This window comes from Hyperoodon ampullatus (genome assembly GCF_949752795.1).
Source record: "Hyperoodon ampullatus genome assembly, chromosome: 7".
NCBI lineage: Eukaryota > Metazoa > Chordata > Mammalia > Artiodactyla > Ziphiidae > Hyperoodon > Hyperoodon ampullatus.
In genome coordinates, this window is record NC_136920.1 from 61426811 (window position 1) to 61498899 (window position 72089).

A 72089-nucleotide genomic window follows, 5' to 3' on the forward strand; every position below is an offset into this window, starting at 1 on the left:
GCTGTACTCACCCATTGGTTGGAAACAGCTCATAACTAGGGCTTAGGCAATGCCATAAAATCCCTAGCACAATGATTGAGGCTATAAGTCAAATATGCTCCCTGTAGTCAAATCTGAAAAGAATATTTTTTATGGCCACCACAGTGCATTCTTGCATTGCAGAGGTCTCCTTCGGATTTTAGGAGCAGTTCCTCCATAGTTCCCATGGGCCTGTCTTGCTAAGGGCAAAATTGAAAGGAGGGAAGGATGAGCTCTACAGCCCCAGTTTCTGAAATTCCTCTCAGAGCCACAACTGTTACTCATCCTCTCCTTCTATTTGGAATTCCCTTCACCCTCAGCTCTCAACCCCATAAATCTAGGTGGCTTATGTGTGGAGTGACCCAAACCTTCATTTCTGAGGGGGTTGAAACCTTAATAATCATACTCTTCAAGATGGTTGCATTTGTATACCCATGGTTACAATGAAGCAAGGGAATACCATTAATCACCTCAGTGGATCATCTGAGTTCTCCACTATTTACAAATTCTTCCCTGCATTTATTGTATAAGAGCAGCCCTGTCTCCTCAGTTCAGGGTCTACTACTCCTGTCAGTATGGTAACTCCTCTTCTCACCTGTTTGTTCCTGGGAATAGGGGTCTGGAGGAGCCTGATGTTAGCTGTAACTTGTAGCTCAATTGGACCCTTGCTGTTTCCCTTTGAGGACCGGGACTTCCAATTCTGCAAGACCAACATTTGCAGGGAAAGGAAGCGGAAATCCCCTAGTGGATCATTGGGAATGAGAGATGGAATGTTCCTCCCTCTACCCCTTTGTTTCTGGCCTCCTGTATTCTTCCTGATCTGGTTTAGTTCATAGACTGCATCCTAAAGGACAGCACTCCACTTCTGTGAACTGCTGCCTTCTGAACTGCTTTTCAGCTGTGTTTTAGAAGACGGCTCTGGCATTCTGTGAGGCCAACTGCTTCTGGTTGGTGAGGAAATGTAATACTACCAGTGGGTCCCATGGGCATGAGCCCTATCCTTCTCTGAATAATGTCTTTTCTTTGAGTACTGTGTCATGTGGGATGTCCTGTCTATAAATCCAGCATTCAGGAAGCCCTTAAAGAGAAGCGCTGGCCAAGGCTCTGTGAGCAAGAAAGGCAAATCTACACCAAGAACAAGTATGTATCACTGGCAGTGCAGACCACCATACTTCCTAGGATGCAAGAGACCCAGAGTGGTTGACTTGCCACCAAAGGCCTCCTTGAAGAATAATCCTATTGTATCTGGGTTTCAGCATTGATGTCTCTTGCTGACAGGCATCAAAGGCAGCAGTCAACCTTGGTCATTGGGCACCTATATGGCTGGGCCCACACATAGTCTCCTTTGCTGTGACTGTTGCTAGTGCATCACAAGCAGTGATGCTTGTACCGTAGTCTGGACCTGAAACAGTCTATTCTTGCTTTGGGCTCACTCAAAGCTATACTTCCATATCTTTTTGTATATGGACTAAAGCAAGATTCCTAAGTGAGGAATACATTCTCTTCAGAATCCAATGTGGTATGCATTGTGCTTTCTTTCTGGTAGAAGATGAAAGATGACGATCTTTTACCTTGATAATGTTTCTTTACCATTGGACCCCTAACATTCACTTAAGTTCTAGGTTCCTGAATATTCCTAGGATTTGTCTCCTACCCTCTGGAGCATATGTGTCTTACTAAGGCCTCTATTGTACTAAACACCTCTAGCTCATTTTGCCCAATCAACATGATGCCATTGGTGGATCAAGGTGGTGGTTCATGGGATGCCCAGTCATCTCTTAGAACTATTTTATGGCACATGAAAAAAAGAGTTAACATGCCCCTGAGGCAAACCATGTATGAAAACTATTGACCATCCCCTGTTAATGGAAACAGCTTCTGATCTTTTATAACTGAAGTGGAAAACAACACACTTGCCAAATTCTATACCATGCACCTGGGAAGCATTTTTTACTCTCTTGGTTGAGAGAAGTGTTAGAGGTTATTTTGCCTTCCCGACTCTTTGGCTCTTACCTCACAGGCCAGGAACACAGGTAGTTACTTCAACTACCAAGAATAGTCATTCTAATTATGCATTAAGTGACTGAGCACTGGCTTTCTCCAGGACTCCATTTACCAACTGGACTCTGCTACCTAGAGTAGAGCCCCAGCTCTAACCCAGGGGACCATAACCATGCTTTTCATTTCTGAATAACAATGTCAACTCAAACTCTGTTGGTTAACCTTCAATGTCTTGGTATTCCCCTCTTCTTTAGTATAAAATTGCCTATGTAGCCAGTACCTTTAAGGAAGATCTCAGGAAATCTTCAGGATATACAATATACACTATTTTTCGTTTTTTTTTTTTTTTGTAATTCTTCCACTTAGGGATCAGGTGCCTCTTTAGGTAATGAGTCCAGGACCTGAACATTGGCATAGGTCTGGGAAATGAGCAAGAGACTGACTTTAATGGAGTGAACATCCTCAACTTTCTAACACTCCATTCTTGCCTTGTTCATTTTTAAAAATTTTTTAATTTTTAATTTTTTAAAATTTTATTTATTTTTTTGTACAGCAGGTTCTTTTTCCTTTTAACATCTTTATTGGAGTATAATTGCGTTACAATAGTGTGTTAGTTTCTGCTTTATAACAGAGTGAATCAGTTATACATATATATATGTTCCCATATCTCTTCCCTCTTGCATCTCCCTCCCTCCCACCCTCCCTATCCCACCCCTCTAGGTGGTCACAAACCACCGAGCTGATCTCCCTGTGCTATGCGGCTGCTTCCCACTAGCTATCTATTTTACGTTTGCTAGTGTATGTATGTACATGCCACTCTCTCACTTTGTCACAGCTTACCCTTTCCCCTCCCCATATCCTCAAGTCCATTCTCTAGTAGGTCTGCATCTTTATTCCCGTCTTACCCCTAGGTTCTTCATGACCATTTTTTTTTCTTCTTAGATTCCATATATATGTGTTAGCATACGGTATTTGTTTTTCTCTTTCTGACTTACTTCACTCTGTATGACAGACTCTAGGTCCATCCACCTCACTACAAAAAACTCAATTTCATTTCTTTTTATGGCTGAGTAATACTCCATTGTATATATGTGCCATAACTTCTTTATCCATTCATCTGTTGAGGGACACTTAGGTTGCTTCCATGTCCTGGCTATTGTAAATAGAGCTGCAATGGACATTTTGGTACATGTCTCTTTTTGAATTATGGTTTTCTCAGGGTATATGCCTAGTAGTGGGATTGCTGGGTCATATGGTAGTTCTATTTTTAGTTTTTTAAGGAACCTCCATACTGTTCTCCATAGTGGCTGTACCAATTCACATTCCCACCAGCAGTGCAAGAGTGTTCCCTTTTCTCGACACCCTCTCCAGCATTTATTGTTTCTAGATTTTTTGATGATGACCATTCTGACTGGTGTGAGATAATATCTCCTTGTAGTTTTCATTTGCATTTCTCTAATGATTAATGATGTTGAGCATTCTTTCATGTGTTTGTTGGTAGTCTGTATATCTTCTTTTTATTTTTTATGTTTTATTTTTTTTTATTTTTTTAATTAGTTTCTGCTTTATAACAAAGTGAATCAGTCATACATATACATCTGTTCCCACATCCCCTCCCTCATGCATCTCCCTCCCTCCCACCCTCCCCATCCCACCCCTCCAGGCGGTCACAAAGCACCGGAGCTGATCTCCCTGTGCTCTGCGGCTGCTTCCCACTATCTATCTACCTTACGTTTGGTAGTGTATATATGTCCATGCCTCTCTTTCCCTTTGTCACAGCTTACCCTTCCCCTTCCCCATATCCTCAAGTCCATTCTCAAGTAGGTCTGTGTCTTTATTCCCGTTTTACCCCTAGGTTCTTCATGACATTTTTTTTTTTTAATTCCATATATATGTGTTAGCATACGGTATTTGTCTTTCTCTTTCTGACTTACTTCACTCTGTATGACAGACTCTAGGTCTATCCACCTCATTACAAATAGCTCAGTTTCGTTTCTTTTTATGGCTGAGTAATATTCCATTGTATATATGTGCCACATCTTCTTTATCCATTCATCCGATGATGGACACTTAGGTTGTTTCCAGCTCCGGGCTATTGTGAATAGAGCTGCAATGAACATTTTGGTACATGTCTCTTTTTGAATTATGGTTTTCTCAGGGTATATGCCTAGTAATGGGATTGCTGGGTCATATGGTAGTTCTATTTTTAGTTTTTTAAGGAACCTCCATACTGTTCTCCATAGTGGCTGTACCAATTCACATTCCCACCAGCAGTGCAAGAGTGTTCCCTTTTCTCGACACCCTCTCCAGCATTTATTGTTTCTAGATTTTTTGATGATGGCCATTCTGACTGGTGTGAGATAATATCTCCTTGTAGTTTTCATTTGCATTTCTCTAATGATTAATGATGTTGAGCATTCTTTCATGTGTTTGTTGGTAGTCTGTATATCTTCTTTGGAGAAATATCTATTAAGGTCTTCTGCCCATTTTTGGATTGGGTTGTTTGTCTTTTTGCTATTGAGCTGCATGAGCTGCTTATGAATTTTTGAGATTAATCCTTTGTCAGTTGCTTCATTTGCAAATATTTTCTCCCATTCTGAGGGTTGTCTTTTCGTCTTGTTTATGGTTTCCTTTGCTGTGCAAAAGCTTTGAAGTTTCATTAGGTCCCATTTGTTTATTTTTGTTTTTATTTCCATTTCTCTAGGAGGTGGGTCAAAAAGGATCTTGCTGTGATTTATGTCATAGAGTGTTATGCCTATGTTTTCTTCTAAGAGTTTGATAGTTTCTGACCTGACATTAGGGTCTTTAATCCATTTTGAGCTTATTTTTGTGTATGGTGTTAGGGAGTGATCTAATCTCATACTTTTACATGTCCCTGTCCAGTTTTCCCAGCACCACTTATTGAAGAGGCTGTCCTTTCTCCACTGTATATTCCTGCCTCCTTTATCAAAGATAAGGTGGCCATGTGTGCATGGGTTTATCTCTGGGCTTTCTATCCTGTTCCATTGATCTATCTTTCTGTTTTTGTGCCAGTACCATTCTGTCTTGATTACTGTAGCTTTGTAGTATAGTCTGAAGTCAGGGAGCCTGATTCCTCCAGCTCCGTTTTTCCTTCTCAAGATTGTTTTGGCTATTCGGGGTCTTTTATTTTTCCATACAAATTTTGAAATTTTTTGTTCTAGTTCTGTGAAAAATGACAGTGGTAGTTTGATAGGGATTGCATTGAAGCTGTAGATTGCTTTGGGTTGTAGAGTCATTTTTACAATATTGATCCTTCCAATCCAGGAACATGGTATATCTCTCCATCTATTTGTATCATCTTTAATTTCTTTCATCAGCATCTTATAATTTTCTGCATACAGGTCTTTGGTCTCCTTAGGTAGGTTTATTCCTAGGTATTTTATTCTTTTTGTTGCAATGGTAAATGGGAGTGTTTTCTTGATTTCACTTTCAGATTTTTCATCATTACTGTACAGGAATGCCAGACATTTCTGTGCATTAACTTTGTATCCTGCTACTTTACCAAGTTCATTAGCTCTAGTAGTTTTCTGGTAGCATCTTTAGGATTCTCTATGTGTAGTATCATGTCATCTGCAAACAGTGACAGCTTTACTTCTTTTCTGATTTGGATTCCTTTTATTTCCTTTTCTTCTCTCATTGCTATGGCTAAAACTTCCAAAACTATGTTGAATAAGAGTGGTGTTAGTGGGTAGCCTTGTCTTGTTCCTGATCTTAGTGGAAATGGTTTCAGTTTTTCACCATTGAGGACGATGTTGGCTGTGGGTTTGTCATATATGGCCTTTATTATGTTGAGGAAAGTTCCCTCTATGCCTAATTTCTGCAGGGTTTTTTATCATACATGGGTGTTGAATTTTGTCGAAAGCTTTCTCTGCATCTATTGAGATGCTCATATGGTTTTTCTCCTTCAGTTTGTTAATAAGGTGTATCACGTGGATTGATTTGCATATATTGAAGAAGCCTTGCATTCCTGGAATAAACACCACTTGATCATGGTGTATGATCCTTTGAATGTGCTGTTGGATTCTGTTTGCTAGTATGTTGTTGAGGATTTTTGCATCTATGTTCATCAGTGATATTGGCCTGTAGTTTTCTTTCTTTGTGACATCCTTGTCTGGTTTTGGTATCAAGGTGATGGTGGCCTCGTAGAATGAGTTTGGGAATGTTCCTCCTTCTGCTATATTTTGGAAGAGTTTGAGAAGGATAGGTGTTAGCTCTTCTCTAAATGTTTGATAGAATTTGCCTGTGAAGCCATCTGGTCCTGGACTTTTGTTGGTTGGAAGATATTTAATCACAGTTTCAATGTCAGTGCTTGTGATTGGTCTGTTCATATTTTCTATTTCTTCCTGATTCAGTCTTGGCAGGTTGTGCATTTCTAAGAATTTGTCCATTTCTTCCAGGTTGTCCATTTTATTGGCATAGAGTTGCTTGTTGTAATCTCTCATGATCTTTTGTATTTCTGCAGTGTCAGTTGTTACTTTTCCTTTTTCACTTCTAATTCTATTGATTTGAGTCTTCTACCTTTTTTTCTTGATGAGTCTGGCTAATGGTTTATCAATTTTCTTTATCTTCTCAAGAACTATCTTTTAGTTTTATTGATCTTTGCTATCGTTTCCTTCATTTCTTTTTCATTTATTTGTGATCTGATCTTTATGATATCCTTCCTTCTGCTAACTTGGGTTTTTTTTATTCTTGTTTCTCTAATTGCTTTGGGTGTAAGTTTAGGTTGCTTATTTGAGATGTTTCTTGTTTCTTGAGGTAGGATTGTATTACTATAAACTTCCCTCTTAGAACTGCTTTTGCTGCATCCCATAGGTTTTGTGTCATCGTGTTTTCATGGTCATTTGTTTCTAGGTGTTTTTTGATTTCCTCTTTGATTTATTCAGTGATCTGTTGGTTATTAAGTATTGTATTGTTTAGCCTCCACGTGTTTGTATTTTTTACAAATTTTTCCTATAATTGATATGTAGTCTCATAGCATTGTGGGTGGAAAACATACTTGGTATGATTTCATTTTTTTAAATTTAACAAGGCTTGATTTGTGACCATAGATATGATCTATCCTGGAGAATGTTCCATGAGCACTTGAGAATAATGTGTATTCTGTTGTTTTTGGATGGAATGTCCTATAAATATCAATTAAGTCTGGAGTGTCCTATAAATATCAATTAAGTCCATCTTGTTTAATGTATCATTTAAAGCTTGTGTTTCCTTATTTACTTTCACTTTGGATGATATGTCCATTGGTGAAAGTGGGGTGTTAAAGTCCCTTACTATTATTGTGTTACTCTCGATTTCCCCTTTTATGGCTATTAGTATTTGCCTTATATATTGAAGTGCTCCTATGTTGGGGACATAAATACTTACAGTTGTTATATCTTCTTCTTGGATCGATCCCTTGATCATTATGTTGTGTCCCACTTTGCCTCTTGTAACAGTCTTTATTTTAAAGTCCATTTTGTCTGATATAAGAATTGTTACTCCAGCTTTCTTTTTATTTCCTTTTGCATGGAATATCTTTTTCCATCCCCTCAGTTTCAGTCTGTTTGTGTCCCTAGGTGGAAGTGGGTCTCTTGTAGACAGCATATATATGGGTGTTGTTTTTGTATCCATTCAGCCAGTCTATGTCTTTTGGTGGGAGCATTTAATCAATTTACTTTTAAGGTAATTATTGATATGTATGTTCCTATTCCCATTTTCTTGATTGTTTTGGGTTTGTTATTGTAGATCTTTTCCTTCTCTTGTGTTTCCTGCCTAGAGAAGTTTCTTTAGCATTTGTTTTAAAGCTGATTTGATGGTGTTGAATTCTCTTAGCTTTTGCTTGTCTGTAAAGGTTTTAATTTCTCCATCAAATCTGAATGAGATCCTTTCTGTGTATAGTAATCTTGGTTGTAGGTTTTTCTCCTTCATCACTTTAAATATGTCCTGCCAGTCCCTTCTGGCTTGCAGTGTTCCTGCTCAGAGATCAGCTGTAAACCTTATGGGGATTCCCTTGTGTGTTATCTGTTGTTATTCCCTTGCTGCTTTTAATATTTGTTCTTTGTATTTAAGTTTTGATAGTTTGATTAATATGTGTCTTGGCGTGTTTCTCCTTGGATTTATCCTGTATAGGACTCTCTGTGCTTCCTAGACTTGATTAATTGTTTCCTTTCCCATATTAGGAAAATTTTCAACTATAATCTCTTCAAATATTTTCTCAGTCCCTTTCTTTTTCTCTTCTTCTTGTGGTACCCCTATAATTCAAATGTTGGTGCGTTTAATGTTGTCCCAGAGGTCCCTGAGACTGTCCTCCATTCTTTTCATTCTTTTTTGTTTTTTCTGCTCTGCAGTAGTTATTTCCACTATTTTATCTTCCAGGTCACTTATCCGTTCTTCTGCCTCAGTTATTCTGCTGTTGATCCCTTCTAGAGAATTTTTAATATCTTTTATTGTGTTGTTCATCTATGTTTGTTTGCTCTTTATTTCTTCTACATCCTTGTTAAACGTTTCTTGTATTTTCTCCATTCTATTTCCAGGATTTTGGATCATCTTTTCTATCATTATTCTGATTTCTTTTTCAGGTAGACTGCCTATTTCCTCTTCATTTGTTAAGTCTGGTAGGGTTTTGCCTTGCTCCTTCATCTGCTGTGTGTTTTTCTGTTTTCTCATTTTGCTTATCTTAATGTGTTTGGCTTCTCCTTTTCGCAGGCTTCAGGTTCGTAGTTCCTGTTGTTTTTGATGTCTGTCCCCAGTGGCTAAGGTTGGTTCAGTGGGTTGTGTAGGCTTCCTGGTGGAGGCGATTAGTGCCTGTGTTCTGGTGGATGAGGCTGGATCTTGTCTTTCTGGTAGGGAGGTCCACGTCTGGTGGTGTGTTTTGGGGTGTCTGTGGACTTATTATGATTTTAGGCAGCCTCTGTGCTAATGGATGGTGTTGTGTTCGTGTCTTGCTAGTTGTTTTGCATAGGGTGTCCAGCACTGTAGCTTGTTGGTCGTTGAGTGAAGCTGGGTGTTGGTGTTGAGATGGAGATCTCTGGGAGACTTCCACCGTTTGATAGTGCGTGGAGTTGGGAGGTTTCTTGTGGACCAGTGTCCTGAAGTTGGCTCTCCCACCTCAGAGGCACAGCCCTGATGCCTGGCTGGAGCACCAAGAGCCTTTCATCCACATAGCTCAGCATAAAAGGGAGAAAAATAGAAAGAAAGAAGATAAAATAAATCAAGATTAAGTAAAAATAAAACATAATAAAGTTATTAAAATAAATAATTTTTAATAAAAAAATTTTAAAAAGTAAAAAATAAAAAGAAAAAAAACCGGACAGACAGAACCCTAGGACACATGGTAAAAGCAAAGCTATACAGACAAATCACAAACAGAAGCATACACATACAAGCATACACACACACACTCACGAAAAGAGAGAAAGGGAAAAAAAATATATCTTAGCTCCCAAATTTGGGATGATTCGTTGTCTCTTCAGGTATCCCACAGATGCAGGGTACATCAAGTTGATTGTGGAAATTTAATCCGCTGCTCCTAAGGCTGCTGGGAGAGATTTCCCTTTCTCTTCTTTGTTCGCACAGCTCCCGGGGTTCAGCTTTGGATTTGGGCCCACCTCTGCATGTATGCCCTCTGAGGGCGTCCATTCTTCACTCAGACAGGACAGGGTTGAACTAGCAGCTGATTCGGGGGCTCTGACTCACTCAGGCCGGGGTGAGTGGGTACAGATGGTGGCGAGCCTGCGGCGGCAGAGACCAGCATGACGTTGCACCAGCCTGAGGCATGCTGTGCACTCTCCCGAGGAAGTTGTCCCTGGATCCCGGGACACTGGCAGTGGTGGGCTGCACAGGCTCCCAAGAGGGGAGGTGTGGAGAGTGACCTGTGTTTGCGCACAGGCTTCTTGGTGGCGGCAGCAGCAGCCTTAGCATCTCATGCCCATCTCTGGAGTCCGCGCTGATAGCCATGGCTCACTCCCATCTCTGGAGCTTCTTTAAGAGCCTCTCTTAATCCCCTCTCCTCGTGCACCAGGAATCAAAGAGGCAAGAAAAAGTCTCTTGCCTCTTTGGCAGCTCCAGACCTTTACCCGGACTCCCTCCCAGCTAGCTGTGGCACACTAGCCCTGTTCAGGCTGTGTTCATGCAGCCAACCCCCCTGACTGCTTTTTAATAACCCTCAGTGTCTCTAGCTTTCTGCGGGGCATCAGTACAAGTTAGAAAAAATCCAACCTCCACTTTTTTACAGGTTCCCTCCCCCCAACACCTATGTTTCCAGATGCTTGAATCATCACATGTGCAACAGTGTTTCCTTCTTCTGGGATGTTTTCTTAGTTCACCACCAGTGGAATCTTTAGCACTTGAACCACTATCTTGCACAAGAGAGTAGTTCTGCCCTGCCTACTAACTAGGATGACATCTTTACATCTACCAGGCAGCTAATGAGCCAGTCCCAAATCTCCATCTTACTTTCTGCTTGCTCTGACCACTCCTAGTCCTCAAAGTAGCAGACCACAAGATGGGATTACTCATGTAAGATGTAGTAGAGGTTATGCCCATGAGAGAGAATGCAGAGGGAGCCAAAGGATGCTGGGTAAGCCATTGGATCAGTGTCCATCTCTCCTCTGTAGGGATTGAGGGAAGGAGAAGGAAGTAATACCTTAGATTTTAATATATTTCTAAAAGCTTCAGCAAGACCAATGAGTCCAGGAGCCATAGTTGCCTGTCAGAAGTGTTCTGTCTCACAGGAATGGGCCTTATTTGTCCCTATCAAAGCCAGTCATTGGCTGGGGGCTGCTTGTGAGAAGTGTGGCCTCAGCAGAATGTAGTGATGGATTTTAGATGGCATCAGCTGAGCCTCAGTCAACCACATTCTCTGATTTAGGTGATCTGGGAGGCATGTTTCAAGGTTTCCACAACAACCTCCGTGGCTTCTTGTATGATATGTAAACTTGTGAGACTTTTTCTGGTTAGGTAGCCAACTTAATGACTCTTAGCTCTATCCAGATTTCACAATATTTGTGTTAAAATACATAAGACATGAGATCTGAGGGACTATGGTATTCCATAACCAATGTGACAGACTGTATACTCTTTGGAGAATAAAGGGAAACTAACTCATGTGCTAGGCTGAATTCCAAAGGAATAATGCCATAATTGGGTCCAAGTTTGTATAACTCCCTTAAGTATATTTTCCCTCAGAAAATCTGTGTTCTGCACTGAAAGAGAATGTTTCCAATTTTTCTCCTGAGGTTAACTTGGTGGTTTGATGATATGGTAAAACAAGTTTTAGAGGTAGTTCTGAGTCCTGGGCCTTGCCCTTTCTCTCTCATGCTCCACAGAATCATCTCTGAGAGCCAGTGGCACTATATACTTGGCACTAACTCTACACCTTTTCTGCTGGTCCCCAACCATGGTCAGGATGAGTAAACTAGAGGACTTATGATTGCTTCTCCATTTATAGGGAGACCACTTGACTCCTCCAAACTCAGACATAAGGTTCAGGAACAATAAATGATGGAGTGATGGGATGGATTTTAGAGATGTTAGAGGAGACATGAATATACTTGGAACCTAAATGATCTCATTCTAGATATCTTGGTAGATAGCTAACATTAACTTCAATTAATTATTCCAATTAAAAGTTTGAAATTATTCCAATTAATTGGAAGTCAAAGCAAAACTGTAAGTCAGGTTTTCTGATTGTTATGAAGTGATCTCTCCTTTGCACTTGACTACTTCCCTTTATATCATGCCCAGTGATAGTTTGTATACCTGAAGCTTAGTATATTCAACATCTTCCTGTGTGTTTAGTTTATGGAGTTGTGGAGTTTGTCATTGAACTTGAATAGAATCCAGCTCTACCCTTTGTCATCCCTCTGAGAAGGGAACGCTGAGAGGAGACTGATTTGGTGATCTGTGCACTCTTGGTTCTGGGAATAATGGTAACATCTAACATCTGTCATGTTGGGAATGTTAAATGCACAGTCATCCTACCTTGCAAGATGGTTTGCAGCTCCTTGCCAGCTGAGGTAAAGGAGGATTAGAAAGGTTAAAAGCTTTAACATTAGAAACAAACGTCTTACTTCCTGATTTTTTTACCTCTCAAAACTCCCCAAGGTTACTCAGTTTATATCACTTCTGGGAACATCAGTTTCCTCACCTACAAAGTAAGGATAGTAATTCCTGCCCTTACAGTATGGTTGTAAGAATTACATTAGTGATTTTTCAATTAATAGCAGCTAAGTGCTATATATTATCCATTTACTAGGTGTTGAGCTACTATTTAATCTGGAGGGTAAAGTCAATGTCTTAGAAATGCTAGCACTCTTCCCTTTATTTTGTGATCCATCTAAAAAACAGCACATTATGATCAGGGATCCTACAGATGGATCAGGGTTAATGAGAATTTCTGTGGGAAGGACAAGGTTTTCCTTTCCATGGAGCCCTCACATGCTTCAGGCCACTTGTTGGGAGCAACCCACAGGGAAAAAGTGAAGGCAAGGCTGACATGGTCTCCTTGACTCACTACCCTGCATTGAGCTGATTTTTCTTTTCCAGGCCGTTCTTTCATGAGTGGTTTTCCTCATACCTATTAGATCTACAGGTGTCTTTTTCTAGAACACTTCATGTTTTATAAATGCAAGCAGTTTTAGCAGCACCTCAATTGTTAAAGTCTTAAATTAGAAAATGCTTTTGTTGGAATTAGAACACTCCCTAACACCATACACAAAAATAAATCCAAATGGATTAAAGATCTAAATGTAAGACTGGACACTATAAAACTCGTAGAGGAAAACATAGGAAGAACACTCTTTGACATAAATCATAGCAAGATCTTTTTTACCCACCTCCTAGAGTAATGGAAATAAAAAAGTAAATAAACAAATGGGAACTAATGAAACTTAAAAGCTTTTGCACAGCAAAGGAAACTATAAACAAGATGAGAAGACAACCCTCAGAATGGGAGAAAATATTTGCAAATGAATCAACGGACAGAGGATTAATCTCCAAATATATAAACAGCTCATGCAGCTCAATATTAAAAAAACAAACAACCCAATTCCAAAACGGGCAGAAGACCTAAATAGACATTTCTCCAAAGAAGACATACAGATGGCCAACAAACACATGAAAAGATACTCAACATCACTTATTATTAGAGAAATGCAAATCAAAACTACAATGAGGTATAACCTCACACTGGTTAGAATGGGCATCATCAGAAAATCTACAAACAAATGTTGGAGAGGGTGTGGAGAAAAGGGAACCCTCTTGCACGGTTGGTGGGAATGTAAACTGATAGAGCCACTATGGAGAACAGTATGGAGGTTCCTTAAAAAAACTAAAAATAGAATTACCATAAGATCCATCAATCCCACTACTGGGCATATACCCAAGAAAACCATAGTTCAAAAAGACACATGCACCCCAATGTTCATTGCAGCACTATTTACAATAGCTATGTCATGGAAGTAACCTAAATACCCATCAAGATACAAATGGATAAAGAAGATTTGGTACATATATACAATGAAATATTACTCAGCCATAAAAAGGAATGAAATTGTGTCATTTGTAGAGACGTGGGTGGACCTAGAGACTGTCATACAGAGTGAAGTAGGTCAGAAAGAGAAAAACAAATATTGTATATTAACGCATATATGTGGAATCTAGAAAAATGGTACAGATGAACCCGTTTTCAAGGCAGAAAATAGAGACTCAGATGTAGAGACAACTGTATGGACACCAAGGGGGAAAAGCAGGGTTGGAGGGAGTGTTTGTGGGATGAATTGGGAGATTGGGATTGGCATATATACACTAATATGTATAAAATAGATAACTAATAAGAAACTGCTGTATAAAAAAATAAATAAAATAAAATTCAGAGAAAAAAAAAGAAAATGCTTTTATTGCAGCCAAGGCCACTTTGATGAAATGACCCAGTTTTTTAGCATTTACGTATTAAAGTACACACAGAAAACAGTAATATTATATAACACCACAAAATATTATAAACTGCAAACAACATTTGATCTAGGCAGTTCAAACTCTTTATATAGTTCATAAAGCAAGAGTATTCTGATCTATTGTGTATAAAATGTGAACAATACAATGTACCTCACAAAATATCTAGGCATTTGTAAGAATGATATAAGTGCTGAAAAAACACTAACTGCTACTTGTGTTACTGATGTTGTCGTTGTTTTGCCTTCTCTGTAGCTTAAATATGGTTTAGTAACTAAAAAAATCTACCCTTAGAATTTAGAGCTATGCAATCTTTTTTAAAATTTATTTTATTGAAGTATACTTGATTTGCAATGTGTGTTAATTTCTGCTGTACAGAAAAGTGATTCAGCTCTACATATATATACATTCTTTTTCATATCATTTTCCATTATGATTTATCACAGGATATTGAATATAGTTCCCTGTGCTATACAGTAGGACCTTGTTGTTTATCTACTCTATATATAAGAGTTTGCATCTGCTAATCCCAAACTCCCACTCTGTCCCTCTCACACCCTCTCCCCCTTGGCAACCACAAGTCTGTACATCCTTTTCTAGCATTACTTTGGAATTACAAAACCCAGAGAACAAAGGGCCTAACATCTCAGACTGCTTGAAGTTCCCAAATGGGAAGCTGCCCACAATATTTAAGTACTTTCTCCATGAACTTATTTGAAAGAAGGAGGTATCAGTCATCTGATCTTAGTTTCTATCTTCAGGATTTGGAGAAGTCGTTCTCGGATCTGCTTGGTGGGAAAAGCATAGACAGTGGGATTGAGGATTGGAGGAATGAGGAGGTAGAAGGTGGCCAGCAAGGTGTGGATTGGAGGAGGCACCTGGTGATCAAATCGGTGAATGAGGGAAGAAACAGCAGTGGGAACATAAAAGATCAGGATAGCACAGATGTGAGAACCACACATCCCCAGGGTTTTAAGCCTGGACTCAGGAGTAGCCAGCCTCATCATAGCCCTGAAAATCATCACATAGGAGGCAGCAATGGCCACTGAGTCCAGGATCAAGATCAGAAAGCCAATGCTCAGCCCATAGATATTGTTGACCCTGCTGTCACCACATGCCAAGGTGACTACAGCCGTGTGCTCACAGGAGTGGGAGATGACATGGGCTTTGTAAAGGGTGGGCACAGGCGGATCATCAGAGGCAGGGGTCCAATGTAGGAGTACACCCCAGAAGAGGGCAGTGGCCAAACGCCCCACCATAGTATGAGTGAGCACTGTGGTATGATGGAGTGGGTCGCAGATGGCTACATAGCAGTAAAAAGCCATGGCAAAGAAGATGCCTGACTTCACTGTGGCAACATTTGAGCCAAGCAGGCATTCAAGCCAATGTCACCAGCACCAAACCAGAAGATCCCTAGCAGTTTGGGCATAGTGGATGTGGACAGAACCAGGTCAGTGATAGCCAACATGCACAGGAAGAAGTACATGGGCTGGTCCAGGCTATGCACCACCCTTACCACAGCCAGAATAGTGACATTCCCCACCATGGCCACCAGATACATGTAGCCAGAGGGGATGGAGAGCCAGATGTTCAGGGACTCCAGTCCTGGAATGCCAGTGAGCTGGAAGGAGCTGGGTGCGAGCAGACATTATGAAAAGTGAGCCTGGTTAGTTATAAATGACCCTTCTTACTTGTGCCCCAAAATTCGGTAGAACTTTTTTTCCAGAGATAAAATACAAGAATATTCTTAGGTCCCATAATAACGAATAGGATCATTGACTAGATAAGATTCTATAAACTTCCCTCGAAGTTACAGAATAATGTCACAGCATGCTATTACTGTGTTATGTCCACAAGTTTACCAAACACAAGCCAAAATACATATTTGAGTGAAATGTATGAGTATCTTTATGTCTTTCAAGGAGTAATGTTCTTGCATCAATGAAAATGACCTAAGGCGGACAGGACGCTGTAGGTTATCTCTGAGGTATTTCTCAGGATTGTATTAGCAGGATTCAGAGTGAGGGCTCCTTGATAAGAGATGCATTGATGATGAAAGATACAGTGACAGACCCCTGGGACTATCTAGACTCTATGGTAAGTCAAAGCTTAATCTTGGGGCCAGCATTAGTTATTGGATAAGCTGAAATGCTTAATCTGCAGACCAAAATCAAGGTGGATGTGGGCAGGAGAAGAAGACTTTCCAGAGGGTGGAACAAAATAATTTCTGACAGGTGAGAGTTATGACTAGAGCTCAGTTTGTGTGTCTGTCCAAAGGTAGATCCCTGCAAGGGCTTTCTGCCTTCTTGGAGACTGAATGAGGATAAGATTCCAGAAGCAGAGAGGGTTCTCCCTGGGAAGGAAAAAGATAACATTCAGTGAAGAATTGCAAGAAACCTAGATGAATATTGGGCCAAAGAAATGCCTTTACTCAGAGTCCAGAGCAGTTGGCTAAAGGGGAGATGAATATTTAGAAACAAGACATGGAAATAGTTTTGTATTTATTTTAGGGTCTAAGGGATCATAACAGAATGTGTTTCTGCATATACCAGAGGAATGCCAAGGGAAGAAGCATGTAAGAAGCTTTGTCTTCTACATCTTGAGCCTGTTGGGTTGAATATAGCAGAGCAGCCAATAGTCTGGGCTTTGGAATTTTCCAGATCTGATTTCAGATCTTGGCAGTAGAAACTTGAAGCAAATTACTTTATCCCATTAGTTAAATACAATAGACCTTATTCTACAACAAAATTAAGTAGTTTGTCCTAGAGAAGTCATGAGGATTGAATGAGAATGCAGTGTCTGAGGCACAGTAACCCTAAGCTAAACCCTAAGCTTTAGCTCTTCAGACAGTTGAGACTAATGTGTAAAACCAAAGATACATTCAGTAAACTTCGAGGAACGTTGGAATGTCTCTCTCCAGGTAGCCATGGTGCCAGGAGGATGAGAACTTGTGTAAGCTGGTTGTAGTGACTTTATCCCACAGAATTCCTCTGCTTGAGCTGGGTTTTCACTCCATCTCAAGGTTCTCATAGATGACTATGAATAAGAATAGAGAAAGTGTTGGCAGAAGCAGGAAAAAGGGAAGGTGAAAAGGCTGAGTTAATGGGGCTGGGAAGAAAAGAGTGCACAGGAACCAGCCTGTGATTGAGGTGAGGAGGTAGGGTGAGGCAAGGGGCTAGGCTGGGGGGAACCTGTCTTGGTTTCTTACCCTTTGTGCTGCTTATTCTCCATCTGTACCTCCAGATCCCTGTTGTATTTCCCCAGAAGCTGACATTTATGGGCTACTGATTTTTTTCTCCTCTGATTTCTAGGTGGGTTCAGCCAATGAGAGGCAGGAGATAAGAGGGTGAGACTAGACATCAAGAACTTATTCCCCAGTCCCTTCCTGCCAGGTGCCTTTGGCAGTATTGTGATTTTCTACCAAAGACCACAGCTCCTGAAAAGTGACCCCCTCCCTGCACTTGTGTTCTGGCAACCGCGTCTTGCCTTACCTGGTAGGCCTGAGTTAGCTGATGCTGCTCCCTGGGGTTAGTCCTGGGCCTCCACCATCCCTTGTCAGTTTCCTTAACCCTTCCCAGGCCTTTGTAGATGGTCTCTTCAGTCGCCCCCTTGACCATGCCACTTCTTCTTTGGATATATCAGACCAGATCCCAACAGTATATAGTCTTCACCAGTATCATCTCTTGAAAATCTGCCTTCTTCCTCATTAGGACACATTGGAAAGTGGACAACTTCAAAGAACTAGTTCCAAAGGCAAAAGAGTTCTAATCTCATTGTGGTCAAATGCTAAATGATCTTTACCACGATTTTTAGATTTACAATAAAAGGGGACTTGTCTACTTCACTCCTACCTCCTAATTTACTGGCTCTCATAACTTGATGTTATACCAAGCAAAGTGTAATCATGTGAAGAAATCTAGTTTCCCTCCAGAAAAGAGAGAGTCCTTAAATTGGAAAATCAGTGAGACTTGCCAAAATAATTTGTCTTCTGTTCTGATGCTTGCCCCCCTTACTGCAGTTATCTTCCTCCTATGTTAGTGGGGAAGCTGTTTGACTGTCTATCTTCCCTTCTGAAGTTATTTGAGTCCCATCACTACTGAGCCACACCCTGGGGCAGTGGTTCCTTTCTAGGTTTGAGCAGAGAAGACACATTGTAGGATGATCTCCCAGACTGAATTACATAAGAGTCTAAATCTATATCCAGTGAATTATGAGTATAAGAAATTTTTTCTCTAGAAAGTAGGCAGACCTCTACTACATCTCAGACCTTGTTAGATCCAAGCCAAATGTCCTCAGTCCTGTGAACTGGCCTCAAGCCCTGGAGAAGGTAGATTTGATTTTTATCCCTCTTTCCTTCCTCATACCTGACAACACACAGAGCTGTTTTCCTGATGGATGTTCTATCTACATTTCATCTCTTCCTCTTCCTATCCATCTCCAGGAACGTATCATGAAACTGAAAAGGGTACCTATGACTGGTGAGGTGCACTTCAGCTCCTGAATGGAGATGGGTGAGCCTTGGGGTTAGCTTTACTGACTTTTTTTTTTTTTTTTTTGCAAAAATATGGAACGCTTCACGAATTTGCGTGTCATCCTTGCGCAGGGGCCATGTTAATCTTCTCTGTATCGTTCCAATTTTAGTATATGTGCTGCCGAAGCGAGCACAGCTTTACTGACTTTTATCCTTTCCCTAATATTGTAACACTCCTTAACTTATGCCTCCCTAGTCTGAATGGCAGCCCTTACTCCTTAAACACAATAGAAGGAGGCTACAGCAGCTCCTCTTCAGTGGGGCTGTGAGTATATGCGATCAGAGCAGGACAGCTCCCACCTGAGCTATATCCAAATATATATGCGAATACAAACCACAATTCTTAGCATTTTCACCCTGCTCATTACCTTTCTACATGGCTGAATTTTTCTATTTCCCAAATGTGTCATGATCTTTTGCCTCTGATAATTACCGATGTTCTTTCCTGGTGTTGGAATAGCCTACCCATCTTCCTTTCCTGGCTAGTCCTTATACATGGCACATTGCCACTGCTTAGGTATCAACCTAAAGAGGCCTGTCTTTGTACTGTACACACATAGTACTCTGGATTGCTTGCTAACCTGCCTGTTTCCCTGAGAAGAATAAAAGTTTCATGAGAGTAGGGAGCATGTTTATCTCATTCTCTGTTGTAATACTTAAGCTAGCACAGTGCCTGGCTGTTGAAGAAGAATAAAATATATCATGCCTTTTTAAGGCACCTGGAGGTATTTTGGATGTTCCTGTATTGGCATTAGTGAACTAGAGGCCTTTTCAGCCTCCTTGTATATGGCTCTGTGTGGACTCCACCCTCTCTAAGTCTTCTTCCAAGAGAATTCCTTCCTTCTGGGTCTTAGAAACTTATATAACAGCACGATCTATTGGTTGCCCAACTTTAAGTTCTTTCTTATAGGCTGGGAACACATACTGATGACCTTTGCTCCTTTTCTAGATCCTCCTTGTAAGATGCTCTTACCTGGGATGTGTAGTGTCAGCAAGAGTGTGGGGCTCTGTAAATGCCTCTGAGGCCTGGTATGTATAAGCATTCTGCTCAGGGGTAATTCCTCTTGTAACCTTCCCACTATCTTAGTGGAGAAGGAATATAACAGTCTTTGTCCCAGAAGGATGGACACAGATTCTAACTTTGAACACAGCTATCCACAGCATGTTAGGATTGGTCCAGAGAGGTCTGTTAATTAACAGACCTGTTAATTGAGTCATGATCCCTTGGGTCCAAGTCCTGCTCTTGTTTGTTGTCTGGCCTCCCTGGAGTCTGCAGCTAGTCTAAGGACGCCAAGTAGAAATCAGAAAGGCCTTTCTAGAAGAGGGATGAAGAATCTTGGTATTAGAACTCAGCCTGGCTGTCAAACTTTAAGGAAGTTTGATACCCTTACAGCACTTGGAAGTGGTGGTAGAATCCTGAATTAACTTCAAGACAGACAAATAGCTATTACCTAAAAGTAAGATACTGCAGACTTTTCCCCTTGTTCTGGTTTACATTGTGAGGGAAGGACCCCATGGACTTGTGTGGAGCAGTGCATGTCCTTTACATCCTTCTGAACCTAAACTTCCCAACCTGAAATCCTGTTTCTTAGGAAGGGGAAAACCTGCTTTCTCAGTTTGGCTTATCCCCTGGTGTGTCCTAATGGGCTTCTCATGGGTTGTAGGGCATCACACTTTAGGACATGTGACAAGACATGGCCTTTGAAGCTCCAGTGGCTTGAGTTTGCAAGCCAGCTCAGTGACATACCTACTGTGTAACCTTGAGCAAGTTGTTTCACTTTCACTTCTTCAAGCATAAAGTGGGAATAATACCTATCTCTGGGTAGCTCTTATGATTGAGATACTATATACAAAGGGGCTAGTAAGGAAACTAACATACCAGGTGCTTAAATAGCATTGTTGTTACCATCACTGCTTTTTTGTTTCTTGGAGGGATTAAACCTCGGAGAGACATTTTTAACTGTCTCCTTCAGACCAGGAGCCAATACGGTCAGGACAGTGGCTATGAAGTAGAATCAATGAAGAAGGAATCTACCTTTTACTCTTACTCTCCTTTTAGAGGATTCTATTTCTATGGCACGTCAGGAAAAGCTAGGAACTTCTATAAGCTTGCTCTCTGCTCCCCAATCTTAAACTTTACTTTCTATGTAAAACTGCTTGTAGTTGATTTGAAATATAGTGTTATTTCTTCCAAACCTGTGCACAGGCTATGCCCTCAGCCCAGTAAAAGGAGGAATTTCATTCCATACAGATTCATATCTAGCTTTTGAAACTTTGGTTCAGTAATCTCCTTGTCCAGTTGATGAACTCTGCCTTTAGAGTCTAATAGGTGAGCTATGTATCTTTTGTACCTGACTCTCTTGCATGATATTTAGAAATAAGTATTCAATAAGTCAATGCATTTGAATTGAATCATATTATATCTTAAAGTAAGGATTCTCCCTTTAATAATTAGATTTTAAAGACCAACTCAGTACAACCTTTCTCAGCTGATGGAAAGGTACAGAAGAGCATTAGAGATAAACTTTTTCCATAGACTATATCTTAAAAATATATTAAATAAGATTTTTATTCACCTTTGGAAGCAGAGATGAATCAGAAGCAAACTTTACCTGTGATCATTCTAACACTGTCCAGGAGAGGGAATTCTGGCCCAAGGATGAGAAACCAATAGCAGACTGGGCTCTACAAAACAAAGGAAAACATCAAACTTGGTGTCACTAAATATCTTAAAAATTTTTTTTAATTTTATATTGGAGCATAGTTAATTAATAATGTGTTAGTTTCAGGTGTACAGCAAAGTGATTCAGTTATACATATATATGTATCTATTTTTTTTCAAATTCTTTTCCCATTTAGGATATTACAGGATATTGAGCAGCATTCCCTGTGCTATACAGTAGGACTTTGTTGGTTATCTTCTTTAAACATAGCAGTGTGTACATGTCAGTCCCAAACTCCCAATCTATCCCTGCCCTGCACACTTCCTCCCTGGTAACCATAAGTTTGTTCACTAAGTCTGTGAGTCTGTTTCTGTTTTGTACATAAGTTCATTTGTGTCATTGTTTTTAGATTCCACATATAAGTGACATCTTATGATATTTGTCTTGCTCTGTCTGACTTACTTTAATGTTGCTGCAAATGGCATCATTTCATTCTTTTTTTGGCTGAGTAATATTCCATTGTATATATGTACGACACTTTCTTTATGCATTCTTCTGTCAATGGACATTTAGGTTGCTTTCATGTCTTGGCTATTGTAAACAGTGCTGCAATGAACATTGGGGTGCATGTGTCCTTTTGAACCATGTTCTTCTATGGATATATGCCCAGGAGTGGGATTGCTGGATCATATGGTAACTCTATTTTTAGTTTCTTAAGGAACCTTCTTGCTGTTCTCCATAGTGGCTATACCAAGTTACGTTCCAACCAACCGTGCAAGAGGGTTCCCTTTTCTCCACACCCCCTCCGGCACTTATTGTTTGTAGATTTTTTTTTTGTAGATTTTTTGATTATGGCCATTCTGAATGGTGTGAGGTGATATCTCAATGTAGTTTTGATTTGCATTTCTCTAATAAGTAGTGATGTTGAGCATCTTTTCATGTGCCTGTTGGCCATCTGTATGTCTTCTTTGGAGAAATGTCTATTTAGGTCTTCTGCCCATTTTCTGACTGGGTTGTTTGTTTTCTTGAGCTGTTTGTAGATTTTGGAGACTAATCCCTTGTCAGTTGCAGTGTTTGCAAATATTTTCTCCCATTCTGTGGATTGTCTTTTCAAAAACAATTCCACAAAATGATATATTCAGAGATCAAAAACAACTTCTCTCTTCAACTCTTGCTGGATATCTGGGGTTCTCTGTGCCACAAAGGGTCTGATTAACTAACTTGAAATTCTTCAGGTTATCTTTATCCACACCTGTATATTGCAATATGCATCAAATCTGAGGGGTTTTCTGGTGGCCATGGGCACACCCCTTACACCTTATTGAAACTTCTGCTTCGGCACTTGCTTTCAGAGCCCTACCAGGATGCGTTCTCCACAGTGCTCTATTCAAGCCTTATCTTCTAGGTCATTCATGTCCCACCCTGGATCAATGGTGGGAATTGCATTTGCTGTTCGTGCTCAGATAGGATTGCCAGGCAGCAACATGCAGTGTATCTGCCTCTTCATTAGCCTTTTCTAGCACCATCTCTCTCTTCCTCAGTCAACAGGGTAGTTAGTACACTTTGAACATAGCCCTACTTGAGTTGTGGGTGGCAGAGATGGAGAATAAATTTCCTATCCTAGTAGGGTCATTCCAAAAAGTTGGCATATTTTTCCAATTAAACAAGTCTGATGTGAAAAGGGAGAGTGAAAATAAAGGGGGGTAGGAGAGTGTATCCACACAGATCCTGCTGCCTAATCTTGGGTATTTATTCCTCCAATGGGAATCTGCCTCAGTGGGAATTGCCCTGCCTGAACAAGAGTGGCCGAACTGGGTGCCCTGTCGGGTAGAGGAGGGAGAGACTGTCCCTCTTTCCTCCAGGTTGTTTTCTCCTCCTTCAGCTCCCACCAGAGTTGGTAGGAGTGTGTCAGCACTATGGGATCAAGGTCCCTAGCCCCTGCTTCCCCATTCTGCCCTCCATGCAACAGTGGCAGTGCTGTAGGAGCATTTATTTGTTGAATTTGTTCATCTCTCAATTCCTGAGAATTGGGTAAAACTTTTAATATCTCGTTATTGGAAGGAATTTTTTTGTATCATAATTCTGTGCATGTTACATTTTCTCTGAATAGTCCCCCTTTGATGCAACATAATAAAAGCCTGTATATAAGAAACTTCACTCCATTTTCCTCCCATTTCACAAAATAGTTCTAGTTGAAAGATGGTGTTACAATTTAGAGAGCGATTAGGGGCTCCAGATCCTAAGGAGCACTGAGGCCAAGTAGTGTTACAAGAGAACACCATCTTATTTCTTTTCATTGGTGCATAACTAAAATTCCCAATTCTTCAAAATACACCCTAGTGGGCTACAAGATGGAACAGAGCTCTGAGTACCCATTTTTAGTTGTTCACGGCTGATGCTGTCAAATATCAAGCAAGCAAGCAAATACAAGGTCTCTCAGGGTTACAGATTGCTTAGTGCAATAGGGAATAATCCCAGCAAAATCAATGCCCCATCACAGACAGAGCTAAGTGACTAAGAGAAAAATACCCTGGTGCCAGTGCCTGTGAGCTCTACTACTTACCAGGGGCATCTCAACCAGCAAGTGCTTTGTTTCCTTCACCACAAAATCAAAAGCATCATGAGCCAATGATGTCTGGTGGCAGCAAGCACTTGGGGCTGTCCATGAGGCAAAGGTGCTCAGGCATCTTCTGGACAGAACTTGAGAACCACCAATAGCCAGGGGCCAATGTGTCATGGGCAAGATGCCCACTCAGGATGGTAGTGCCTTTGTGGTCACCAAAATTGTTACCAAACGGATCTCAGTTTCACTCACCTGACACACAGCAAAGCCAATCTACTGACACTGGGTTGTGATAAAGGAAACTACAGTGTTTATTTGCGGAGCACAAAGCAAGAATAAGCAGCTAATGCTTAAAGCCCCAATCTCTCCAATGACTCTCAGGCAAGGGTTTTTAAAGAACAAAATTAAGGGTAAGTGTCTTAAGTGCATGATCAACTCATGGGTTCTTCTGACTAGTTAGGTCTTAAGCAACAAAGAGATATTTATGGGTCTTGAACATCACTCTTCTTGCTCCAAATTGATGGGGTCTCCATGGCTGTGGTCAGCATTTTCCATCTGGTGGGGTCCTGGTTTCTGCAAAATGACTGAAGTATATGCACCAGATTGTTAGCTATATCCCTTGGGGGGAAGCTAGGAGTCCTGTGACTGTTTTATGGTTGAAGTCCTGTGACCACTTTATGGTTGACTGGTTGTTCAAATTATTACTTTTCTTGCTTGACTGTTTTTCATTTTTCTGCATTTTCTCACTTCTCTAATTACTAACTGCTCAAGGCTGCTCTTTGGAATTCAGAGGCCTAGGAAGGTTTTTTTTTTTTTTTTTTCAAACAAACAGGGAGCATTGAAGAACTTGTATCTGGAAGTCCCAGGGGGTCCTGCTCAGTTTCAAATCTATAAATCTATGTCTTGATTAATCTGGCAAATCATTGCCCCTTGCATTTTCTGGTCAGAGTTTTCATTATAATCTTTGCCTTCTAGCTCTTTAAATTCTTCCAAACTGGGGTATATAGAAGAGATGTGCTTGGGGCCCTTTAGGTCTATCCAATCTCTGGTAGTGCTGCATTAACACCTTTGTTTTACTCCATCATTGTCCACTTTATTTATTCTGTTTCTCAGTCACCTAAACTTTCACTCTGCTAGAGTTCCTTGACACTCCCCTTTGTCTCTCCCCATTTTCTTAATTACTCTAATGTTCTTGGTATTGGTCAGATCCATACAAGGAAGCTGAGAGAGAAAACCATTGTTTAATTTTGTAGCAGTAAAGTTACATGAGATATATATGCAAGAAGGGCCCCTTAATTATAGCATTTACCATACCTGGCTAATGGACATATTCAGGAGGTGAATATCCTGGTCATCATAAAACCAATCCCACATGGTTTGCATGCAAATCATATCAGCTACTTCATCTGGGTGTTCCATTTTGGCATTTATAGGCGGAGTTGGGAAGTTCCCCTCCTCAGGATAAACACTCTTTATAGTAGTGGCTTTATCCAGTCCACCAAGCTGGCTGTTCCCTCAGAAATAACCTCCCATGTGTCTGGATCACAAACAGCTGTCTCATTGTTCAATAGTGAATTGCAGGTGCTGTATCAACACAAACATATGCTTCCATTCTGTAGCATTCAAATCCAAAGACACAGCCCCCTAACTGGTTGTTCTCACAATGCATTTTATTTATTGATTGATTGATTGATTGATTGCGGTACACGGGCCTCTCACTGTTGCGGCCTCTCCCGTTGCGGAGCACAGGCTCCGGACGCGCAGGCCCAGCGGCCATGGCTCACGGGCCCAGCCGCTCTGAGGCACGTGGGATCCCCCTGGACTGGGGCACGAACCTGTGTCCCCTGCATCGTCAGGCAGACCCCCAACCACTGCGCCACCAGGGAAGCCCTCACAATGCATTTTAGTAAAGATTCTTTAGTAAGCTCATTCTGATCCACAAAGTAACAGTTCTTTGACACTATATCTTCTGTTTCAGTAGTTCCTTAGTTTTTTCCTTCTAAATTGACTAGCATCATGGTGTGGTTATAGCTGGTATTTCTAACTACCTTCTTCCACTATTCGTTCTGTATTACCTTTACCTTCAGCAAGCACCTCAACTTGTCATTGTTTTTTACTTAGTAGAGTGACCCAAATCTTTATTCCTGAAGAATATGGTCGATTAGTAGTCCTGCCTGAATTGGGTTGTTGGAGTTTTCCATTGACCTTAATCACAGGGCATGGTAATACCTAAGGAATCTCCTGTATATCCAGATAACTTCTTCCTTACTTCCATTGTGATGTAGTAGACCAATTTCCCCTTGGTAGTAAAGATCAATCTTACCAGCCCACAGAGTAATTCCCTACTTTACCTTTTGATTCAGACATGAGCTCAAAGTGACTGGGTGGCAATCTTAACTTTCAGTTCAATGAAATCATTGTGTCTCCTGGTAGAAGCTTTGAAACTAAGACTTCTAGGTCAACAAGGCATAAGGTTGTGGAAACAGCAAAAATTTTGCTAGTAGCTCACTAGGGAAAATAGTGGTATCACTCCCATTTTATTCCTTCATTCCTAGACCTGTGAATCCTGGCTATGGGAGAAATAATACCATATATTGGATGCTGATTCAGAGAAGATGCAGCCTTCTGGAGAACCTTCTGCAGGCTTGCAAGGTATTGCTAACTAGCTGGTATTGTAACTGAGTCTTCAAAAGGCCATTCCATTGTCGTATAAATGCAGCTGCTTCAGGGTGGTGGGAAACATGGCAACACTAGTGAATTCCATGAGCAGGGACCCATTACTGTACTTCATTTGCTGTGAACTGAGTTCCTGTCAGAAACCATGGAATACCATGATGGTGGATAAGGCATTCTATATGTCCACAGATAAGTTTGGAAGAAGCATTGCATGCAGGGAAGGGAAAACCATATCCAGAATGTCTATTCCAATAAGAACAAAACACTGCCCCTTCCATGATGGAAGCAGTCTAGTGTAATCAACTTGTCACACGGTAGCTGGCTCATCACCTTGGGGAATGGTGCCATATTGGAGACTTGGTGTTCACCTCTGCTAATGCCAGACTGGGCAGTCAGCAGTGACCATAGACAGGTTGGCCTTGGTGAGTCCATATTACTGAGGTCATACATAACCTCCATCTCTGGCACCATGGCCACTTTGTTCATGACTCCATTGGGCAATGACAGAGGTGGCTAGGAAAAGAGACTGATTAATATCTATAGGACAGGTCATCCTATCCACCTGACTTTTAAATCCTCCTCTGCTGAGGTCATCCTTTGATGAGCATTCACATGGGGCACATCTTCATTTTTTTGCCCTTCCTGAGAAGTCTCTCATTTTCCCTAAATTTTCTTGTTACCAATTTTCTCATCATGTTCCTTCCAAGTCCCTGACCATCCAGCCAAACCATTGGCCACAGCCCATGAGTCAGTATGTAATTGTGCCTCTGGCCATTTCTCCTTCCAAGCAAAAGAAAACAACCAGCTGTGCTGATCAAAGTTCTGCCCACAGAGGGATTTTTCTTCAGCACTTTCCTTCAAGGATGGCCCAGAAAGGGATTATAGTATGCAGCATCCATTTTTGGGTGGTACCTTTATATTGTACAGAACCTGCTATAAACTAGGTCCAAGTCTTAGGTTCCTCTGTAAACTGATCCTAGGGGACTCCTCATGAGGTCATAGCTGTAAGTATGGAGACAGTGTAGCAGGAGTGCAGACAGTGGGCATTGGGGCCACTTCATGTAACTTGTGCCTCCAGGACCTGCTTGGGTCTGATCACATGTGTACCACTTCTATTTGATGGAGTCCTGCTGTTCAAGCTCCACTTAATGGCTTGGTGGGTCAGATAAAACCCAGTTTAGGAAGGGAAGCTCCAATCACATGGTCATTTGATGGCCCATGCTCAAGCATTCAGCCTCTACTAAGGCCCAGTAGTAGGCCAAGAGCTATTTCTTTTTTCTTTTTTATTTTTTTTTGCTTTATAACAAATTTAATCAGTTATACATATACATATGTTCCCATATCCCCTCCCTTTTGCGTCTCCCTCCCACCCTCCCTATCCCACCCCTCTAGGCGGTCACAAAGCACCGAGCTGATCTCCCTGTCCAAGAGCTATTTCTTAAGTGGAGAGTAGTAATCCACAAAAGATGTCAGGACTTTACTCCAAAATCCTAAGTCCCTCTACTGCAATTCATCTATAGGTGCCTGCCAATGGCCCCAATCAGCATGCCTATCTGCCACTGATACTTCAAGCATCATTGGATCCTATGGCCCAGGTGGCAAGGGAGCTTGTTCAGCAGCCTGAGACTGCTGCCGATTCTATTGCCGGGCCCCAGTCAAAACTAGAAGCTTGGAGGGTCACTCAGTAAGTGGGCTGGAGTAACACACCCAAATGAGGAATATGTTGCCTCTTAAACCCCCCTAAGAAGACCACTAGGCATTGTGGGTTTTTTTTTTTTTTTTTGGCTTTATAAGAGGCCAGATGCACCAACTTATCCTTCACCTTAGAAGGGATATCTCAACATGCTTCACACCACTGGACCCGTAGAAGTTTTTTTTTAATTCATTTTATTCAAGTGTAGTTGATTTACAATGTTGTGTTAATTTCTGCTGTACAGCAAAGTGATCCAGTTACATATATATGTGTATATATATACATATATATATACATGTATATATATATTATTTTTCATGTTCTTTTCCATTATGTTTTACTACAGGATATTGAGTATAGTTCCCTGTGCTATACAGTAGGACCTCCTTGTTTATCCATCTATGTATAATATTGTGCATCACCTAATCCCAAACTCCCACTCAATCCCTCCTCAACTTACCCTCCCTCTTGGCAACCTCAAGTCTGTTCTCTATATCTATCAGTCTGTTTCTGTTTTGTAGATAAGTTCACTTGTGCCATATTTTAAATACCACATATAAGTGATATCATATGGTATTTATCTTTCTCTTTGTGACTTACCTCAGTATGATAATCTCTAGGTTCATCCATGTTGCTGCAAATGACATTATTTCAGTCTTTTTTATGGCTGAGTAGTATTCCATCATATATATATATCAATAAACATTTAGATTGTTTCCATGTCTTGGTTCTTGTGAATAGTGCTGCTATGAACATGTTTCTTTTTGAATAGAGTACTGTCCATATAGGTGTCCAGGAGTGGGAGTGCTAGATCATATGGCAACTCTATTTTTAGTTTTTTTGAGGAACCTCCATACAATTTTCCATAGTGGCTGCACAAATTTATAGTCCCACCAATAGTGTAGGAGGGTTCCTTACTCTCCACACCCTCTCCAGTGTTTGCTATTTGTAGACTTTTTAATGACGACCATTCTGACTGGTTTCAGGTGGTACCTCATTGTAGTTTTGATTTGCATTTCTCTAATGATTAGTGATGATGAGCATATTTTCATGTGCTTATTGGCCATGGCTGTGTCTTCTTTGGAGGATGTCCATTTTTTGACTGGGTTGGTATTTTTTGTTGTTGAGTTGTATGGTCTGTTTGTATATTTTGGAAATTGAGCCCTCATCAATTGCATCATTTGCAAATATTTTCTCCCTGTCTGTAGGTTATCTTTTCATTTTGTTTATGGTTTCCTTTGCTTGCAAAAGCTTATAAGTTTGATTAGGTCCCATTTGTTTATTTTTGCTTTTATTTTTGTTGCCTTGGGAGACTAACTTAAGAAAATATTGCTATGATTTGTGTCAGAATGTTTTGCGTATGTTCTCTTCTAGGAGTTTTATGGTGTCGTGTCTTATATTTAAGTCTTTAAGCCATTTTGAGTTTATATTTGGGTGACATGATGGAGTGTTCTAACTTGATTGATTTACATGTGGCTGTGCAGCTTTCCCAGCACCACTTATTGAAGAGACTGTCTTTTCTCTATTGTATATTCTTGCCTCCTTTTTTGAAGATTAATTGACCATTGGTGTGTGGGTTTATTTCTGGGCTCTCTATACTGTTCCATTGATCCATATGTCTGTTTTTGTGCCATTGCCATACTGTTTTGATTACTCTAGCTTGTAATATTGTCTGAAGTCTGGGAGGGTTATGCCTCCTGCTTTGTTCTTTTTCCTCAGGATTGCTTTGGCAATTCTGGGTCTTTTATGGTTCCATATATATATTTTAAGATTACTAGTTGTAGTTCTGTCATGGGTAAAAGGTCATGGGTAATTTGATAAGGATCAGATTAAATCTGTAGATTGCTTTGTGGACTCATAGAAGTTTTATTGAAGTAGAAGGCCCTTGAATGTAATACATACTTTATATTTTAGAGCAGTTTTAGGTTCATAGCAAAAATGAGCAGAGGGTACAAACTTCCTATATATTCCCCATCCCCACACATGCATAGTTGCCTTCATCACCATTATCTCCCAAGAGAGCAGTACATTTGTTACAAGTGAACCACATAGATGCAAACTACACCCAAAGTCCATGGTTTACATCAGGGTTCGCTTGGTGTTGTGTGGGTTTGGACAAATATATAATGACATGCATCCACTGTTGGTATCATACAGGATATTTTCACTGCCCTAACATCACTTTGTGCTACCTACTCATCTTTCCCTATGCTAACCCCTGTAACCACTGATCTTTTAATTGTCTCGATAGTTTGGAGATTACAGTAAAGGGCGGAGATGGATCTGAACCAGTAACTTTCAGACTGCATGTGTTGCACAATCTAACCTTCAGTATTCTCTTTTTGAAAATGGAAGTAATGATAGTAACTTCTCATGGGTTAGTTATAAGGATATAATGAGATAATGAATCTAAAATTCCTGCATACTCACTGGCACATAAAAAACCAATTTGCCTTTTAATAATCATAATTTATCATACACTGAAAGGCCTATGGGAGGATCAGGCATAAAGAATAGCTGCAGCAAGCTCCTTGGAAAAGCCAAAGAATGTCTGCAATCGTGCCTCCCTCGTAAATGTACCAGCCTCAGCTCTAGAAAACGCTCTCTGTCCTCTGCTTCTCTGTAGAAAATCATATCAACAGAGCCAGCTTTCCTCTGTTCTCCTGGGCTGCCCAGTACCCACCCATGTACATCTGAGGCTTTTTAACTAGTGACACCCACCTAATTATAGTATTGTGATGGTAAAAGTCTAAATACCTCTAAATATTTCCTTGTATAACAAGTTAAAAAATTATAATCATAGACTCAGTTGTGCAAAATGTCATTTACTCCATTCTTTCTCTTTCTGCATTATTTATGCACAATGGGGGTTAGAATAATAATAAAATCAAATTGAGTTGTAGAAGATAACACTTCCAACCAAATCCAATCAACTTTGAATTTCTTAGTCAATTCCAATTTATAATTTAGTCTGATACAGGATTAACTCCCCGCCTCCCGCCACCACCACAGGAGTTTTTATATCACCGTCTTCCTTGTGCTAGATTTAAAACTGCAGTAGGGGATGGGTGGGTTCTCACATGATTGCCACCTTGGTACTCATATGGGAGAGGACTGTCTCCTGCTTCCTTGTTTCTCGGCTGGCCTCAACCCCAGATACATCTTATGCTGTAATTATGGTATTTCTTCACACTGTGGCCTCTGGTACATGACCTCCTTCTACTAGAATCTCTAATACTATTGATCCACTGAGATTGCAGTCACAGCCCCATAGGACCCTGGCAGAGACTGTCTGCTCTATCTTTCTGATACTCATCCCTTTGTCCCAGCTGCTGAACCCTCTGCAAACTGACCTGACTGATCACTCTTATTCTCTCTCAGCCAACTTATTTATTTTACTTATGACCCAGGAATGCTTAGGATCCACTTCCACACCACTTGGAGCCTTGGGAGCCTCAGTTTGAGGAGTGGGAGGCATGGTCCCAACTAATGTTCTTCCTTCTGCCAGGCACAGAGGATCTTTGTGCCTAACCTAATCGGAAACCAGGAAGATAAACCTATTCTGCCATATCAGATGCCCTTATACATTTTTTGTCACCTTTCTGGATCAAAACTTTTGAATTGGGCTTCCCTGGTGGCGCAGTGGTTGAGAGTCTGCCTGCCGATGCAGGGGACACGGGTTCGTGCCCCGGTCCAGGAAGAATCCCACATGTTGCGGAGCGGCTGGACCCGTGAGCCATGGCCGCTGATCCTGTGCGTCCGGAGCCTGTACTCTGCAACGGGAGAGGCCACAACAGTGAGAGGCCCGTGTACCGCAAAAAACAAAAAAAACAAAAACAAACAAACAAACAAAAGAACAAAAAAACCTTTTGAATTTAAAAGCCAAGAATTTTGTGTCCTGCTAAAGGGGCACTATAGGAGGCCCTGGCTGCTGTGATATCTTTCTATGACTGGATTCTAGAATTGAGAATCCTAAAATTGTTTTTAGATATTCTGCAGAGTCATTTCTCAAACTCAAAACATAAGATATGAGGGATCTGTGTATCTGGCAATATTGCCTATGAGCACAAATTTCCTTCAGGGAATAATATGTTCGATTGTTCCATTTGGATCACGTGAGTCAGTTTTCCTTGTTGAAGAAGTAAACAAACATCAGCTAAATATCAAATTAAAGGTACAATTGTGAGCTGGATGAAACTCTTGGCAAGGACTCCTCCTTTTCAAGGAATGGTTTCTAGATTAATCCTGATTTGTTAAAGAAAGTTGGGTGGGTATGAAATTAATTGAGGTGAGATATAATCATTCAAGAGATACAAACACCTTAATATGTGGTATAGGCAGATTAGACAGATATGATATAGATAAGTAGACATTCACCCAGGAGCTAATGTTATTCTCAGTTTGGTTTGTCCAAGATTTCTCAGATGCATGTAATGTGGTAAGGGTATTGTACCGTATCATCTTGGCTGAGCTGGAACTGTTTCCCAGAATTCCTTTCCCAGTGTGGTTTCTGGTTATGGCTGGCCAAAAGACACATTTTTGTCAGATTGGAAGGCAGAAGTGAAACAGCAGCCATTGTTTTCTAAAAGTTGGCATAGAGTTCCAGGGGCTGCTTCAGCTCACACATTTTGCCCCTGATCTGTGAACTCACCTTGTTGGCATGAGGTAGCAGCCGAGCCCACAATTCCTTCATCTCCTGCCACATCTCCTCCTTCCATTTCTCCAGGTCCTGGGCCAGGTGTGTGTTCAGCTTCACGGTGAAGCACAGCTCCTTCTGCCAGCTACTTGCATTCTAGAGGTTGGAGGCAGTAAGGGAAAGATGTGGATTCTAGGCTTCCTTTGTAGGTTCCAGTTCATCCTGGGAAGCTGCTATTCTCCACTCTTTTGGTCCATATTTAGGTTTTTTTTTCCTGAATGTAGGCCCTGCTGAAATACAGGGCCACTGCAGGTCACTTTCACACACAAAGACAAGAGTCTTCTATACAATTCACCAGATCTCTCAGTTGCTTAAAGTGTAATCCCTATAATAAATCCCTTATTCCACATCATTCATAGTTGATTCTGCCTCATTGATCAAACCATAACTAATTTTTCAGGTTTCTTTCCCTATTTATCTTCATCTAGTCAAAGCAGGAAGGAAAATCTATAGTCAGTATTGCTCTGTACCTTTTCAGTAAAGAAAGGATCTCATTTTTACCTCTTTAAAAATTCATTCTTTTTCCCAATCCTTTTGGCAATAAGAATTTCATCTATCCATAGGACTACAACAGCTCACTAAAGAGACATATATATATATATATGTCTGAAACTAGAAATAAAAAGTTACCAGCTAAAAGTTAAAAGTCAAGTAGATTTGGGACATGAGTTATTGCAACACAAGGCTCTGGGGAGAAGGGTCTATGGCATTAAGGTATTTCCTGTACTTGAGATTACAAGGCTATAACTAGAGGGAGGCAGTGGCATACCATTGAGAAAATATAGGCTTTAGTCTCATGACATTGTCATTTATTGAACATCTTTTTTTTTTCCAGATACTAACCTGACTACATGATATAAATTAACTCATGAAATTCTCAAATTCTGTGAGATAGATACTATTATTCTCATTTTGCAAGTGAGGCAACTAACTTTGGGGTTATTTAATTTCATAAAGGCTCATTGACCTGGGTTTTTTGTTTTTTTCTTTTTTTAAAACTTTTTATTTATATTGGAGTATATAGTTGATTAACAATGTTATGATAGTTTCAGGTGTACAGCAGAGTGATTTAGTTATACATACACATGTATCTGTTCTTTTTCAAATTCTTTTCCCATTTAGGTTGTTATATAATATTGAGCAGAGTTTTCTGTGCAATATAGTAGGTCCTTCTTGGTTACCCATTTTAAATATAGCAGTGTGTACATGTCAATCCCAAACTCCCTAACTATCCCTTCCCCCAACCCTTCCCCCGGACCTGGTTTTTAAAATTAAAGTATCGTTGATTTACAATGGTGTGTTAATTTCTGCTATACAGCAAAGTGATTCAGTTATACAAATATATACAGTTTTTAAAAATATTCCTTCCCATTATGGTTTATCATAGGATACTGAATCTAGTTCTCTGTGCTATACAGTAGGACCTTGTTTATCCATTCCATACATAACAGCTTACATCTGCTAACCCCAGCCTCCCACTCCATTCCTCCCCAAACCCCTCCCCCTTGGCAACCACAAGTCTGTTCTCTATGTCCATGATTCTGTTTCTGTTTCATAGATAGGTTCATTTGTGTCATATTTTAGATTCCACATATAAGTGATATCATATGGTATTTGTCTTTCTCTTTCTGACTTACCTCAGTATGATAATCTCTAGTTGCAGCCATCTTGCTGCAAATGGCATTATTTCATTCTCTTTTTATGGCTGAGTAGTATTGCATTGTGTATATATTGACCTGGACTTGAAACCTGGTCCTACCATCGTGTCTACAAAGGTCTGTTTTCACTGTCATGCTATCACTGTACTACTACTCCCTCTGTTGGGACAACCTTCGTTGAGGTGAACCAATAATGAAGAGAGAGAATTGTTCAACAGACTTGTTTTGTTTAACCAGAGGTCCTGCTGGCTCCTAGAGTTTAGGACAGGTACCTCGTAGGGGATCAGGCTCACTTACTCTCATCTGTTTCAAGAAAGTTCGGCTCTGTATAATTCTATTTTGAACCATGAATCAATGAGGAAAATAATACTTCTGTTTCTGTATTATCTCTAGGAAGAACTTCTGAGAAGGATTAAATGACCAAAATTTATAAGCGTTAGTTTGTTTTAAGGCTTATAGGCCCAAACCAGGAAATTCTTGCTTCAGATAGCTCTTTCTTAGCTTGACACACCCTCTGTTGAGTGCCTCCTTATCTTTCAAGGCTCTTTCTGAGTTAACAATATAGTCTTACATAAGAGAGAGATCTTGACTGGCAGGCTCCCGCAGGATGAATCTTCCCAAGCCTCCCTGAATGTCTATGTTTCTGAATTAAAACTTTTTCTGTAAAAATAAATACTTATCTATAAAAATCAAGCTATGACATTTTATGACTATATTTAAAAAAAACAGTAATTCTATTAGTACTCAACTATATATGACCTTGAATGAGAGATTTACCTACTAATTTTGGGACTTCAATGGCATCTGTAAAATGAGATTTTAGCAGATCACCCCTAAGCTCCTTTTTAAGTCCTAAATTTAAAAGAAATAGTGGGTCTCACCAAGGGAAGAGAGGGGTGGGCCCTTTTACATGCCTATGAGGACCAGATATAGTAACAATATTCCATTAAGGATCTTTCAGCAGACTCAGATTCTGAGGATTTTTATCCCTCATTGAATGATTATGGAAACTGCTGTTTCTGATCATGATACAGGATCTAGAAGTTTTCCTTCCATTCTTGTCTTTCATTCTTATATCTTTCTTGTGGGTGATATTGCTGGTAATGGCAGAAACTTGGAACTATAGAATAGTATAGACTGTAGCCAGAGTCAGAAGAAGGGAAGAAGCAAAATGTCAGTCATCAAATAGATTGCAATTAGACTCACATCTAACTCTTAGGCAAAACTTTGAAGCAGCCATCAGAAAACCAAGCACTTACCAAGCTAGAATAGGGCAGAGAATTAGGGCAGAGTAGGCTTTTAGGAATGGGTGCTGAGAGAGACCATGGATGAAAGGTTCTAACTCTAGCATTCAAGTCTCTTTGATGCTGGTCTCTCACACTTGGTCTCCTGTCACATTGCCCTATAGCTCTGATCTTGTAATTCATGAGTACAAGAATACCACCTGTAACATTAAAGGCTCAATAAATGCTTGGATATATGGATGGATGAATGAAAAAATTTCTCCAAGTTCAGATTGATGAGATGATCAAATTGTGTATGACTCAGGGATTTTACAAAGTGATGTAATTAAGATGTTACTGTCTTGAGGCTTCAGAAAAAACTTAGAGTCATAGGCGGTTATTGGTTCCACCAATAGCCCAAGCCAAGTGCTGACAATGGACTTGGCGATCATTATTAAGGATCATATTAAGGATCAAATTATTATTAATAATTAAATTGATCAAATCAAATTATTATTAAGGATCAAATTGGTACTTATGTTATCTATAAGTTGACACTGCACCATGCACATAATATTAGTTCCTCGATTAATGCTTAACCTCATGAGGGATTAAGATAGGTAAAACCACTCTAAAGTCCTACAGTGGAAGCAAAGTTGTTTGATCTTCATTTCTATATTGAAGATAGGTCCATCCAAATCCTGCCTATTCTGGAAGTTTCAGATCAAACACCAGTGTCTGCATATGTGCCTTAGAGAATAGATTCTCCAACTTTTTGCAAGTGAACTCCTTAAATACATGAAGACAAATGCAAATGCAATTTTTCAAAATCAAGTTTACATCTAGAATCTTTATCATCCCATTAAATAATTCCAAATATATAATTCCTGGTTATACTTAATATGTTCATTTAAAAATAAAACTGCTACATTAAAATTTTAAATATATTCAATGTTATAAAAAATAATTGATACCTACCATTACCTGTTTAAATTAAGAACAAACTCTTAACAGTCAGAAAATTTATATCATCTTTTTCTTTTTAAAATCGTAGCATTTGTCTTGGAAAAGAAGTGACGTTACAGCCTCAGTGTCACAAAAGCTTCAGAAGTAAGGAGGGAAACAAAGCCAGGACCAACCAATCATTCTCAGAGGGAGGTCTCAGCATTACAGGAACTCACCTACCAAAAATGAAACTAGATATCTCCCAACCTGAGATCACACCTAAGGGAGACCTTCTCTCAGACTCCTAGGCTCTAGTCATGTGGTTTACTGAGGCAATGCTGTACTGAGGGTAGCAGCAAGTGTCACTCTTCAGTCCAGTCCTAGTTTTACTCACTGAGCTTCTCAAACACAATTGTGCATGAAACTCCTCTTCTAAGAATGACTATACAAATACTTAGGATTCAATTCTACTTGGTATCACAACCACTTAAAAAATACACCAAATGCCATCTCTGGGTAAAGGCAGGGGGACTTAACCCTTGGATTAGAGCAGAAATCAGAACTTGCTTTCCCAAGAAGGAGGTAAGAATAGCTGAAGTAGACTTAAAAAATTCAAGTCAGTATACTGTAGATTTGATCATTCACGTGTTTATGTGTATATATGTATGTATCAAAGACCATAGCCAGATTCTGGCATTTCTACCTTCATGGAATACAACAAAAATCAAGAATGACATCAAAGTAGAAGTAGTCATTGGAACATGAGGAAATGTGGAGTTGGTAAAGGATTGAAGAAATCATAAAGTGATAGACTATCCATAAACTGTAGAAGCAGAAATCTGCATTTAAACTATTGAAGGGGTGTGTGTGTGTGTGTATATATATATATGTATACATATATATGTATATATACACATATTGATTACTGTATTATGTAAACAAACAATAATATGTATTTTATCACACAGCATTATATTAGTGTTTTATATTATAAAACATACAATAATATAAATATTAAAAGGCTTAAGAAAATAGGAACAAAAGGAAAGTTTAAGATTCTTCCTTTACCTGAGTAGACCATTTTGTGCCCCTGTTTTGCTGACCAACCTTTTTAGACAATTGGGGACTTTGGAATATATGCACCACTTTGACATCTTCAGTAGTTTAAATTCAGATTTCTGCTCCTACAGTATATGAACAGTCTATCACTTCATGATTTCTTCAACTCTTTACCCAATTCCACATTTTCTTAGGTTCTGATGACTACTCCTGCTTTGATGTCATTCTTGATTTTTGTTCTATTCATAGAAAACCAGGATCTGGCCATGGCCTTTGATTCTTTCTATACTATCTGATTAAGTGATCACATACACTTTAAAAAATCTGACTTCCAATTTTATGCATGTGGTACCCCCCAAAATACATCCAACATATACATCCATGGGAGCTAGGGTTCATAGGGCAGAGTACCAGAGAGGAGAGAGCTGCAGAGAGAGAGAGAATGCATTGGAGATCTTCAGTCTTCATCTGAGTACTGTTCAGTGCTTACATGGGAGGAAAATTACCTGAAACTAGGGAAAGGCCACTCAAAATCAGAGGAAAAAATCTCCAATACTCATACAAGGCTGAGAATAGTTTCTGTTCCCACAAGCCAGAGTGGAAAGCCTCATAACTTACAAGTCATCATAGATTTTTCAAAAATGTTTTTATTCAGTAGTGGTAACAAATTAAGCCTGAACTAAAAGCTTCTCTAGTCCTGACTAATAAAACCTAAAAGCAAAACCTGAACGGAATCAAACTGTTTTCAACAACTTAACCATGTCCCAGAACAAAGCTCAAGAATATATATAAGAATACAGGAATAAAGATGCAGACGTAGAGAATGGACTTGAGGACACAGGTAGGGGGAAGGGTAAGCTGAGATGAAGTGAGAGAGTGGCATGGACATATATACACTACCAAATGTAAAATAGATAGATAGCTAGTGGGAAGCAGCCACATAGCACAGGGAGATCAGCTCAGTGCTTTGTGACCACCTAGAGGGGTGGGATAGGGAGGGTGGGAGGGAGACGCAAGAGGGAGGGGATATGGGAATATATGTATATGTATAGCTGATTCACTTTGTTATACAGCAGCAACTAACACAACAATTTAAAGCTATTATACCTCAATAAAGATGTTTTAAAAAAAAGAAAGAATACAGGAGTATCCATTACCCCAAAATTCAACACATCTGGCATTCAATAAAGAAATTACCAGGAAAATATACAAAATAAAAATCAATCAATCAAAACCAATAAAATAGGTACCTATGATAAAAGTTAGCATATAAAGATATTAAACAGTTAAAGATATTTTGTATATTCAAGATGCTAGAGAAAATATTGAGCATGTTAGATACAGGCCTCAGAAGATGTAAAAAATAACCAAATCAATTTTTGAGAGATGAAAACTACAATATCTGAGATTTTAAAAAATCACATTTATCTATGAAAATTACAATATCTGAGATGAAAAATACAATAGAGGGAGGTAACAAGCACAATAGTGATGCAGAAGCATTCCAAGCAAAACATATGAAATGATATTCAAGTACTTTGGTTACTTCTAATGTGTTTGCTAAAATGTAGACTGAAGCTTGACTTCCTTGTTTTGTTAGTCGGTATTCTAAGTCTGTCATTTGGTCATTTCCAAGCTATCAATGGGCTGGGGCTGTAGTAGCTAACATGGATGTCTGGGTCACTCAGTGATTCATGTAGAGGCATTGTCTGGGCAACTTACTGACAATTACTCAGGGTCCAGGAAATCCAGAGCTAGGGTGCATGAATGATTGGAGGTGTTGTAATTAAGTTTGAATTCGTTCAAATGCATTTTCTGTATCCTATTGTATTTGTGTAATGGTAAACCTTCCAGTCTAAAAATAGCTTGCATGTACTGTTCTCATGAGGGCTGTGCTCCATCTAAGCACACAGTGTTGGTATAAGATAGGAAATAACTATTTGTGAGTAAAGCTAACAGTGCATACTGTTGTTTATTACATGGTAATGGAGTTCATATACTATTAGACTTATATGTGGGGCAAAATTCACTCTCCGTGGGAGGGTATGAGTGTCACCTAAAAGGCAAGGTCATTCCAAACATAGGGACAAGTCAGATCTTATGTCCTGGGAATACTTAATCAATTATATTCAATTTACTAAATAATAATGACAGAAACAGTTATTTTCCAGAATGTACTGTGGAACAAATACCCACAAAAATCTCAGTGGCATAGAACATAAAATGTATGTAGTACATACATAAAAATGTATCTCTCATACATCTGGAGATTGGCTGAGATGACTGCTGATCTCAACTGGATTTGCTTATGCATCTGAAGGTCAGCGGAGGATCTGATGATCCAAGCTGGATTTAGCTGTGAGGCTCTGCTTCAAGCTGCAAGTTGATCAGGCAGCTCTGCTCCACTTTTCCCTCATCCTCCTTGGACCAGTGTGCTAACCAGGGCACATTCTCATGGTGCAGTAGAGTCAGAAGACAACAAGCCCGATTGCATAAGCAAATTCCAAACCTCTGCTTGTACCACATCTGCTTATACCCCATTGATCAAAGTGATGCAGATGGCTATCCTCATGGTCAATATGTGGGGAAGTATACTCTGGGAGAATGAATATTTTTGAACAATTTGTCACATAGAATGCTTCATCTCTACTGAGAAAAGCCAAACTAGAGTTTGGGAAGTCTTAGTGGACAGAGTCAGAGGATTTTGTTTCATACTGTTTCTTTCCTTGCTGCCCAATTACCCCACCTCAACGTCTGGATGACTGAAACACTGGGAACTGGCCAGGGACCCATTGAAACCAGCAACCTTCATGTGTGCCTTAGAGGCAAGCCATGACACAACATGGGCCTGGAGGGCCTGGAGATGCTTTTTCAGAGACTATCAGGTTTCTTTGTTCTTTTCTTAGAATTGAAGAAACTTCTTTTAATTATTACTGAAGAAATAAAAGGGTCACATAATGAAAAACAGAACATGGTTGTATCAGCAGGCCTTCATGAAAAGTGTATGAGAGATTCTTTTACAAAGAACCGACTAAAGGAGTGTTCAATTATTAGAGTTTGCATAAGAAGACAAAAGCAGAAAGATAAGTGAAATCCAGTATCATTTTTAAGATATACTAGAAGAAGAAATAGTGCATTTTCTTTTCTTTAAATACTTAGTCTTGAACTGTCATGAGTTGGAGTGCAAGAAAGAGCTCACAACTCCAACGATCAGCTTTCCCTGGCTTATTCGATGAAACAACTTCCAAATCTCAGTGGTTTACTACAAAAAAAAAAAAACCCAACAAAATCATCCTTGCTCATGTTATATGAACACTGTGGATCACCTGTGGCTATATTCCAGGCTGTGAGTCAGATTCACATCTGCTCCATGTATCTTTTCTATCACTGGTCTAGGTTGAAGGAAGAACTCTGGGGACATGATCATTCTCGTAAGCAGAGGAGAAAATTGAGCTCTACTGAGCCAAGCTACACAACACATTTTAACATTTCTGTTTATTGTGGCACATTTACAAGACCACTCAAATTCCAGTGGTCAAAGAAAGTCAATATTTAACATTCCTTGAGTGAGGAAAGCCCCCTCCCATGGTAGAGGGACAAGAGAATTAATATCCTAACAGTAATTCAGCCTACCACAATTATGTATTGTAACTATTTTCTTCTTTAGCTTCAGCAGTCTCAACTTCAAGTTGGAAGGGTATTAATTACCATTTCTACATTCCATAGCTCAAGGATGGTGTTCAGCTCTTCTATTCATTCATTCAATAAATATTACTAAGTTTTTTTTGGAGATAGAAGGCATATACATGTGAAAAGTTAGTTACATGATGATATAAGTTTATATAAATGGATGTCAGGCAACTCTTCTGCTAAGTGTTCAATAAAAGAATTGGTCATTAGTATGAGTCAGAAGGCAGAAAGGAACTGACTTAATGGAAGGAATAAGTCTCATTAGAAGTGGAGCTGTCCAACTGTAGAGCTAATAACATTGAGTGGTAGTAGGCTAAAAAAGAGTGGCAGAGGCTAGAGGCCACTTATCAGAAAGGATTTTGTGGCAATTTCAGTACTAGTTGTGGTGTTGCCATTTTGGTCATAAAATTTGTGGTTCAATTCCTCAGTCTGGATGAAGAGTGCACCAAGACCTCAGTTTCTTGTGCCAATCTCAGGCAGTATTTCTACTCTCTTTCACCTAGACGGCAATAATGCTTTGAGAGATTCTTTATGTTTTCCTTTATCATGTGATGAACCTATAAAAATAGGAAGGTCAAACCTCTGCTATCAGACTATAGCGACATACCCGTTTTGATCTGACTGGTAGATCTGTGAGGAGTGGGACCTTGTCATACTGGAGAATTGCCAATCTCTGAAATTTTCTTACTGAGATTTTCCCTCTCCATCTCAAGTCAGTATCCACTGGACTGATAGGTCCTGGACTAGTGGTTAAGGAAAAAAGTATGCATCTATACATTCTTTCTCTGGAATAGACTGAGCACAAGATCACATATCTGCTTGGTCTTGACACCATAGATGGGATTGACCATGGGTGAGAAAAGAAGATAAAAGGTAGCAAGGAATATATGGACATGAGGGGCAGCCCGGTGAGCCACATGGTGTATCACTGAGCAGATGACCACAGGTGTGTAGGTGGACAAGATAGCACCTATGTGGGACACACATGTCCCAAAGGCCTTGTAGTGGGCCTCCTGAGAGGCAAGCTGTAGAACTGCCCGAAGGATGAAGATATAAGACAGGACAAAAAAGAGCAGGTCCAACACCACTATGAACATGGCCACAGCAATGCCATGGATATTGTTGAAGTGAATGTCCCCACAGGCCAGCCTTACCACACCCACATACTCATAGTAACAGTGGACAATCACTGGACCTCGACAGTAATGGAAACATCTAAGCAGAAAGGGGAGTGGAGTCATTAGTGTCACAGCCTGAGTCACAGCAGCCAAGCCAGTCTTGGTGATAAGTGGCCCAGTAAGGATGGTGATATAGTGCAGTGGCTTGCAGATAGCCACATAGTGGTCAAAGGCTATGGCCAGCAGTACTGCTGACTCCATGATAGAGAAGGAGTGGAGAAAGAACATTGGACTAGACTGGCATAGAAGTTGATCTCCTGATCTCTGAACCAAAAAATAGCCAGCATTTTGGGAAGCGCTGTAGAAGAGAGGACCAGATCAGTGGCTGCCAACACAGCCAAAAAGAGGCACATGGGCTCGTGGAGGGCTGTATCAGCTCAAATGATGGAGAGGAGGGTGCAAGTTGCCAGGCAGGGCCAGAGTATAGACGAAGCAGAAGGGAATGGAGATCCAGACATGCAGTTGCTCCAAACCTGGAATTCCTACCAACAGGAAGGCAGCTGGAGGTGTTGAGGTAATATTAGAGGCTAGCAAGGCTCCTGAAAATTCTCCTTGTCAGTTTTTACAGGGTCTCTTCTCCCATGTATAACTTCTTGGGAGGATTAGCCCTTATTCTCATTGCTGGACCTTAAACAAAATTAGTTAGTAGTCCTGATAGACTAGAGAAGACATAGACATAGACATGGAGAAGCATAACCCATATTTTCTACTCTTAAGGAACTTTGAATCTCATTTAGTAGATAGAACATTAATCATCATTAAAATGGATATCACAACACAATTGTATAAAGGAATGGAGAAAAGGTAGTGTTTTCTGTGTTCATGGTGATGTCAGAAATACCCTGATAAAAAGAAGTAAAAATACATTTAAACCAATTCAATTTCCTTAGAATATACATTGGTACCTTTCTATATGATAACCAAGCTAAATTCACAATCACAAAAGCCAATGTTGTGTTCAGAAATCTCAGGCTTGGGTGCCTCGATAAGTCAATTAATAGGGGCATGCAATTTCCAATGCCCCTATTAATCACACAATCTGTATATTTTCTCTAACACTACTACATCTGATGTGGTTGCCACTAGCCACACATGGCTATTTAAATTTGTTGAAATTAAATTAAAATTCAATACTTCAGTCACACAAAACACTTTTTAAGTGCTCAGTAACACATGTAACTAGTGGCTACAATATTGGACCATTCAGATACAGAATATTTCCATCACTGCAGAAAGTTCTACTGGAGAGAACTGTTCTAGAATATATCTCCCAGGTCCCTCCACAACCACAAATCTCTGTAAATACAGCCCTGCCTCCAGCTTGCTGAAAAATGAACCACCTCTTTTGGTTCTCCGTCATCTAAATTCAAATTAACTTCCATATTCATGTGCCTCTCCCTCCACCCATCTTCCAGCTCCTTCATTTTCATCACAGGAGACTTCTCATCTTCAGTAAGACTGATATCTGGCTTCCATTTTAAAAAAAGCCCTTTATTCCTAACACTATTTAATCTTTCCCTCTTCTTTTATTTTTCTCTTTTCTTTCGAATCCTTAAACATTGGAGTGGCCCAGTTTTTACATAGCTACTCTTCTCTCTTCTAGGTCCAGATAATGTGTTTTTTAATGAGCATTAACAAGATAATGAATTTAAAACATTTACCAAAACACTGAACAAAGTAAGTAGTGAAAGAACTTGCTCTCTTGTCAATATTAGAAAATTTTTGGAAACTTAAAATGTCTAAAATATCATAGTAGTGTTAGGCAGCTGAGTTCTAGCTTTCTCCAATTCCAGTGTCCTAAATAACAAGGCTTTATTGCTTCCATTAAAATGCTTTATATGCAATACAAGTTCAGCATATCCAAATTGAAAACAACCTAGTTTCTTTCCATGTGGTAGAGAAAAAATTTAGAATCTGAAGGTCTTGTATCAAATCGTGACTGCCACTTATACAAGCTGCATGACCTTGCACATATCACTTATCTCCAAGCCTGTTTATTTCTCCGTAAATGGGGAATTGCAATGCTCTACCTCACTTAGTGAAGGCTGTAGGGAGTGTAAGTGGGATTATGTATAAGATCTTTCTGTATAATTCGTTAGTGTTTGCAGAGCTTTATTTGCTATTTACATCTCTCCTCCTCCATAGAACTACACTTTTCTTTAAAAAATTATATTGATTAATATTCTCCCTCCCTTGCTTTTATGTTCTCCTCCTTCTATTACCTCAAATCTCTGCTGCTTTTCACAGAAAACATCTAGAAATGCTTATATTCAGTCTCAACTGATTCAAATAGCATTTGGTAATAAAACATTTCATTCCCATTACTTCCCTGAAACTGCTCTCATTCACCACCAATGACCTCCATGATGATGGTGCCACTGTAACTTACCTTCTTTCATGCAACTCAGCCTCTCAGCAACTTTTATCTGAATTACAACTCTCTCCTTTTTAAAACTCTCTTTTCTCTTTGGTACGATGATATTACCATTTCCTACCTTCTTAGATTCTCATTTCACTCTCCTTTTTCTGCCTTACCTCTAAATATTGAATTCCCGAAGGGCTCAGTATTGAGCTGTGGTCAATTTTATATTCACAGAACATTCAGTAAATATACTCGGTAAATTTCTGGAAAAATATTTTTACTGAATAGGTTAGGGATAAATCCAAGAACAAAGCAGACTAATACCTTTAGTAGAACGTTTGTACTAATAAAAGAACATAATAATTGAATTACCTAGTATGATTGAAGGTATTATTATAGTGAAAAAAAAACAGGGTGATGAGGATAGTAAATCCTGAAGTTGGAGGAGTGGTAAGGTAGCAATTTTAAATAAAGAGATCAGGAAGGGAACTTACGCAAAGATTGAGGTGAGAAAATAAATTAGATTGGTTTCTGGCTTCTTTAAAAGAACTTGGGGTTCCATGCAGGTGGTTTATGTGGAGAAAATAATAGGAAGCAAGAGTGGGATGAAATGGTAAGACGGGAAAGCAGAGAAGCATATCCAAAAGTGCAGTACTGAGCTGGATAATGCTATCAACTGTGTCCAATCCCCCATGAAGAACCATGTAGAAGGCAGCTCAGAATTATCTACTCAAGACACAAAAGAGGGGTATATTTATCCACTGGTTTCCACCCCCCCACCAGGTCAAGAGTTAATTTCTTCACACTTCCAGGTTCACATAGGCTCCAGAACAGCTGAGCAGTCTCCTTCAGGTACACCATGCTATGGAGCAGAGAAACACAGGGGCAGGAAGCAGCTGAGTAAGGTTCAGTCAGGTTATAACTGCATTCAAGTGGTTGCCACAGCAATGGCTAGAGCAAAAAGGTGGATGAGAGGACGTGAGACAGGCATAAAAGATGGAGAATATAGGGAATTACCCTTGTGTGAAGAACTCTAAGCAAAGGGAACAGTCAGAACAAATGCCCTAAGACAGAATACACTGAGGGCTCAAAGATCAGCTAGAGGTCCATGTAGTTAGATGATGTGAATGAGTGGGAGATTTCTAGAGGTCATATATGTAGATCCAGATCACACAGGGCCCTATAGGTCTTCATAGAACTTTGCAAATGCTGCTTATTTCTCTCACTGACACTTTTGTTTTTGAGAAGAAAAGTGATAGACTTGAAAAATATATTTTTAAAGTTTTTTGCAGCTTCTGTAATGAGAATAGCATGAAAGGGTAAGGGCAAAAACAGAAGAAAAAAAGACTCTAGAGGCTGGCTGTAATTAGGGAAGGAGAATGTTGTCTAAGAACCAAGGTGGCAGCTTATGTGGTAAGAAGCGATTCAGATTTGGGATATATTTGAGAAAAGAGCCATGGGATTTTTTGACAGATTAAATACAGGTCATGAGAGAAAAGGGAGTCAAAGATGACACCAAGATATTTGGCTTGAGCAACTGAAAAAAGAAGTTGCTCTCAATTGAGATGGGGGAGGCTATGAAGGGGAAGATCAACATTTTAATTTTGGATATGTTTTATTTAGGAAGTCAATCAGAAATCCAAGTGAACCTGTTGATATATTTAGATATACAAGTCTGGAGTTCAAGACAGATCTTGGCTGCTGATATAAACTTATGATCACTGGAAATAGATAATATTAATAGCTATGAAGCTGAGATCACCAAGGCACTTAGTGTTCATAAATAGCAGAGAACCAAGAACTGAATCCCAATATTAAGAACTGGAGTAAAGTAGAAATTGAGGTGAATGGAGGAAGAGTCAGCAAAAGAGACTGAGAATGGGCAACCTATCAGAGACTTTCAAAGATGATGTGCTGTCTTGATAGGCTGTTGAATGTAGTGTATTAAGGAGGAGGGAACTATTATCATACTAAATGCTACTGATGAGTCAAATAATTCCAGTACAGAGAATTGGCCTTGTGTTTAGAATTGAGGTAAACTGGATACCTTGGTAAGAAAAATTTTGAATAGAGGGAGGAAAAGCCTGGTTTGACTGAGTTAGATAAGAAAAATAGGAGGAGTTGAAATTGGTTCACATGGCTCGCTCTTTTGAGGAGGTTTGCTGCAAAGACCATCAGTGAAAGGGGCACTGGCTGCAAAGGAAAGAGGAGTAAAGGCAAAGTTGTGTGTGTGTGTGTGTGTGTGTGTGGAAGTGTGGGGGTGTTCATTTGTTTTTAAGAAGGAAGAGAAAATGGCATGTTTTTAAGCTGAGGAGAATTATCCAGTAGCAAAGGAAAACTTAAAACGTAGGAGAGGAAGGAGAATATTGCTTCTGAAAAGTCTTTGAACATTGCTCTCTTTCTAGGTGTTGTACTTGTTTACCATGGATTTTGTTCTCAGATGCTAAAACTTCACAAATAAATTTCCATGTCTTACCTTCCCTCTAAGCCACAGACTAGTATATCCAACTGTCTATTTAATATCCCCATGTAGCAGTCTTGCAGATATCTCAACCTATAATGCTTAAGGCAGAAATACTGATTTCTTCCCTCTATGTGAATTTCATACATCAACATGTAATATCCTCTTCAATCAGCTGCTCCACCTAAAATCAAGTCAACCTTTGTTCCACCCTTTACTTTCTGCACCAAATCAGCAGGTCCAATTGGGTCCACCTCCACAGTAAGTCACAAAGTTGCCTACTCTGATTTAATTACCTCCACTCTATTCAAACCACCATCATCTGTCAATTACTTAAAGTAGATAGCTAGTGGAAAGCAGCGGCATAGCACAGGGAGATCAGCTCAGTGTTTTGTGACCACCTAGAGGGGTGGGATAGGGAGGGTGGGAGAGAGACGCAAGAGGGAGAGGATATGGGGATATATGTATATGTATAGCTGATTCACTGTTATACAGCAGAAACTAACACACCATTGTAAAGCAATTATACTCCAATAAAGATGTTAAAATAAAATAGAGAAAAAAAGACTCCTAAAAGTTTTAAAACATTTCTGCTTTTGTTCTCCAATTTCTATCCTTCCACAGTTACCTGCCATATTCTGAAGTGAAGGATGGAGCAAAGGGACTGTACCTTAATTCAATTCTGTGACCCCAAACCTCTGGCATACACACTGTGTTGAATATTTCACCAAATGAAGCATGAACAACCAGACTAATGGAAAATGTCTCCTCACTTTGTTAGAAGACCTCCCTATCTGATCCAATCCTAGAATAGTTGCTGCTCATCTAATTTAACATTCATCCATGATAGAAGTTCTAAGGAACACCCCACTAGCCTTGGTTCCATGTATCAGCATAACATCCTCTTCTCATTGGAAAATATTTTTGCATGTCTTACTAATATTCTCTGGAACAAGGACTTAGCTTTGTAGGAGACAAAATTATGACAGCAGGAACTTCTTTTGTTTTTCACTGGTTTATCTTCAGTGCCCCAAACAGTGCCAGGTACCTATCAAGCACTCTATAAATGACTGTTAATGATCCCATATACCTGTTGCAACTTTACCTTCAGTAAATATGCATTTTCTACAAAACCAAACATATTTAACTTTACCTCTGAGTCTCTACATTTCCCTGGCTTACTCTGTACATTTTCAGAACATAACTGACTACTCTGTGACTTGTCCACCCTTTCTCACACAAAGAAAAATGGAATCCTGGTAAAGAAATTGGATTGCTCAGATACGTTTTTCTAATCTCTCCTCTGAGGGTTGACACTAGGGCTTCCCTATCCCAGGGCTCCACCCCTGGGGTTTTCTGCAGCCCATGTCCTGTCCATATTTAGTTGTGCCGATTCATGCCTCCCAAATGTCATTTCTTGCTCTCCAGAGGCTGTGAGCACTTCAGGTACAGCCCACTTTTACCTTGGTCTTTCATGTGCCTCTCCTTATTCCTACCCTACACATACAGTGTCTTCTAAGAAAGAGAGCCCCATTAGAACATGTAAACTGCAACCAAGTCCTATCTGATAGGACCTGTAAGGGCAGGAGTTCTAGCTGAACAAGGCCAAGATCATCTCTTAGGTATTTTTTTTGCATACATGTTACATATTGGCACTGATTTCTAGCTTATAATTTTGGAATGGCACTTTCTCTGGTTTTACTCTGTTTCTTATATCTAAAATGGAGATAATATTCTCAATTTTTCCTAATTCACAGGATGAAGGGAGGATATAAGTATATATTTGAGAAGCTACTATTATTATAATTATAATTACCAACCATCTATAAATAATAAAGTTTGATCTTTCTACCTACAACTGACTTTAATATCTGCTATTTTGCAAAGTCCTGAGTCAGACGCCAGTTTTTATCAGGGTCCCCCATGAACTTTACCTCCCTAATTCCCCATGATACTTAAAAAAAAGTAATTTCAGAGCTATTTACCTCCATCACACCCACTCCCTTCCTACAGAGATACCTGGACCTAACTTTATCTTCCCTTATTGTTAGCCTCCAGGGGTAGTTGATTCAGTGACCCCAATCCCCCATAGCCCATAACCTCCAGCTCCAAAGATAGGCCTGATACCCTGAGATGTTAAGATAAAGTGGAATTCCTGCATAATACCTTTAAACTTGGAGCCTAAATTAACCAAGCATAGATAGTCCAAAAGTTGGCATCAGGACCAAAGCAAGCAAGATGGAGAAAAAACAGCCTTGCGTTGAGAGGAAGCTAATCATGGAACAGAGGACACACTGTTAAGTTAGAAATAGCACACTCATAGGAAATGGGGTTCTAGGCCATGGCCAGGGAGGCTGAGGTGATACAGACTTAATTGAGCAACTATAGCTTACAGTCGGAATGTCCAGACAAGAGCCAGATAAAGCAGGCAGGGCTTGAGGGGGCAAAATATCTTATTTTGCCCACTGACTCCATTCTGGGGGGCTAAAGCCTGATGTCATGGGGAAAGGATGAAAAAGACATGGAGTGGGGAGTGACCATAGGCTAGATAACTGTGTTGGAGATAACAGATAGAATATTGGAACATCTCTGCTCAATTCTGTGTGTGTTTTCCTGACTTTTTGCATCAATATTAATTTACATTTTCCCACATATTTAACTTTTCTGGTATTCTTCATTCTCTCTGCAATTCTATGTTTCTATCTGATTCACTTTTCTTCTGCCTGAAGAACTTTTCGTTTTGCTTTTAGTGCAGGCCTAGTAGTGATGCTCTCCATCAATAATTGTTTATAGAACTCTTTCAATCATCTTCAATCTCAAAAGATATTTTCACTGGGAATAGAATTCTAGATAAGCCATTCTGTTCTTTTACCCTTTTAAAGCTATTATTCAATTTTATTCTGCTTTCTCTTTTTTTATTTTTGGTCCCATGAATTTAATTAATTTTAACGTGTCTTTCACACCCACTCTGGCACTTTTTTTTTTAGCTTGTTTGTTCCTTTTGTTTGTTTGTTTGTCTTTGGCTAGCTGAGTTTTGTGATCACACAGAAACTTAGACCAGGTAAGGACTTAGCAAAGGTTCTTAATTTTTCTCAGGGTAAAAGCCAGAATTTTTGAGCAGAGAATTGGCATGACTTGACATATGTTTTTAAAAGCTTGCTTCTGATTTCTATGATAAGAACAGAGGAAGGAGGTGAGGGTAGAAACAGGGAGAGGTCCTACAGTAATCCAGAGAAGATGCTGTTTCATAACCAAAGTTGTAACAATGCATGAGGTGAGAAGTCATCAGATTTTGTATTATTTCTAAAATGTGCCAATGGGATTTCTTCAAAGATTAAATATAGGATTTAAGAGAAAAGAGATTTAAAGATAACATCAAGACTTTTGACTCAAGTAACAGGAAGGAAGGAGTTGTGTGATCGCTGAGCAGAACTAAGTCCTACCCTCAAGCACTGTTCCTGCTACTTCGTAGGTGATATGCAGCTCTGCACCCTTATTTGGGATGTTGGGAAGTCTAGCTATTAGGTGATTAGAAATATTGTCACTAGGCCCAAACTAATGCATCAGGCTTCTTTTTCATAATCTCATATTCCTGCGTGACAGTAAAATTTTATGTACCTACAGGCTGCTCATATTTCTTGTTCATGCTTTGTTTGTATGCCAAACTCAGATGAGCAAATACAGAAGGTAATTTCCTTTTACTGTTTGTGACTAATCATGGTTGCTCTGGTGTTAGAGGTATCACCTGACTATGGGAGCCTTGTGATATTGAACTTGTACTGGAAACAAAGCCATTCCTTCTTCATTGGGAATGGATATGACCTACAGGCTGGTGATATTTCTTGCATAAGTCCTCGAGGGGATAAGCAGACCTCTGTTTTGAAAATTGTTTCTTTTAAGGTATGTTACTCTCTATGTGTTGTTAGTATTTACTGTCATTTTTAAGCTTTCCAACTGTCCCCACTATGCTAAAAAACAAACAAACAAACAAACAAACAAAAAACAAGAAAGAAGTTTTGACCACATAGGAACTAAAGGTAGAATCTTATTTTCTTGGGGATTTATGTGTGTGTGTGTGTGTGTGTGTGTGTGTGTCAGAGGAAATTATGAGAGTAAAGACAGAAACAGCATAAGTAGGTCTCTGGGTTCTTTCTATATCCTTCCCTCTTTGACAACTTCCAACCTTTCATATCCCATTTGACACAGGCTTGGAGATTCTCTGTCAAAGATAAAAAATAAAGATAGAAATATGTAGAGATAGACATACATAATTCATAAACATTAGTCTCTGAAGAAACAAAGGGATCATTGGATAAAAGTGCAGAAATACATCTGTGAAAGATGTTGTATGATGGTGTACTAGTTTGCTGAGCTCTCGTAATAAAGCACCATATACTGGGTGGCTTAAATAAGAGAAATTTATTTTTTCACAATCTTGGAGGCTAGAAGTCCAAGTTAAGGTGCTGGCAGGGTTGGTTTCTTCTGAGGCTTTTCTCCTTAGCTTGTACCTGGCATTTTTCTCCCTGTACCTTCACAGGGTCTTCCCTCTGTGTGTGTCCATGTCCAAATTTCCTCTTCTTATAAGGACATATATTAGAACTCCTTTATGGTTTTTTTTTAATTGTGGCAAAACACACATCACCAAAAATTTAGCATCTTAACCATTTTGAAGTGTATAGTTAAGTAGTATTACATACATTCATACTGTTGTGCAATCATCACCATCAATCTCCAGAACTCTTTTCATCTTGAAAAATTGAAACTCTGTACACACTAAAGAGTAAAAGCTTATTCCTCCTTCCCCTCTGTCCTGGGATACCACCATTCTATTTTCTATCTCTATGAATTTGATGATTTAGGTACCTCATATAAGTGGAGTCACATAGTATATGTCTTTTGTGACCAGCTTATTTCTTATAGCATAATGTCCTCAAGGTCCATCCATGTGGCAGCATGTGTCAGAATATCCATTCCTTTTAAGGTTAAATGATATTCTATTATTTGTATACATCACATTTTGTTTATCCTTTTATCCATACTTAGACACTTGGGTTGCTTCCACCTTATACATATTATGAATAACATTACTAAATGAATGGGTGTACAAACATCCCTTTGAAATCGTGCTTTCAGTTCTTTTGGGTATATATACAGATTTGGAATTGCTGGATCATATGGTGATTCTATTTTTAATTTTTTGAGAAACTGCCATACTGTTATACCATTTTATATTCCCATCAACAGTGTATAAGGGTAGTTCTATTTGTAGTTTTTTAAGGAACCTCCATACCGTTCTCCATAGTGGCTGTACCAATTCACATTCCCACCAGCAGTGCAAGAGTGTTCCCTTTTTTTCACACCCTCTCCAGCATTTATTGATTCTAGATTTTTTGATGATGGCCATTCTGACTGGTGTGAGATGATATCTCATTGTAGTTTTGATTTGCATTTCTCTAATGAGTAAAGATGTTGAGCATCCTTTCATGTGTTTGTTGGCAGTCTGTATATCTTCTTTGGAGAAATGTCTGTTTAGGTATTCCACCCATTTTTGGATTGGGTTGTTTGTTTTTTGTTATTGAGCTGCTTGTAAATTTTGGAGATTAATCCTTTGTCAGTTGCTTCATTTGCAAATATTTTCTCCCATTCTGAGGGTTGTCTTTTGGTCTTGTTTATGGTTTCCTTTGCTGTGCAAAAGCTTTGAAGTTTCATTAGGTCCCATTTGTTTATTTTTGTTTTTATTTCCATTTCTCTAGGAGGTGGGTCCAAAAGGATCTTCCTGTGATTTATGTCATAGAGTGTTCTGCCTATGTTTTCCTCTAAGAGTTTCATAGTTTCTGGCCTTATATTTAGGTCTTTAATCCATTTTGAGTTTACTTTTGTGTATGATGTTAGGGAGTGATCTAATCTCATCCTTTTACATGTACCTGTCCAGTTTTCCCAACACCACTTATTGAAGAGGCTGTCCTTTCTCCACTGTACATTCCTGCCTCCTTTATCAAAGATAAGGTGACCATATGTGTGTGGGTTTATCTCTGGGCTTTCTATCCTGTTCCATTGATCTATCTTTCTGTTTTTGTGCCAGTACCATACTGTCTTGATTACTGTAGCTTTGTAGTATAGTCTGAATTCAGGGAGCCTGATTCCTCCAGCTCCGTTTTTCATTCTCAAGATTGCTTTGGCTATTCGGGGTCTTTTGTTTTTCCATACAAATTGTGAAATTTTTTGTTCTAGTTCTGTGAAAAATGCCAGTGGTAGTTTGATAGGGATTGTATTGAATCTGTAGATTGCCTTGGGTAGTAGAGTCATTTTCACAATGTTGTTTCTTCCAATCCAAGAACATGGTATATCTCTCCATCTATTTGTATCATCTTTAATTTCTTTCATCAGTGTCTTATAATTTTCTGCATACAGGTCTTTTGTCTCCTTAAGTAGGTTTATTCCTAGATATTTTATTCTTTTTGTTGCAATGGTAAGTGGGAGTCTTTTCTTGATTTCACTTTCAGATTTTTCATCATTAATGTATAGGAATGCCAGAGATTTCTGTGCATTAATTTTGTATCCTGCTACTTTACCAAATTCATTGATTAGCTCTAGTAGTTTTTTAGTAGTGTCTTTAGGATTCTCTCTATATAGTACCATGTCATCTGTAAACAGTGACAGCTTTACTTCTTCTTTTCCAATTTAGATTCCTTTTATTTCCTGTTCTCCTCTGATTGCTGTGGCTAAAACTTCCAAAACTATGTTGAATAGTAATGGTGAGAGTGGGCAACTTTGTCTTGTTCCTGATCTTAGTGGAAATGGTTTCAGTTCTTCACCATTGAGAATGATGCTGGCTGTGGGTTTGTCATATATAGCCTTTATTGTGCTGAGATCAGTTCCCTCTATGCCTACTTTCTGGAGAGTTTTTATCATAAATGTGTGTTGAATTTTGTAGAAAGCTTTTTCTGCATCTATTGAGATGATCATATGGTTTTTCTCCTTCAGTTTGTTAATATGGTGTATCACAGTGATTTATTTGTGTATACTGAAGAATCCTTGCATTCCTGGGATAAACCCCAGTTGATCATGGTGTATGATCCTTTTAATGTGCTGTTGGATTCTGTTTGTTAGTATTTCGTTGAGAATTTTTGCACTTATGGTCACCAGTGATTTTGGCCTGTAGTTTTCTTTCTTTGTGATGTCTTTGTCTGGTTTTGGCATCAGTGTGATGGTAGCCTCATAGAATGTGTTTGGGAGTGTTCCTCCCTCTGCTATATTTTGGAAGAGTTTGAGAAGGATAGGTGTTAACTCTTCTCTAAATGTTTGATAGAATTTGCCTGTGAAGCCCTCTGGTCCAGGACTTTTGTTTGTTGGAAGATTTTTAATCACAGTATCAATTTCAGTGCTTGTGATTGGTCTGTTTATATTATCTATTTCTTCCTGGTTCAGACTCAGAAGGTTGTGCTTTTCTAAGAATTTATTCATTCCTTCCAGGATGTCAATTTTATTGGCATAGAGTTGCTTGTAGTAATCTCTCATGATCCTTTGTGTTTCTGCCCTGTCAGTTGTTACTTCTCCTTTTTCATTTTTAATTCTATTGATTTGAGTCTTCTCCCATTTTTTCTTGATGAGTCTGGCTAATGGTTTATCAATTTTTTTTATCTTTTCAATGAATCAGCTTTTAGTTTTATTGATCTTTGTTATCGTTTCCTTCATTTCTTTTTCATTTATTTCTGATCTGATCTTTATGATTTCTTCTGCTAACTTTGGGGGGTTTTTTGTTCTTTTTTCTCTAATTGCTCTAGGTGTAAGTTTAGGTTGTTTATTTGAGATGTTTCTTGTTTCTCGAGGTAAGATTGTATTGCTATCAACTTCCCTCTTAGAACTGCTTTTGCTGCATCCCATAGGTTTTGGATCATTGTGTTTTCATTGTCTTTTGTCTCTGGGTATTTTTTGATTTCCCCTTTGGTTTCTTCAGTGATCCCTTGGTTATTTAGTACTGTATTGTTTAACCTCCATGTGTTTGTATTTTTTACAGATTATTTCCTGTAATTGATACCTAGTCTCATAGTGTTGTGATGGGAAAAGATACTTGATACAATTTTAATTTTTGAAAATTTGCTAAGGCTTGATTTGTGACCCAAGATATGATATGTCCTGGAGAATGTTCAATGAGCACTTGAGAAGAAAGTGTATTCTGTTGTTTTTAGATGGATTGTCCTATAAATATCAATGAAATCCATCTTGCTTAATGTATCATTTAAAGCTTGTGTTTCCTTATTTATTTTAATTTTGGATGACCTGTCCATTGGTAAAAGTGGGCTTTTAAAGTCTCTTACTATGAAAATGTTACTGTTGATTTCCCCTTTTATGGCTGTTAGCATTTGCCTTATGTATTGAGGTGCTCCTATGTTGGGTGCATAAATATTTACAACTGTTATATCTTCTTCTTGGATTGATCCCTTCATCATTATGTAGTGTCCTTCTTTGTCTCTTGTAATAGTGTTTATTTTAAAGTCTATTTTGTCTGAGAATTGCTATGCCAGCTCTCTTTTGATTTCCATTTTCATGGAATATCTTTTTCCATCTCCTCACTTTCAGTCTGTATGTGTCCCTAGGTCTGAAATGGGTCTCTTGTAGACAGCATATGTATGGTTCTTTTTTTGTATCCATTCAGGCAGTCTATGTCTTTTAGTTGGAGCATTTAATCCATTTACATTTAAGGTAGTTATTGATATGTATGTTCCTATACCATTTTCTTAATTGTTTTGTAGGTCTTTTCCTTCTCTTGTGTTTCTTGCTTAGAGAGGTTCCTTTAACATTTGTTGTAAACTTGGTTTGGTGGTGCTGAAGTCTCTTAGTTTTTGCTTGTCTGTAAAGGTTTTAAATTCTCTGTCAAATCTGAATGAGATCCTTGCCGGGTAGGGTAATTTTGGTTGTAAGTTTTTCCCTTTCATCACTTTAAATATATGTTGCCACACCCTTCAGGCTTGCAGAGTTTCTGCTGACAGATTACCTGTTGACATTATGGGGATTCCCTTGTATGTTATTTGTTGCTTTTCCCTTGCTGCTTTTAATATTTTTCCTTTGTATTTAATTTTTGATAGTTTGATTAATATATGTCTTGGTGTGTTTCTCATTGGATTTATCCTGTATGGGACTCTCTGTGTTTCCTGGACTTGTTTCACTATTTCCTTTCCCATATTAGGGAAGCTTTCAACTATAACCTCTTCAAATATTTTCTCAGTCCCTTTATTTTCTCTTCTTCTTCTGGGACCCCTATAATTTGAATGTTGTTGCCTTTATTGCTGTCCCAGAGGTCTCTGAGACTGTCCTGAATTCTTTTCATTCTTTTTTCTTTATTCTATTCTGCAGTAGTTATTTCCACTATTTTATCTTCCAGGTCGCTTATCCGTTTTTCTCCCTCAAATATTCTGCTATTGATTCTTTCTAGAGAATTTTAAATTTCATTTACTGGGTTGTTCATCATTGTTTGTTTGCTTTTTAGTTCTTCTAGGTCCTTGTTAAACGTTTCTTGTATTTTCTCCACTCTGTTTCCAAGATTTTGGATCATCTTTACTATCATTACTCTGAATTCCTTCTCAGGTAGGCTGCCTACTTCCTCTTCATTTGTTTGGTCTGGTGGGTTTTTACCTTGCTCCTTCATCTGCTACATTTTTCTCTGTCTAATAATTTTGCTTAAATTACTGTGTTTGGGGTCTGCTTTTTGCTGGCTGCAGGTTCGTAGTTCCCATTGTTTTGGGCATCTGTCCCCAGTGGGTAAGGTTGGTTCAGTGGGTTGTGTAGGCTTCCTGGTGGAGGAAACTGGTGCCTGTGTTCTGGTGGATGAGGCTGGATCTTGTCTTTCTGGTGGGCAGGACCACATCCAGTGGTGTGTTTTTTTGGTGTCTGTGAGCTTATTATGATTTTAGGCAGCCTCTCTGCTAATGGGTGGGGTTGTGTTCCTGTCTTGCTAGTTGTTCGGCATAGGGTGTCCAGGACTGATGCTTGCTGGTCGTTGACTGGAGCTGAGTCTTAGCATTGAGACTGAGATTTCCAGGAGAGCTTTCACTGTTTGATGTTACGTTGGGCCAGGAGGTCTCTCATGGACCAATATCCTGAATTCGGCTCTCCCACCTCAGTGGCTCAGTCCTGACACCCAGCCAGAGCACCAAGACCCTGTCAGCCACTTGGCTCAGAAGAAAAGGAAGAAAAAAATAAAAGAAAGATAGAAAGAAAAAAATAATTTAAAAATATTATTAAAAATTAAAAAGTAATAGAAAAAAGAAAGGACAACCAATCTAAAAAACAACTCCACCAATGAGAAGTCCTAAGAACTATCTCCGCCTCAAAAAATGACATACAGAACCCTAAGACAAATGGTAAAGGCAAAGCTATACAGACAAAATCACACAAGGAAGCATCGACATACACACTCACAAAAAGAGAAAAAGCAAAAAAATGCATATACATATATATATATATATATATATATAAAAGAAAGCAAGCAACCAAATCAATAAACAAATCTACCAAAGATAATAAGCTCTAAACACTAAACTAAAATAAATATAAAACCAGAAACAAACTAGATGCAGAAAGCAAACCCCATGTCTATAGTTGCTCCCAAAGTTCCGCACCTTAATTTTGGAATGATTCATTGTCTATTCAGGTATTCCAGAGGTGCAGGTACATCAAGGTGACTGTGGAGATTTAATCCATTGCTCCTGAGGCTGCTGGGAGAAATTTCCCTTTCTCTTCTTTGTTTGCACAACTCCTGAGGTTCAGCTTTGGAATTGATCCTGCCTCTGCTTGTAGTTCACCCGAGGGCATCTGTTCCCCGCCCAGACAGGATGGGGTTAAAGGAGCAGCTGATTAGGAGGCTCTGTCTCACTGTGGGGGGGGGGGGAGGGAGGAGTACGGAATGTGGGGCGATCCTGTGGTGTCAGAGTCTGGCGTGATGTTGCAACAGCCTGAGGCGTGCCGTGTGTTCTCCCAGGGAAGTTGTCCCCGGATCATGGGACCCTGGCAGTGGGGGGCTGCACAGACTCCCAGGAGGGGAGGTCTGGATAGTGATCTGTGCTTGCACACAGGCTTCTTGGTGGCTGCAGCAGCAGCCTTAGTGTTTCATGCCTGTCTCTGGTGTCCGCACTGATAGCCGTGGCTCATGTCTGTCTCTGGAGCTCGTTTAGGCGGTGCTCTGAATCCCCTCTCTGAATCCCCTCTCCTTGTGCACCCCAAAACAATGGTCTCTTGACTCTTAGGCAGGTCCAGACTTTGTCCTGTACTCCCTCCTGGCTAGCTGTGGTGCACTAGCCCCCTGTAGGCTGTGTTCACACAGCCAACCCCAGTCCTCTTCCTGGGATCCCACGGAAGCCTGACCCTCAGCTCCCAGCCCCCACCCGTCCCGGCGGGTGAGCAGACAAGCCTCTCGGGCTGGAGAGTGCTTGTTGCCACTGATCCTCTGTGCGGGAATCTCTCTGCTTTGCCCTCTGCACCCCTGTTGCTGCGCTCTCCTCCGTGGCTCCGAAGCTTCCCCCCACCCACCCCCCTTCTCCCCCAGTGAAGTGGCTTCCTAGTGTTGGAAACTTTTCCTCCTTCACAGCCCCCTCCCAGAGGGGCAGGTCCCGTCCCTATTCTTTTGTCTCTGTTTTTCCTTTTTTTCTTTTGCCCTACCCAGGTACGTGGGGAGTTTCTTGCCTTTGGGGAAGTCTTCTACCTGCATTAAGTAGGTGTTCTGTAGGAGTTGTTCCACATGTAGATGTATTTCTGATGTATTTGTGGGGAGGAAGGTGATCTCCACTTCTTACTCTTCCACCATCTTGAAGGTCCCTCCTCACTGTGTTCAATTTTACATTCATACAACATTCAGTAAATATATTTAGTATATTTACTAAAGATTTTAAATACTTTTACTGAATAGGTTAAGTATATATCAGTGAACAATACAGATTGACCTCTGAGTAAAAGAAATTTCTAAAATATGGAGAAAGATAATAAAAGGAGAGTGATTAAATTATATATTACATTTAATGGTACTCAATGTTTTTTATATATATATATATTTAAAGACAGGGTGATGAGAATATGGATTTGGGGGGGTGCGGTGTGAAATATTTAATAAAGAGATCAAAGTAGACCTCATTGGGAAATTAATTTGAGCAAAGATTGAATGAGGAAATAAATTAGCTAGATCTCTTCAAAAGGCGACTCTAGATTCCATGCAGATGGTTTATATGGTGAAATTATACCAGGGAAGAAGAACAAGATGAAGAGTGAAACATAAAAGCAGGGAAATCTGATCCAAAGGTACAGTGCCAAGATGGGTAATGTTGTGATCAACCATTAACTGTGTCCAATTCCATATGAAGAACCATGTAGATGTCACCTCAGAATTGTTCACTCAGGATATGGAAGAAGGGACTATTTATCCACTGGCTTCCACCAGGAACCCAGTTCAAGGGTTGATCCAAAGAGTGTTAATTTCTTCATACTTCTAGGTTTACATATGCTTCAGAATAGCTGAGCAGTCTCTCTCAGGTGTTTCATTCAACGGAGCAGAGAAACCCAGGGGCAGGATGTAGCCAAGTAAGGTGCTACTAGGCTATATCTGCACTCAGTGGTTGCCACAGCAATGGCTAAAGCAAATATGTGTATGAGAGATGGTAAGACAGGCAAAAAAAAGATGTAGAATATAAGGAGTTACTCCTAGGTGAAAGTCACTCAAAGAATAGGGACTAGGCAGAGCAAATGTCCTAAGACATAAATATGCCTGGTATTCAAAGCTCAGCTAGGAGCCAATGTAACTAGAATGAAGTGAATAAATGAGCAATTTATAGAGATTGTAAAAGTGGGGCCAGATCACATAGGGCCTTGTAGGCCTTTGTAGAACTTTGCAAATGTTCCCCATTTCTCTCACATTCAAAGAGACTGTTTTCAACAGAAGTGACATGTTTGACATATTTTTTGAAAGTTTGCTCTGGCTTCTATAATGAGATCAGCATACAGGAATAAGGGTAGATGCAGAGAGAAGAGTCAGGAGTTATTGCAGTAATCCAGGAAAGTCTAAGAACCAAAGTGACAGCATATGTGATGAGAACTATTCAGATTTGGAATATATTTTGTTAAAGTGCCATTGTATTTTTTTTTGAGAGATTAGATTTAGGTGTGAGAAAAGGGAGTCAAAGGTGACACCAAGATTTTTGGCTTAAACAACTAAAAGGAAGGAATTGTTATGAACACAGATGAAGGTGTGGAAGGGACGATCAAGGTTTCAGTATTTGGCCTGTTGAGTTTGAGATGTCAATCAGTAATCCAAGTGAACATGTCAATACATTTGGATATACGAGTTTGAAGTTTGAAGGAGATTTTGGCTGCTGATATAAACTTTAGATCATTATCATTTAGATAATATTAATAGTTGTGAAACTGAGATCACCAAGACAGTGAGTGTTCATAAAGGGAAGAGAACCAAGAACTGAATCCCAATATTAAGAGCTGGAGTAAAGGAGGACTTGGGGTGAATGGAGGAAGAGTCAGCAAAAGAGACTGAGAATGGACAACCCATCAGAAAATTTAAGATTATGTGCTATCTTGATAGGCTGTTGGATGTAGTATATTAAGGAGAAGGGAATTATTACCATGCTAAATGCTACTGACAAGTCAAATAATTCCCAAACAGAGAATCAGCCTTATGTTTAGAAATGAGATAAATTGGATACCTTGGTAAGAAAAATTTGCTAGAATAGAAGGTGGCAAAACCTGATTTGACTGAGTTAGGTAAGAAAAATCGGAAGAACTGAAGTGATGAGTTAACATGACTCACTGTTTTGAGGAGGTATGCTGCAAAGACCAGCGGTAAAAGAGGCACTGGCGTCAGAGGAAAGTAGAATAAAGTTGTTGGTTGTGCATGCATGCATGCATAGGTGTGTGTGAAAATGGCGTGTTTTTAAACTGAAGAGAATTATCCAGTGGCAAGGGAAAACAAATATAGAAGGCAAACACTGCTTCTGAAACGTCCTCGAACATTGTCCTCTTTCTAGGTGTTCTAGTTGTTTACTATGGATTTAGCTCTAAGATCCTAAAATTTCACATATAGATTTGCATATTTTACCTTCCCTCTAAGCTTCAAAGTAGTATATCCAACTGTCTACTTAATATCCCCACATAGCAGTCTTGCAGATATCGCAGCCTACCATGCTTGAGGCAGAAAACTTGACTTCTGCCCTCCATGTGCATTTCATATCTCAGTACATAATATCCCCTCCAACCAGTTTCTCAACCTAGAATCAAGTCAACCTTGGTTCTACCCTTTACTTCCTACACCGTATTCATTCTATCAGAAGGTCCAGTTGGGTCAATCTCCACAGTAAATCTCAATATTGCCTACTCCATTTCAATCAAGACACCACCTCTCACTTACCCAGTAGTGGAACAAAATACCCTTAACAAGTATACAGAGGTGTTCTCTGTTTTTGTTCTCCAATATCTATATTTCCACAAAAACTCACCATATTGTGAAGTGATCTGAAGTGAAAGGACTGTGCTTTGTTCACTGCAATATTCCCAACCCTTGCCATACACAGTAGGTGTTAGACATTTCACCAGATGAAATATGAACAACCATACTACTGGAAAATGTCTTCTCACTTTTTCCTGATGAATCTTCTCATCTGATCCAGAGTGAATCTGTTTGGTTATCTTCTAATTTAGAATACATCCAGGGTGGAAGTTCCAAGACCCCACCACCACCAACACCCTTGGTTGCCTGCATCAGAATAAACTTCTCATTTGAAAGTATTTTCCCCAGGTCTTACTAATATTTGTCCATATTTTCCAGGAACAAGAACTTGGCTATATAAGAAACAATCTCAGTGACAACAGGAAATTTTTTTGTTTTTCCTCAGTGCAAAGAAGAGTGAATACCACATAACAGACCCTCTATAAATGACTGTTAATGATCCCACATACCTGCTGCAACTTTACCCTCTATAAATATGCATTTTTCACAAATCCAAACATGTTTCACATTATCTCTGAGTCTCTATATCCCACCGACTTGATCTTGACCTTCTGAACATAACTGACCACCCTGTGACCTGTCCATCCTTTTTCACCAAAGAAAAAGTTCTGTTCTATCCAATTTCTTCCCCCAAACACAGGGTGTCCAACAGTGCATGAACATCATTTCTGTTGAAGCTTATCAAAAATACACCCCTCCCAGAATCAGAACCTCAGAATAGGAGAGAAAATGGAGACAGGCTTCTTCTTCTAATATCCAGGTCCCAGGAATCTACTTGTGGTTAATGTTTTGTCCAGCCTATACTCTGTTTCAAGAGCCAGAATGTCCAAAACAGATTACAGAGTTTGTCTTCTATTTCATTGTTTTCCCCCAAAGTGCTTAAATGTGCCACCCTATGCAGAAAATAATCAGTTAATAATTGCATCTATTTTGTAGTCTAACCTATGTCTTAAGAGGATACCAGAATGATGAATTTTAAGAGACAGGAAGATAGTCTCTTACCTAACGTCCTTCAAGTATGTGACTTGTGGAAGAAAAACCTATAAGAAATATAACTCTTACCTCTCTCTCTGCATCTTCCTAGTGCAGGCCTCATTTCCTCTCTCCTAACTTATGCAGAAGCTTCTTAATTGGGACAGGGATTCTGGTGGAGTATTGAGGAGGAATGATAGGAGGTGAGAAGTGACAGGATCCAAGCTAATGTAATCAGCTAAAACTTCCTGGAGGTGAACCACAGTGTTTGGCATAGAAAGGAGGCAGCCATCCTCTGTAGCAGAGGGAGTGTCTGGAGTTTGTAGACAAAGCATTTAGGTTAACCTGTCAAGACTTATGTCCACTCAGTTGAAGAGCCAAATTAGAGGCAATAAAGGAATAGGGATTGGGCAGGAAGCTGATGCCTAAGACCAGCACTGGGTGTGGGAGGTAACTGAGCATGCCCCCATCCTTTCCCACTTACCACACCTATGTCACCTCCTTCTTGTTTCCCTTAGTTCTAGCTCCGCCCACAGCCCTTAGTCTGAAGTAGCATTCTTGGCCCTGTCCATTACCTCCATGCAAATTCAGTTCAGCCTTCCTCTTCCAGTGAGAAAAGTATGGGAAGGAGGGAGTTAGGAAGGGAACAGCTGGCTTTATCCTCACAAACCTCTGATTTTCTCCCAAAAGGATACGGAAACAGAAACTGCTGCACTTGAATAGGGTCCTTAGGGGCTCATGGAAGTCTCTGGCCTCTTCTCTATGGGTTGGCACAAGGAGACTCCACTGACCCAGGGCTCCCACCCCTAGGGTTTCCTGCAGCCCATGTCCTCTTCCCCTTTATGGTGTTAAGTCATGTCTCCAAGGGGTCATGCTTAAATCTCCAGAGACTGTCAGCACCTCAGGTAAAGCCTGCTTGTACCTTGGTCTTTGATGTGTTTAATGTTACCTCTACACTCTCCTCGCAGAGTCTCCTGGAACAGAGAGCCACATTGGAATATATAAACTACAACCAACTCCTGTCTGTGATTGGGAAGGGCAGAACCAAGCTTAACCAAGTCAATGTATCTGGTAGGTTTTGCTTTCATACAAGTTACGTATTGGTCTGAGCTAGACATTCATTACCAGCTTGTAACTTTGGAATGGCACTTCCTCAATTGTGCTCTATTTCTTATATCTAAAATGGAGATAATATTCCCAAGTTTTCCTAATTAGAGGGAGAAGGGAGGATCTAAGTATATAATTGAGAAGTCATTATTAATATAATTGCATATTATCAATAATTACCAATCATCGATCAATAATAAAGGGTAACATCCTACCTACAACTGACCTCAACGTCTGATACTTCTTAAAGACCTGAGAAGGAAACTGGTTTATACCAGGGTCTGACATGGACTTTGTCTGGCATAATTTCCCATAATGCTTTTATTTGAAAGATGTTCTTTCCATTATTTTGTTTTACATTATTGTGGTAAAAACACTTAAAATTTGTTAAGAGGATAGAGCTCATGTCAAGTGTACAATAAATTATTGTTGACTATAGGTACAATTTTGTATAGCAGTTTACCCGACCTGAAATTTTATGCCTGTTGATTAATAATTCCCTATTTCCCGCTCCCCCAATTCCTGGTAACCACTATTCCAGTCCTTGATTTTATGGATTTAACTATTTTAGATACTTCATATTAGTGGAACCCTGCAGTATTTGTCTTTCTGAGTCTGGTTTATTTCATGTAATATAATATACTCAAGGTCTATCCATGTTTTGCAAATTGCAGGATTTCTTATAAGGCTGAATAGTATTACATTGAATATATACACCATATATTTTTTATCCATTCATCTGTCGATGAACTTGTCAATCTGACTGGTGTGAAGTGATATCTCATTTTGGTTTTGATTTGCATTTCTCTGATAATTAGTGACAATGAGCATTTTTTTCAAATACCTTTTGGCCATTTGAATGTCTTCTTTGTGGAAATGTCTATTCAAGAGCTGAGCCCATTTTAAAATGGGATTATTAGTTTTTATATTATTGAGCTGTATCAATTCCTTATCTTTTGGTGATTAACCCCCTATCAAATACATGTCTTGCATGTATTTTTCTCACATTCCATAGGTTGCCTCTTCACTCTGTGGATTGTTACCTTTGCTGTGCAGAAGCTTTTTTGGTTTGATATAGTTCCATTTGTATTTTTGCTTTTGTTTCCTGTACTTTTGGTGTCATGAAATTTCCCCTATGTTATCTTCTAGGAGTTTTACAGTTTCAGGTCTTATGTTTTAGTTTTTAATTCATTTTCAGTTAATTTTTATACATAGTATAAAATAAAAACACAATATTCTTCTTTTACATATGGATATACAGTTTTCCCTACACCATTTGTTGAAGACACTATCCTTTCCTTATTGGCCATATATAGGTGGATTTATTTCTGTGTTCTCTATTTTGTTCAATTTGCCTTGGTATCTGTATTTATGCCAATACCATACCATTTTGATTATTATAGCTTTGAAGTCAGGAAGTGTGTCTCATCCTTTTTTCTTCTTTCTCAGGATCAGTTCAACTATTCATGGTTTTCTATAATTCCATGCAAATTAAAGAAATCATTTTCTTATTCTGTAAAATAAGTCTGAGATTTTTATAGGGGTTTATAGAATCTGAAAGGTCGCTTTGTGTAGTATGGACATTTTAATGATATTAAGCCTTCCAATCCATGAACATAAAATTGACACAAATAAGTGGAAAGACATCCCAATTTCTTCATCAGTGTCCTATAGTTTTCAAAGTACAGGTTTGTCACCTCCTTGGTTAAATTTATGCATAAGTGTTTTATTCTTTTTAATGCAATTGTCAATGGGATTGTTTTCTTAATTTCTCTCTTTTTTAAATTGAAGTATAGTTATTATATATTTTTTCAGATTCTTTCCCCATTATAGTTTATTACAAGATATTGAATATAGTTCCCTGTGCTATACAGTAGGTCATTGTTTATTTTATATATAGTAGTTTGTATCTGCTACTCCTAAACTCCTAATTTATCACTTCCCTGCCTCTTGCCCCTTTGGTACCCATAAGTTTGTTTTCTATGTCTCTGAGTCTGTTTCTGTTTTGTAAATAAGTTCATTTGTATCATTTTTTTAAGATTCCACATGAGTGATATCATATGATATTTGTCTTTGTCTGACTGACTTCACTTAGCATGATAATCTCTAGGTTTATCCATGTTGCTGCAAATGGCATTATTTCATTCTCTTTTGTGGCTAAGTAATACTGCATTGTTTATATATATACCACATCTTATTTATTCATCTGCCAGTTGACACCCATGTTGCTTCCATGTCTTGGCTATTGTAAATAGTGCTGCAGTTAACAGTGGGGTGCATGTATCTTTTCGAATTATGGTTTTCTCCAGATATACACCCAGGAGTGGGATTACTGGATTATGTGGTAATTCTATATTTAGTTTTTAAAGGAACATTCATACTGTTCTCCATAGTGGCTGCACCAATTTACATTCCAGTCAACAGTATAGGAGGGTTCCCTTTTCTCCACACCCTCTCCAGCATTTATTATTTGTAAACTCTTTGATGATAGCCATTCTGACTGGTGTGAGTTGATACCTCATTGTAGTTTTGATTTGCATTTCTCTAATAATTAGTGTAGTTGAGCATCTTTTCATATGCCTACTGGCCATGTGTATGTCTTTGGAGAAATGTCTATTTACGTCTTCTGCCCATTTTTTGATTGGATTGTTTTTATGTTGTTGAGTTGTGTGAACTGTTTGTATATTGTGGAAATTAATCCCTTATCAGTTGCATCATTTGCAAATATTTTCTCCCAGGCAGTACATTGTCTTTTTGTTTTGTTTACAGTTTCCTTTGCTGTGGAAAACTTATAAATTTGATTAGGCCCCATTTGTTTATTTTTGCTTGTATTTCTATTGCCTTGGGAGACTGACCTAAGAAAACACTGGTACAGTAAGTCCCCTACATATGAACAAGTTCCATCCTGAGAGCACATTCATAAGTCCAATTTGTTTGTAAGTCCAACAAAGTTAGCCTAGGTACAAAACTAACACAACTGGCTATATAGTACTGTACTGTAATAGGTTTATAATACTTTCCACATAAATAATACATAAAGTACAGTTGTACCAGCTGCATTACCACTGCTTTTATGCTTGCTTCCAGACATCCTGGGCTTTAAATAAAGATACTGTACTACTGTACTCTATACAGTATTGTAAAGTACACAAAAACATAACCACTTGTACAGGATGCATGCACATGACTATGTATGCCAGACAAGTGAACTAACTTACGTGATTGGACATGTGAATGCATGTTCACTTCTTTGAAAGTTTGGCACTTGAAGGTTTGTATGTAGGGGACTTACCATACAATTTATGTCAGAGAATGTTTTGCCTATGTTCTCTTCTAGGAGTTTTATGATGTCATGTCTTACATTTAAGTCTTTAAGCCATTTTGAGTTTATTTTTTGTGTATGGTGTGAATTAGTATGCTAAGTTCATTGATCTGTATGCGGCTATCCAGGTTTCCCAGCACTATTTGCTGAAGAGACTGTCTGTTCTCCACTGTATATTCTTGCTTCCTTTGTTGAAGATTAATTGACTGTACGTGTGTGGGTTTATTTCTGGACTCTCTATTCTGTTTGATTGATCCATATGCCTGTTTTTGTGCTAATATCACACTGTTTTGATTACTGTTGCTTTGTAGTATTGTCTGAAGCCTGGGAGTGCTATGCCTCAGCTTTGTTGTTTTTCCTCAGGATTGCTTTGGCAATTCTGGGTCTTTTCTGGTTCCATATAAATCTTTTCACAAAACTAGAATAAATAATGATAAGTGTCATGGGTAATTTGATAGGGATCACATTGAATCTGTGGATTGCTTTGGGTAGTACGCCCATTTTAACAATGTTAATTCTTCTAATCCAAGAACATGGGATATCCTTCCATTTCTTTTTAATTCTTCAGTGTTTTATGGTTCTCAGCATATAAGTCTTTCACCTCCTTGGTCAGATTTCTATGTATTCTATTTTTATTTTTTTGATGCAATTTTAAAACGTATTTTTTTCACTTTCTTTTTCTGATATTTCACTGTTAGCATAAAGAAATGCAACAGATTTCTGTATGTTAATCTTGTATCTTGCTACCTTGCTGACATATATGGTACTATGTCATCTGCATATAATGACAATGTTACCACTTCCCTTTCAATTTGGATACCTTTTATTCCCTTTTCTTTACTAATTTCTGTGGCTTGGACCAATACTATGTTGAAAAGAAGTGGTGAGAGTGAGCATGCATATCTTATTTCAGATTTTAGTGGGAAGGCTTTCAGCATTTCACCATCATGTTGGCTGTGGGTTTGTCATAAATAGCTTATATTATACTGAGATATGTTCCCTCTATGCCCACTTTGGTAAATGTTCTTATCATGAGTGGATGTTGAATTTTATCGAATGCTTTTTATGCATCTATTGAGATGATCAGGTGGTTTTTATCTTTTGTTGATGTGATGTAGCACACTGATTGATTGGCATATGCTTTTATTTTTTTAATTTAATTTTTATTTTATATTATAGTTAATTTAAAACATTTTGTTAGTTTCAGGTGTACAGAAAAATGATTCAGTTGTACTTATACATATATCCATTCTTTTAAAAATTATTTTCCCGTATAGATTATTACAGAATATTGAGTAGAGTTCCCTGTGCTATACAGTGGGTCCTCATTGATTATATATTTTATATATAGTAGTGTGTATATGTTAATCCTAAACTCTTAATTATCCCTCCCCCCCAACTTTTCCTTTTGGTAACCATAAGTTTGTTTTCTAAGTCTGTGAGTGTTTTTATTTTGTAAATAAGTTCATTTGTATAATTTTTTTGGATTCCACCTATAAGTGATATCATATGATATTTGCTTTCTTTATCATAGATTGACCATAGGTGCATGGGTTTATTTCTGGGCTTTCTATCCTTTTCCACTGATCTCTATTTCTGTTTTTGTGCAGGTACCATAGTGTTTTAATGACTATAAGTTTTTAGTATAGTTTGGTCAGGGAGCCTGATTTCTGCAGCTCCATTCTTCTTTCTCAAGATAGTTTTGGTTATTCAGGGTCTTCTGTGTTTCCATATAAAATTTAAAATTATTCTAGTTCTGTGAAAAAAATGCCATTGGTAATTTGTTAGGGATTGCATTTAATCTGTATATTACCTTGGGTAGTATGGTCATTTTGACAATATTGATTCTTCCAGTACAAGAACATGGTATAACTTTCCCTCTGTTTGTGTCATCTTCTATTTCTTTCATCAGCATCTTATAGTTTTCAGAGTACATATAGGTCTTTTTCCTCCTTAGGTAGGTTTAATCCTAGATATTTTATTCTTTTTGATGCAATGCTAAATCAGATTTTTCCCTTACTTTATCTTTCTGGTGTTTCATTGTTAGTGTATAGAAATGCAAGTGATTTCTATGTATTAGTTTTTTATACTGCAACTTTACCAAATTCATTGATGAGCTCTAGTTTTCTGGTAGCATCTTTAGGACTTTTCTATGTACAGTATCATGCCATCTGCAAATAGTGACAGTTTCACTTCTTCTTTTCCAATTTGTATTCTTTTAATTTATTTTTCTTCTTTGATTGCCATGGCTGGGACTTCCAAAACTATGTTGAATAAAAGTGGTGTGAGTGGACATCCTTCTCTTGTTCCTGATCTTAGAGGAAATTCTTTCAGTTTTTCACCATTGAGTATGATGTTAGCTGTAGGTTTGTTATATATGGCCTTTATTATGTTGAGGTAGGTCCCATCTATGCCTAATTTCTGGAGAGTTATTATTATTATAAATGGGTGTTGAATTTTGTCAAATGCTTTTTCTGCATCTCATGAGATATAATATGGTTTTTATTCTTCAGTTTGTTAATGTGGTATATCACACTGATTGATTTGTGGATTTGAAGAATGCTTACATCCCTGGGATAAATCCCACTTGATCATGGTGTATGATCCCTTTAATGTATTGTTGGATTCTGTTTGTCGTATTTTGTTGAGGATTTTAGCATCTATGTTCATTAGTGATACTGGCCTGTAATTTTCTTTTTTTGTGGTAGCTTTGTCTGGTTTTGGTATCAGGGTGATGATGGCTTTGTAGAATGAGTTTGGGAGTGTTCCTCCCTCTGCAATTGTTTGAAATACCTTTAGAAGGATAGGTGTTAGTTCTTCTCTAAATGTTTGATAGAATTCGCCTGTGAAGCCATCTGGTCTTGGACTTTCGTTTGTTGGGAGTTTTTAAATCAGTTTCAATTTCAGTACTTGTGCCCGGTCTGTTCATATTTTATATTTAATTCCTGGTTCAGTCTTGGAAGGTTGTACATTTCTAAGAATTTGTCCATTTCTTCCAGGTTGTTCATTTTATTGGCATACAGTTGCATATAGTAGTCTCTTATGATTCTTTGGATTTCTGTGCTGTCTGTTGTGACTTCTTTTTTGTTTTTAATCTTATTGATTTTAACACTCTCCCTTTTTTTCTTCATGAGTCTGGCTAAAGGTTTATCAATGCTGTTTATCTTTTCAAAGAACCTGGTTTTAGTGTCATTGATCTTTTCTATTTTTTCTTCATCTCTATTTCTGTTCTGATCTTTATGATTTCTTTCCTTCTACTCACTTTGGATCTTCTTTGTTCTTCTCTCTCTAGTTGCTTTAGGTGTAAGGTTAGGTTGTTTGAGATTTGTCTTGTTTCCTGAGGTAAAATTGTTTTGGTATAAAATTCTGTCTTAGAACTGCTTTTGTTGCATCCCATAGGTTTTGGATTGTTGTGTAGAACTGCTTTTGTTGCATCCCGTAGGTTTTGGCTTGTAGTGTTTTTGTTTTCCTTTCTCTGTATTTTCTGATTTCCTCTTTGATTTCTTCAGTGATCCGTTGGTTGTTTAGCAACACTGTTTAACCTCCAAGTATTTGCATTTTCTTGCAGTTTTTTCTTGTAGTTGATTTCTAATCTCATAGTGTTGTTGTCAGAAAAGATGCTTGATACGATTTCAATTTTCTTAAGTTTACCGAGGCTCGCTTTGTGGCTCAACATGTGATCTATCCTGGAGAATATTCCATGTACACTTGAGAAGATTGTGTATTCTGCTGCTTTCAGATGGAATGCCCTATAAATATCAAGTAAGTCCAACTGGTCTAATGTATCATTTAAGGTCTGTGTTTCCTTATTGATTTTTCTGTCTTGATGATCTGTCCATTGATGAAAGTGGTGTGTTAAAGTCCCCACTATTATTGTGTTACTGTTGATTTCTCCTTTATGGCTGTTAGTATTTGCCTTATATATTGAGGTGCTTCTATGTTAGGTGCATATATATTTATAGTTGTTATGTCTTCTTCTTGGATTTATCCCTTAATCATTATGCAGTGTCCTTCTTTGTCTCTTGTAACATTCTTTATTTTAAAGTTTATTTTGTCTGATACAAGTATTGCTACTCCAGCTTTCTTTTGACTTCCATTTGCATGGAATATCTTTTTCCACCCCCTCACTTTCAGTCTGTATGTGTCCCTAGATCTGAAGTGGGTCTCCTGTATATATATGTGTCTTGTTTTGTATCCATTCAGCCAGCCGGTGTCTTTTGGTTGGAGAATTTAATCTGTTTACATTTAAGGTAATTATCAATATGTATGTTGCCATTTTAATTGTTTTGGGTAGGTCTTTGTGTTTTAATTGTTTTTGTAGGTCTTTTTCTTCTCTTCTCTTGTGATTTGATACCTAACTTTAGTGTTGTGTTTGGTTTGCTTTCTCTTTTGTGTTTCTATTGTAGATTTTAAGTTTGTGGTTACCATGAGGCTCTGATATAGCAGTCTATATATAAACAATATTGTTTTAACTTGCTGGTCTTTTAATTTCAAATGCATTTCCAATATCATGCATTTGTACTCTCCTCACAATTGGTTTTGATATCATATTTGTGTGTGGATTGTTTCCTACCTTTCCTGTATGTTTGCCTTTACTGGTGAACTTTTCCACTCTTAATTTGTTTCTAGTTGTGGCCTTTTCTTTTCTGCCTGGAGAAGTTCCTTTAGTATTTGTGTACAGCTGGTATGGTGGTGCTGAATCCTCTGCTTGTCTGTAAAGCTTATGATTTCTCCATCGAGTTCAAACAAGAGCTAGGCTGGGTAGAGTATTCTTGGTTGTAGGTTTTTCCCTTTCATCATTTAAAATATATCTTGCCAC

At 38.9% G+C, this 72089-nt stretch overlaps 2 protein-coding genes across 2 annotated transcripts; both read right to left on the reverse strand.

The window, feature by feature from the left end:
• Positions 1-14705: 14705 nt before the first annotated feature.
• LOC307055584 (olfactory receptor 52M1-like) lies at positions 14706-17588 on the reverse strand (the record flags this gene model as incomplete). Its single annotated transcript, XM_079707802.1, is given in 7 exon segments — positions 14706-15154; positions 15157-15187; positions 15189-15328; positions 15331-15609; positions 15612-15634; positions 17180-17367; positions 17463-17588. Coding segments are annotated over 7 exon segments (1236 nt in total).
• Positions 17589-42138: 24550 nt separating this feature from the next.
• On the reverse strand, positions 42139-44945 carry LOC307055585 (olfactory receptor 52K1-like; the record flags this gene model as incomplete). The annotated part of the gene is given in 5 exon segments (XM_079707803.1): positions 42139-42776; positions 42779-42923; positions 42927-42956; positions 42958-43085; positions 44936-44945. Coding segments are annotated over 5 exon segments (951 nt in total).
• Between the last annotated feature and the right edge of the window lie 27144 nt (positions 44946-72089).